This window comes from Hemiscyllium ocellatum, chromosome 44 (genome assembly GCF_020745735.1).
Source record: "Hemiscyllium ocellatum isolate sHemOce1 chromosome 44, sHemOce1.pat.X.cur, whole genome shotgun sequence".
In the NCBI taxonomy this organism is placed as follows: domain Eukaryota; kingdom Metazoa; phylum Chordata; class Chondrichthyes; order Orectolobiformes; family Hemiscylliidae; genus Hemiscyllium; species Hemiscyllium ocellatum.
In genome coordinates, this window is record NC_083444.1 from 14,268,927 (window position 1) to 14,341,015 (window position 72,089).

Consider the following 72,089-nt stretch of genomic DNA (forward strand, 5'->3'; position numbering starts at 1 on the left):
TGGAGATCAGAGCTGAAAATGTCTTGCTGGAAAAATGCAGCATGTCAGGCAGCATCCAAGGAACAGGAAAATCGACGTTTCGGGCATGAGCACTTCTTCAGGAATGAGGAAAGTGAATAAGATGGGACAGCCACAGGGAGAGCTGTGGGAGCAGAGTCCCTGTGTATATTTAAGAATGAGAGAGTTGGATCCTTGTCGGAGCTAATTACTGCAGATGCTGGAATCTGTACTGAAAACAAAAAATGCTGGAAATCACAGCGATCAGGCAGCATCCATGGAGAGAGGGCAGGCTAATGCTTTAAGTTTATCTCCATCAGAGATAGATCCTTGACCAGTTGGGGAATCGAAGATTAAAGGAGAAAGGCAGGAACGTACCCGTAATGAATGTTGGATCAGCCACATTCCCATGAATGGTGGAACAGTCTGGTGGGGCCAAATAAATAGTAGGTCCGAGGGGAATACTGAGGATCAAAGGGAGCTTGGATCGCTGAAGCTGTTAGCACAGGTAGACAGGATGGTTAAGAAGGCGTACGGGATGCTAGTCTTCATTAGCCAGCGATTAGAATATTGAATATAGAACACAGAATCTGAAGAGACCCCAGAATGTTGCTACCTTATAAATTAGGCCTTCCTGAGGAAATGGAGACCATCACACATTCAGGCGAATGGGAAATGAGCAGCAGTTTATCAAGTTGTATTCCCGATGGGATGTGGAAAGGAAATGTTGTGGATATAAATTAGCAGGAGGTGGTTATTTGGGAGTAAGGAGAACTCATGTCAAAATCCAAGAACATTTTTATTGGCCTGAACTGTATAAAGATGTAGTCGAATTTTGGAGGACATTTCATATGTGTCAGGAAATTGGAAACTTTCAGGCAGTGATAAAGTCAGCAACTTTAATATCAATTCCTGCATTTGGGGAACATTTTACAAGGGTGTTAATTGATCGGGTAGTGTTGTACCAAAATTAATAAAATTCACATTTAGAAGTAAGTAAATCAAATTTATTAAATCCAAACCTATTGGGAGGGGCAGCGTGATTGTGCCCCTAACCATGGAACTTGACCAGGCCGTTCCTCCTTGAACATCAGAGACAGCAGTTTTTATAGTCTGGATGGCACGTACAACAAAAGACCGCGAAAGATGTGTTCTTGTGTTCTGTACATGCACACACGGAGATCGCCATTGTGTTCTGTAAGTATTTCTTGTTTAGTTCGTTCATGTTTTCAGTTCCCCCTTGTGGTCCGAGACATGCAGGAGCATGATGAACAGACCACCATCATCCAGTAATAATCAGTGGGGTAGGATTATAACTGTTTCCCTTCCTGCTGGATATTATCAGCCTCCAGGCGGATGTGATCCGCTTGGTCAGTTATATTGTCTGAGGTATTCGGAATGTATCTGCCGCACTAGGCCCCAATAGCAGCACAGGGGCCACCTTGTGCCACTCGCAAATAGGAGAAAGTGAGGACTGCAGATGCTGGAGATCCAAGCTGAAAATGTGTTGCTGCAAAAGCACAGCAGGTCAGGCAGTATCCAAGGAGCAGGAGAATTGACGATTCGAGCATGAGGCCTTCTTCAGGAAAAAGAGCTCCACTCGCACGACAACACAACAGTACGGGTGACAATGACCTCAGCTGATACCTCGGAGATGGCCATGCTTACCGCTGCAAAGCCATCGGCAGTCTCATTAGCCAGCCTTTCCAAGGTGGAGGCCATATTGATCAGTTCCCTAGCAGCCTTAGCACTCCCACAGGCAGGGAAGGTGAACATACAGAATCGCTCGGTTTCAGTGATGGACCGTTTGGATTGAGGTGGATGCAGTTTGGGATGAAAGCGGAGGGAACTGTAATGGTAAACAAAAGGTAGCACATAGGCAAGGGAGCAAGATCCAGACCAATATGGAGGGAGCCAAGGGTAGGCCTTGACAGCACGGTCAGAGTAATTCTCATTATAAGGCCTCAGGTAATCAGTCGGAATTGAAGTCCAAATGGTTTTGTACGTTTTCCCTGTCGTCATGTTGACAACCTCAAGGCTCAGAATATTCCAGAAAGAAACGATTGGTGGGCGGACAGGGTAAGGAGCAGGGAACGGGAACATTTGCTGGTTCCGGCATTCCACCCTGATGTGGAATTAAAACAAATCGCCCCCATGGGCGTTCCTTCATCCGCGGTGTTTGTGAGGGTCAGAGCCAGAGGGGTGTATGTTAAAGGATGTAGTGAGGCCGGAACCAACCTTTATAGTTTTGCATGTTATAACCCGTGGTCTCCCAGGTGACCTCATCATTGGCAGCAGAAATGGTCTGGTCAGGGCCTCACATGAATGACCGGGGAGATTCTCTGTCAGACCGAACCCCCGCCCATCCCCCAAATGGATAAATGTGAGGATCTGTTCTGGTCCAATCACCATTCCACCGTTTTGGATTTATTAAACGGAATGGGACTCAGGGGAATCCCCCCAATAGAGTGTGCAGGGATTCGAGTACACCCAGCATTTCGAGATGCTATTTTGCTGTGTGTGCTGATAGAACATGGTTAGGTATGTATTAACATGGAACCCCGCGCCTACTCCGGGGAGCAGGACTGAGGGTGGCACAATTCATTTAGTGCTGAGGAGAGTCTGAACCATAACCTTCCTACCCACCGATGGGACCTCCGCACAATCCTCTAATTGCCTCTGTTCATCCCTCCCTCACCTTCCTGTTTGTCCCGAACTGTTTTCCACATCTCCTTCAGCTGGGTGCTCAGTTCGAGCACATAGCGATGTATTCTATCGCAGCGAGGGCCAGCATCAGAACCCTCCCATGATGATGGAATCGGGCAGTTACATTGCCCGACCTGTCATCGACTCGTAAGGGGTCAAACCATTCAACCGGCTTGTGGTGGACTGGAGTTTGTCAGAGTCCTGCATGGCCTTAGCAAAGGAGGGTTTAAGAGTTCTGTTCATTCACCCCACCATGCCTGAACTTTGTGGATGGTAGTGTGTGTGAAATTTCAGTTTAATGCCCATTAGCTGACATGTGGTTTTTCCAACACTTCCAGTGAAATGGCTCCACGGTTGGAGTCAATCAGGGACGGAACCCAACTCCCCCACCTGGGCATCCCCTCCTCAGCTACAACCCTTGCCACAGCGTTAGCTGATCAGTTCTGGGTAGGGTAGGCCCCGACCCACCTGGTAAATTGGTCAATAATCACAAGGTAATCCGTCTTCCCATGGGACTGGGGAAGAGGTCCCATAAAATCCATCTGTAACTGCCCCCAGAGTCCCTTTGGGCGTGGCTGGTCCCCCATTCTAATTTTAATGGGCCAGCCTGGGTTGTACTGGGCACACGTCACACAGCGGCGACAGAATCGAGTGAAATCTCTGCCCATGCCCTTCCACCACCATTGCTTCCCGATGTTGGTTATCATAGCATCACGCCCCACCTGGGAAATGCCAATGTGTAATTACATCCTGAGAAGGATCCTTTTATCCCCACTTTCAGCTCACCCCAGCCTCTCTGACTCTCACTGTGTCTGTGTCTGACCCCATTGTGTTCAAAGTGGTACAATGCCACCCCCTGTTGGCCTCCCTCTGCCACTGCACTAGAGCAGGGTTTTTTCTCTCAGGACAATTTGCTCGTGTCCCTGTCCATTCCATTGTCTGTAAACTGCAGGCCCTGTTCCCTGTCCAAATTAATTCCAGCAATAACAACCCCCCCGGCCCTGACTTTACCCCCTCATATTTTGTGCCCCCATCTTGCAGTGTCCACTATTTTATGTCTCTCACTTTTGCCCTCCATAATCCCACCGTCAACAATTTTGCCCCCTGCCAATTGTACCCAGAGCTGGGGGAGTCAAAAATGAGGGGTGGGGGGAATATATTTTCTCTCATTTTGTTCCGCTCCATTTTTTTTGTTCCTCCCCAGTTTTTTGAAACTGCCCCAATTGAGCACCTTCCTCCCCCACTGACCCCCCCCCCGGTTTTCTGCCCTGGCATTTTTGCCCATCCCCAGAGTTATTACCCCCACCCAACTCTTGCACTTTCCCCCAAACATTTTGCCCCCCACCACCTTGTCCTGGTCTAATTGCCCTTTCTCCATACTGCCCCCACTGCCATTCCTACCTGCATCCCCCACTGGATATAAAAGCCCCCTCTGTGTCTCCATCGTGTACAATAACCGTCTCCCCACCCCTCCCCCCTTCACTGGGCCCTCACCCCTGGGCTGGAGGGGGTGGGGCACGGGGAGGATGCACACTGACTGACTGGCCTATAAACTGCGTGCTTTTCATGCACAGCAAGATCCCATGTTCCCCCTCCATCCTCCTCAGTGAGAAAGGGGCTTTCTCTCTCTCCCATCCCCACCCCCCCATTGGGGTGGCAATGGGAGATACAGGGAACAGCAAGATCCCACTGTGATAACAGCATGTGCAGCACCAAGTGCTACTGAGTTCAAATCTACCCTGGAACAGGAACAGCAGGACAGAGGGAGGGAGGGACAGATAGGGAGGGGGAGAGAAAGCGAGTGAGATGAGGGACAGAGAGAAAGGGAGTAGAGAAAGCGAGGGTGATGAGGGACAGAGTCTGAGGGAGGGACACAGAGTGAGCCAAGGACAGAGAAACATCCCAGGGAGAGACAGAAGGACAGAGATGGGGAGAGAGAGAGAGGCACAGTGTGAAACCAGGGAAAGAGAGAGAGAAACACCCAGGCAGAGAGAACAAAGGACAGAGAAAGATCCCAGGGACTGAAACTCCCAGGGAGAGAAACAGGGGACAGACAGGAGAGCGTGTAAAACCCAGGGAGAGAACAGGACAGAGAGAACAAAACACTTAGGGAGGAGTAGACAGGACAGAGAGAGACAGAGACAGACAGAGAGAGAGAGAGAGACAGACAGACAGAGAGAGAGAGAGAAATGCCTAAGACAGGGAGGGAGGGGGAGAGAGAAAGTAAAAGTCCAGGGAGAGAAATCCAAAGGTGAGACAGAGAGTGTGAGAGACATCCAGAGAGAGGGAGAGAATGAGGGAAGAGCAGCCACAGGAGAGAGATACAACAGACAGCTAGTGAAAGAGAGGGGGGTTGATGGTATGAAGCAGATAGAATGATCCTCAGGCAGGAACAACAAGATCCCGCAGGGTTGACACAGAGAGGGGTGTGGGGAGAGGTTAGCAGGGAGGTTGGAGATTGAACTATTCAACATTTCCAGGAAAGAGGGAGGATCCAGAGAGTTGTAGAAGGGAATCTATAGGGGAATGTGAACAGGGAGGAGATGGAAAGGATGGGGATTGAAGGAAAGATGTGGGACAGACAGAGACAGAGAGAGTGAGCTGGGGACACAAAGGGAGAGGTGGGAGCTGGACAGCAAGAGGGAGGCAGTGACATCTGTGGGATCAGACTGTGCAGCAGCTCCCTCTCCATCTTTCTGCCCCTTTGCTCCCAGCCCAGAACTTGCTCCTTGTGATAAATATCCTACAGAGACGGCCTGAACCCCACAATTCTAATGCCTGTGTGTGTGTGTGTGTGTGTGTGTGTGTGTGTGTGTGTGTGTGTGTGTGTGTGTGTGTGTGTGTGTAAATGGACAAGGAGACAGGCCAGTTTCTGATTGTTCTCTCTCTCTCTCTCTGAATGTTTCTGGCTCTTGTCTGACGATTCCAGGCGGCAGAAATGACTTGATTCTCTCAGTCTCTGCACCGTCCTGAGGTTCAGCTCCTGGATCCAATCTCCTCTGGGAACTGACAGAGACAAATAAAAATTGATTGGAAGTAAAATTGATTGGTTCAGTTTAATTATTGCATCATTAATGCATTGCATCACATCACAGCAACATCGAAACACAAAGAAATCACAATAGACCAGTTAACCAGAGGCTAGAAATACACACAGCAAGATCCCACTGCAACAATGTGACATCAGACAGATCGTGTGTGTCACTGGCGTTGGTTAAGGGTTCGATTCTGTCTCCAGGACAACAGAGGGACCAACCCGACTGTTCAACAAATTCCAAACACTTGCCCCTCTGTTCGCCCCTCTCTGTAACCCCCTCACTCTCTCTCCATCTCTGATACCTCTCTATGTTCCTCCCCATCCTGTGTTGCTTCTCTCTGTCTCTATTCCTCCTTACTTACTCTCCATCTCTGAGATCTCTCTGTTCCCTCTCCCTCTCTCTCTGTCCCCTCTCTCTCCATCTCTGAGATCTCTCTTTGTGTGTTTCTCTCTAATTTAATCCTGTACACTGTAATCTTTATTCCCCTCCACTTTAAATAACAATAGCTCATTTATCATCCTACCCTCTCTATGACCCACATTCCTCTGACATTGTGACAAGACTTTACAGAGGGTCAGATATTTTGGGTATTATTTCCCTCCTCGGGAGTCCTGCCTCACAGATCCTGGAGGTTAACCTGTTTGTGTCACAATCCCAAAACCCTGGTTACTTTAAACCCAGGCTTCAAACCCATTTTAAAAACGACAGGGCCACAATCTGACAGGACCCAATTAACCAGAGGGCCCTACAAACCAGGCCTCCACACTCCCCCCACCCCCGCAGTGAAGAATAAACCTCGGGGTTATAAACAGACCACCTCTCACCTGGGCCCCACAGGCTGCAGCCTGGCAACCAGGCCTCAGGCCTCTGGCCTGTGCTCCCCTCTGGAGGTTGCTCTTGTCCAAGGCTTTCCTGGTCCCAGGCATTTTGGATCTTCACTTTCCAGCTTTCCCAACAAAGGTTCTTTGGGATAAAAGGGAGAAAAGATAATATGGGGAGGTCTGAAATTTCCTGCTGTACTTGTAGTTTCCAAACTCTAACTCACTGTCTTTATCCCTGTCTGCCTGTTTGTTTTTATCTCTCTCTCTCTCTGTCTCTCTCTTCTCTGTCCCTGTCTGTCTCTCCCTGCTCTGCTCTACATGCAGCCATTTCCAACTTGACCTTCAATCTTTTATTCCTTTCCTTTTCTCTAATATATTGGCAGAGTTTCGGAATTTCATTCATTTCGGAACACACACATATGTCAGCTGCTCAACACCCACATTCCTCCCTCTCTGCTACACCCTTCCCTCCCCAACACAAACTCCCCCCACCCCCCACCCCCACATAGTACTGGGAAGATAGGGGGACCATATGCAAGTTTGGTCAAGGGGGAAGTGTCAGTGATGGTCTGAGTCCATGTAACATCACTGAAATGTCTGGGTGTGTGTGTGTGTATGTGTGTGTCTGTCCATCTGAGTGCACAGTTTCAGTGTCAATGTTGTCACTCCATAATGTGACTGTGTGTAAATCACGTCTTATGTCCCTGTCCCAGTAATGATCCACAAACCATACACCGTCCCTCACTCTCATTCACCCACACTCTCACACGTGTACACACACACACAGCCTGGCACACTACATACAGTCCTTCACACACACATACACACACACAAACACACTGGTCCCAAGAGATATCCACACTGATGTGCACACTTGCACACATAGGCACTCACAATCCAAGCCTGGCACATTACATTCGGTTCTTGACACACACACACTCTCTCTCTCACAAACACACACGTCCCATCAGATATCCACACTGATGTGCACACTTACACACACAGGCACTCACAATCCAAGACTCCCACTCTTACAGACGAATGCATACTCTAACAATTTCTCATCCACTATGACAATCACACATACACTCTCTCACACACACTCACTGTCTCTCATATGCACACACTCACTGACACACAGGCATACACAGACTCACTGTCTCTCACACTCACTGACACACTCACTGTCACACACTCTTGCTCACACATGCTCACACTCACACTTACATACTCACTCGCACACACGCTGTCTCACATATACTCTCACACATACATTCTCGCGCTCTCGCACACATACACTCTCATTCTCTCGAATACGTGCACACCCGTTCTCTCCCAATTGCACACACTCTCTCTCTCTCACCCTACATTCTTTCCCTCGCACATGCACATTCTCTTTCTCACTTGTAGACACTCTTTGTCTCTCACATGTGCACACCATCTCAAAGCACACACACTCTTTCTCACTTGTGTACACTCTTGTTCTCTCTCATACACACTTTCTCTTAAACACACACTCTCACAAACACACTTTCCCTCGCACACATGCAAACTCTCTGTCACACATAAATTCTCTCTGTCTCACATGCACACTTTCTCTCGCACACGGGCACAGTCTTTCCCTTGAACATGCGTGCACTTTCTCACACGCGCGCACACTCTTTTTCTCGCGCACGTTCACACTCTTTCTCTTGTGCACGTTCACAGTTTCACACACGTTCACACTCTGTCTCACACATTATCTTTCTTACTCTCACACACTCTTTATCTTTCACACGTGCTCACACTCTCTTTCTCACTTGCGTACACCCTTTGTCTCTCTCTCACACACTTTCATGCTCATGCTTTCTTTCTCTCCCAAGCGCGCACACCTTCAATGAGCTGTCTCTATTTTCTGCAAAGGGAATTCACATTTTGATGATGCATTAATGCAGCACAGAAAACAGCTTTTGAGACATTCCTCACTGTGACAGGAATTCAGCCCCAATCTGAAACTTGGAGAGATGTAACAGAACAGAAATGACCCAGCAGCTTTCTCTGTTCCTCTCCCAATGTAACATTTGACTGGTCAGTTTATCTTGTCTTCAGTCTATTATCCAACAAGCATCCCTTCACATCTCCCATTATTTCAGTTCTACTGCCATTTCACCAGACTCCCCACATCGAAACCATCCCCATCTAAATCTCCAGGCCAAGGTAGAGAGTGGTGTTAGATACAGAGTAAAGCTCCCACTACCTGAAATGTTTCATATTTCCTGCCCACATTCAGTGTGGGGTTAGATATTGATTAAGTCACCCACTTCCCTCATCCTGTTCTCATCAAACACACTCAGGGCAGCTCCTTGACTGGGTTAGAACACTCGGGGCAGCTCCATGACTGGGTTAGATAGAGAGTATGTGTCAATCCACACTTTCCCCATCTGAATCTCCCAGAGTTGGGTTGGATTAAGTTAGATACAGAGTAAAATTCACTCCACACCTTGCATTCAAACACTCCCAAGCAGCGACAGCACTGAGATAAGACACAGAGCAAAGATTTCTTGACACTGTTCCCCCATCAAACACTCCCAGGCCAGGGGCAGCACGGTGTCAGATACAGAATAAATCTCCCTCTTGACTGACCCATCAAACATTCCTCGCCCAGTGACAGCACAGGGTTAGCTACAGAGTAAATCTCACTCTACACTGTCCTATCAAACACTCCCAGGACAGGAATAGCACAGGTTTAGCACACAGAGTATATTTTGCACTGCAGCATCTCCATCAAACACTCCCAGGACAGGGAACACAAGGGGTTTGGAGCAGTGCAAATCTCCTTCTCCATTGTCCCATCAAACACTCCCAGGACAGGGAACCCCAGGAGTTTGATGCAGGGTAAATCTCCCTCTCCACTGTCCCATCGAACACTCCCAGGACAGGGACAACATTAGACAATAGGTGCAGGAGTAGGCCATTCTGCCTATCGAGCCTGCACCACCATTCAATACGATCATGGCTGATCATCCTTAATCAGTATCCTGTTCCTGCCTTATCTCCATAACCCTTGATTCCACAATCCTTGAGAGCTCTATCCATCTCTTTCTTAAATGAATCCAGAGACTGGGCCTCCACTGCCCTCTGGGGCAGAGCATTCCACACAGCCACCACTCTTTGGGTAAAGACGTTTCTCCTCATCTCTGTCCTAAATGGTCTACCCCATATTTTTAAGCTGTGTCCTCTGGTTCGGCACTCACCCATCAGCGGAACCATGTTTCCTGCCTCCAGAGTGTCCAATCCTTTAATAATCTTATGTCTCAATCAGATCCTATCTCAGTCTTCTAAAGTCAAGTGTATACAAGCCCAATCGCTCCAGTCTTTCAGTGTAAGGTAATCCCGCCATTCCAGGAATTGACCTCGTGAACTTACGCTGCACTCCCTCAATAGCCAGAATGTCTTTCCTCAAATTTGGAGACCAGAACTGCACACAGTACTCCAGGTGTGGTCTCACCAGGGCCCTGGACAGCTGCAGAAGAACCTCTTTGCTTCTATACTCAATCCCTCTTGTTATGAAAGCCAGCATGCTATTAGCCTTCATCACTGTGAGAGTTGGAGTAATGATTCAAGATGTGCATAAGCATAAGGGGCAAGAAGGTGACCAAAAGAAAATGGCCGACATATGAATTTGACTAACTTAGCTATAGCAGCAGCACTAACACATAGTAGGTAGACAAGTTGCAGCTGAACCACAAGGTCAGCAGAAGTCAGAAAACAAGCAGCTAGACAGATAACAGAATAATGAAGCCCCTTGACAGATAACGAAACCAGACAATGGGCGACCTTACTCATAGCAAAACACGTCCAGGCAGGAAAAACCACAAGGCTGACATTTATGTCAGAAACGAACCTCGTGACTGATAACGAAGGACAACCGTTGAGAAACAACTTGAAGTGGACAATGGGCGGTTGTCAGCTGCCTGGGAAAATTGTAAACACTTGAGGGGGGGCAGGTGTCCAGCTGCGCTTGAAACAAGTAATGGAAAAGTACCGGTTACTCAAGATTGAGAATCACCTGACTCAACAGGGGGTGGAGTTTAAGGGTATATCAGGGGATGCTTTGTAACGATCAGGGTCCCTTTCTTTGAGGGGTACCCAACTCTGCAGACTTGCTAATTGCTAATAAACTTTGTTTTCCTGAATTTGTCTTGAGCTGACTTTTTACGTCTCACAACTTGGGGGCTCCTGTCCGGGATCGACACTCCGGCTGCGAGGGGATCGAGAAAGGACATCGGGGAAGGTGCACCCTGCCGAGTTCGGCAGTCCCTGAGTGCTTGCTCGTCGCCGCGCGGCTTGAGCGAGTGATATCCGGAAGGCTCAGGAAAACAAAGGAGGGGTGTGGCCGAGGCAGTGGGGACGGTTAACGATCGAGTAATTTCGGTGCACCGAACCCAGGTAAGAAAACTTACAGAGGCCGTGTTTCCGGAGGACTGGGGGCCTACGGAGTGCCTGTAGATTTTTCTACAGAGACGTGGGACTCAGGAATCTAGAGGCCGGGGCCCGTCTGTGAGAGGTTTTGCAGAGACCGTGTTTGCGGAGGTACGTGGACCTATGGGGTGCCTGTGATCTATTTCACAGAGACGTGGGACACAGAAATCCAAAGACCGGGGGTGCCTGCAAAAGGAACCTGGGCGATCGCGGGACAAAGGTCCGGGAACTGTTGTAGCCCCATTAAACTCAAATTATATAAGACAACTGAAGTTTTTTTTTACCAGCAGCTTGCAGTAAGACCGACAGAGAGAGAGAGAGAGTGCGAGAACTGCTCGCAAAACATTTAACCCTCTGTGATTCGGTTTGAATGCACATTGGTTTGTTGGTGATTGAATGAGGAAGTTTTATTCACTGGAGCTTGAGTTCCAGGATTGTTTTAAATGTGATCTTTATGTAAACTTAACATGATTTATTTTCAATATGTGAAGGACAGTTGTAGTTTCAGTTCAACAGTAGACTGTCGGGAAAAAAAAGACGATAACTTCCATGGTTATTATCTGAGACCTGGGATTCGGCCATTAGAATTTTTTTTTAAACTTGAATTGACAAATTATTGTAAGACAGCTCTGATTATTTTACGACCTAATGTATTGTAATTGAGAAATAATTGGTCAGGAGTACATAAGAAAACTAATTTTGGATCTAAATTAGGGTACTAAATCTGGGTGAGTACAGTGGATTTTAAAATTGGGAACTGTATGCATTTTACATTTTAAATATTAAATACTGAATAAATGGACGTAAATATATAAATATGTTTACAAGTTAGGAACAGGCTTTAAAGTTAGTCAAGCATGAATTAATAAATTGGTGTTTGAGGATATGAGAAGCTAGGAACATTGCAATATTTCTTAAAAAAAAGGAAGAACGTATCGACTAAAGTGCCGATAGGGGACAAGGAGATTGGGTTTGTGTGTGACCCCCTCACCAGTGGGGAGGTCGGAACATTTTAAAGGAAATGACGGTCCTGGATGAGAATCCGATAGGATTGTCAGAACAAATTAATTTTTGAGGCCCAGTCTGTATATGTGGGCTGAGTTAATGTCTATTTTTGAATATACTATTTACTGGGGGAGAAAGGAGACTTATATGGGGATACTGGATAGGGAAAGTGTTAATTGAGATTAAAAAAAACTAGTAGCAGTGCCGGTATTAAGCTTGCCGGACAATTTGGCATGAGAGGGGGATGGTTAGGGGTGAAGACAAATATCCCCTTCAGAACCCTAACTGGGACCACCACAATATAGAAGGGTGGAATAATATGTTAGACATGCAAAATTTGATAATCCAAGGGATACAAACTTGCATCCCCAAACAACAAAATTTAGCCAAGGTTTTCGACCTGAGGCAGGGAAAGGACGAGTCTCCCTGTGCGTTCTTACACAGATTAAGGGAGTCGGTTAGGAAATGTTCGGGTATAGACCCAGATGGGGAAATAGGATGACGGATGATAAAGGTTCACTTCGTGACAAAGGCATGGCCTGATATCCAGAAGAAGTTACAGAAGATAGAGAACGGGAGCGGTAGAAATGAGTCGGAGTTGTTACAGGAGGTTCAGAAGGTATTTGTATAGAGAGACATAGTGGCGGAGGAACGGAAGGCTAAGATAATGGTAGCAGTAGTAAGGGAGGACTGTATGAAAGACAAAAGGATTCGGATAAATAAGGTGGTTATCTAAATCTGAATATTTATGTCTTTGTGGGCCGGCCCCCGATAGGAATTTTGTGTTGGTGAAGATTTATGTGTGTCTTTGTGTGTGTAAATTTGATTGTAAAAAAGTGTCTGTGGATGTGAGAATTTGTGTTTGTGTATGGATTTTTTTTAAAAAGGCTTCTCAGCTAACAAGCAGTTTAACACTTTGTGCTCTGGCTTGAATTCATCTGTTTGTTAATGGTTTTATGTGTGAAACTTGTTGTTTGTCATTTGATTCAGTGTGCTATTTTTGATTGTAATTTTATGAATGCTCAACATTATTTTTTTTTCTCATGATATGATTTTATTAGAACTTAAGGAGGACCCTGATACTGGGAGAAAACAGCAGTATAGGTGGACTGTCTTAGCTGAAGGTTTTACCGAGTCACCAAACTTGTTTGGACAGATCCTAGAACAAGTTCTTGAGGGCTTGACTTTAAGACCAACTTTAAAGTTAATTCAGTATGTGGACGACCTCCTGTTGTCCGGTCCCACCCAAACTGACACACAGCAGGGAACCAATGATTTATTAAACTACCTTGCAGTGAAGGGATTGCGAGTTAGTCAGAACAAACTACAGTATGTGGAACAGGAAGTAAGATATTTAGAGCATTTGATCAGTCAAGGGCAGAAGAGAATAAGCCCCGAAAGAGTAAAGGGAATTGTAGAATTAGGACTACCCCGAACTAAGAGGGAACTCCGAAAGTTCCTGGGTTTGCTGGTTATTGCAGACTCTGGATAGATAATTATGCTACAAGCAGTAGCAGCCACTGCTAAGCTAGTGGAAGAAAGCCAGAAACTGACGTTTGGAACACCACTGACTGTGGTTACTCCTCACCAAGTCCGTACTATTCTGAATCAAAAAGCGGGACGATGGCTCACAGACTCCCGAATCCTGAAATATGAGGCAGTGCTCTTAGATAGAGAGGACCTTAAGATAGAGGTGGGTGCATGTTCAAATCCGGCTGACTTCTTATGGAAAGGAGGACCATTCATGAGATTGAGTGCAAGGTAGTAATAAGTTAGAACAATTCCAAATTCACACGACATGAGGGGTGGTATCCACCTTCAGGAAAATGAGGCAGGGGAGCAGTGGCTCCGGAACAGATGTACAAAGAAATAGGCTGCTGATAAGGCAGGGGGGAACAGAAACTCTGAGGGTAGATGCGAATTAATATGGGTAACTTGAGAGTGAGTTTCAGGACGTTGAGACAGTAAGTAGACTGTATTGCGCTGAGATTGTTCGTGGGGGCTATACGGCGCGTGGGGCCACATTGAAAAACGGTAGGTAGGGAGCGGGAGCTCCGGGGGCGGATGCGCCCAGACACAGGGAAAACATTACATTTGACAACTGCGATGTGCTTGAAGGAATTAAAATGTTACTGACAACCGACCCTGAACAGTTCCATATGTAGAGCAGTGACCTCCGGGAAAAAGGGGGGGAAGATCTGCCACATGGGGACTGCCCAGCAGTACTGGAGACTGCGAGTGGAGATAGTTGGGGAAAAGAATTAGCACTTGAAGACCTGGTGGTCGAGGGGAGGTCGCTATGAGCTCCGATGCGCAGACACAGGAGACAGTGACAGGCAGACATAGACAGAGAGACCAACACCGTATGAGAGAGAGAGAGAGAGAGAGAGACTGGCTGTGTGTGAGGACCTACAGAGAGAGAACGGAAGCTATTACATTTTGTTGTGTCTCTGGCTGAAAGTCATCTGTTCGTTAGTGCATGAATGTTTGAGTGTTTATCACCGAGAGCTTGAGTCACGAGATATGTGTATATGTAAATATGTTGAGACCCTGGGCTTCGCTGTTTCTTGTTTATTTCACCAGGGACTCCTGACTCAGACACCACCTCTGGATTTCGCTGCACACTATTGAACCCGGTGAAGGGGTTTTGATCAAACATTGACAACAGTTAACTCTCGAACTTGTGTGGGACGGCCCGTTCCTAGTACTCCTCACCACTGAACGGCGGAGAAAGGCTGGCAAAGGGCCAGTCACCTCTCCAGTTAAGAAAGGAGTCTGGACAGCCGAATCAACACGTGACCCACTGAAACTCAGACTGAACAGACTTTGATTAACTGACTATACTATGGCGACGTGAGTGCGGGGACTGTTTCTTCAGAATTGTATGTTAATCTTGTTTTGTGCTTTGATATATTGTTTAAGTTCTTAGCACTAGTCAGAATTATGCTGCTATTCCTGTTACTTCTGAGTTTTGCTCATATATCTTTTTCAGATGTTGTGTTAATGATTTCTGTTTCGGAATTTCCACAAGTTATAAAAATTGATGCTTGCAGCCTAAGTAGAATGCCCAGATGTAGAGTTTCAAAGGGAATATCTTTCCTCCAAGATATTTCTTCACACCCTACCGAACCGCAAAAGCCACCGCCTAGCATCACTATCCATAGAGCCCCCTTTAGCCCAGCCCTAAACTGTTTTGACAGGAAGTGTCATCCTATATATATCTCACCATTAAAAATACTTCCTCTGAAGACTCATTTCCCCATAAAAATGGGTCCCAACTCCTTAGTAAAGATTTAAAGATAGAGATGACAGTGTATGGGAAGCGTTTTGTGGGCTGCTGTTTTTGAATTGGCATCGGACGGGGACAGCCTTTGGGATTCCTTGATTCTAAACTGCAACCTTTAACCCCTTACACTGATCCAAACTCACTGCAGGTTATAGAGGTTAAAGACCTGAGACAGACTCTTGAAATAGAAACAGGATATGGAGAAACAAATGCCTGGATTGAATGGGTTAAATATACTGTAAAAAGTCTGAACAAAAGCAATTGCTATGCATGTGCCTCCGGTAGGACAGTGTCTCAGGTAGTTCCCTTTCCGCTCGGGTGGGAGCGAAACAAACAGGGCATGGAATGCATGATAGCCCTATATCAAGATGAGACTGCATGGAAAAATCCGAATTGTGCCTCTTTGTCTTTGATGTTCTCTTCCTTAAAAGGACATAAGAGGCAAGCTCCCCCTGTGTTTTCTGCCGCTGTTGGGAATCACACATCGTGTGTTTATAGACAGGGTGGATCTATTGATTTGGGGGAGCTGAGATTGTGTTCGGTGATTAAAAACGTTACTGAAGCAGTGGAAGGAAGAAATTACTCATCTTTAAACGTTCCCCGAGCGGATCTGTGGTGGTATTGTGGAGGGAAAATACTGAGACCCACCCTGCCCCCTGATTGGAAGGGGATATGTGCAATTGTACAATTGGCAATACCATTCACCCTGGGATTTGAAAGAGAACATTTAGTTGGGAAAAAAGGAAGAGATAAGAGATCACTGCTATCCACTTATTTTGATAAAGTGATTTATCTTGATTCAATAGGGGTCCCTAGGGGAGTGCCTGATGAGTTCAAAGCTCGTAACCAGACTTCAGCAGGCTTTGAATCATCCCTATTCTGGTGGGTTACTATTAATAAGAATGTGGATTGGATAAACTACATTTATTATAACCAAGCACGGTTTATTAACCATACTAGAGATGCAGTAAAGGGTTTGGCCGAATAACTGGATGCCACCAGTCGTATGGCTTGGGAAAATAGACTGGCCTTGGACATGCTCTTAGCTGAAAAGGGGGGCGTTTGTGTCATGATAATCTCTCAATGTTGTACTTTTATTCCCAACAATACGGCCCCTGATGGCTCGGTGACCCGTGCCCTGGAAGGTCTCCAGGCACTGGCTGATGAGATAGCTGAGAATTCAGGTGTAAATACTAATTGGACTGGCTGGCTAGAGTGGTGGTTCGATAAATGGAAGAGGGTGATGGTCTCAGTGGTGATTACACTTCTGTTGGTAATCGGGATTTTAGTTGCTTTGGGCTGTTGTATAATTCAATGTCTGCGTGGTCTAATTACCCGCCTTATTGAGACTACTTTGATTAAGAGTGACCTGCATACAGTTGTGGGCATTCACCTTCAAGCTGATGCAAATGATCCTGAGGCTGATTGGAATAGACAGGCCATGATTATGTTGCAGAAATTACAGACTGTATAAAAAGACAGGGGGGATTGATATGGTTAATGTAATTTCTGCAGTTTCATGCATTCACACACACACACACACACACACACACACACACCTCACACATAACCCACACACATACACACACCTAAACACACTCACTCACACACATACATACACACACACATACACACACCTACACACACCTACACACACACACTCACTCACACACCTACACACACACTCACTGTACTAAAACTGAGGTTTAATGAATAAAAGCTAAATTATGAAACTAATGATCGACTAGGCCATAATGAAGCATGAACTAGAAGTCACCTCTGTTATGCCAGGAACATGGTAACCTTGGGCAAGAAACCAAGGAATGCTTCAGTTAGACACAGAGGGCAAAATACAATGAAAGCTCTTTTCATGACATCAATAAATGTTATAACTAGTAGCAGAAATTGTAAAATAATATAACATTTTAATTAAAGAAATTGGCAGAGAAAAGCGTGAAATGCTTTAACCAATGGAATTGTCATTAATGATTTTTAATGTAAGAAAAATCCATAGCGTGAGATGTTTAAACCAATGAAATTATCACCAATGTATTTGAATGGAAAAATAATGTATAAGTATTAGTGCTGTAAAATCTCCCGTTGCGACTTCCGAAGTCCCTTTTGGAACTCGCCCAATCTTCGAAGATTGAATAAACATCTGTTGCTCCGTTTGTGTGTGTCTCGCAGTATTTCGATTTGCCACGGGAGAAGTGATAGCCGGTGGGGATAAGGGCTGATACCAGTCAACTTGGAGTTCGCCTTTTTGAACTTAACCTTGCGGACAGTCTCCCTTGATACAAGGGTTAAAGGACAGTCCGCGGTTGGCAGAGTTCGGAGGCAGGACCCGGTTGTTCTGAATCAGATCCCTAGAGTTAGAATAGTTAGCCAAGTGTCAGGAACTATTCTCCGGAGATTCAGAAAGCCTAGACAGAAATCACTTATAACACCCTCCACTTTAAATAACGACGGCACATTTATCATCCTACCCTCTCTATGACCCACATTTCCTCTGACATTGTGATAAGGCTTTACAGAGGGTCAGATATTTTGGGTATTATTTCCCTCCTCGGGAGTCCTGCCTCACAGATCCTGCAGGTTAACCTGTTTGTGTCACAATCCCAAGACCCTGGTTACTTTAAACTCAGGCTTCAAACCCATTTTAAAAATGACAGGGCCACAATCTGACAGGACCCAATTAACCAGAGGGCCCTACAAACCAGGCCTTCACACTCCCCCCACCTCCGCAGTGAAGAATAAACCTCGGGGTTATAAACAGACCACCTCTCACCCGGGCCCCACAGGCTGCAGCCTGGCAACCAGGCCTCAGGCCTCTGGCCCGTGCTACCCTCTGGAGGTTGCTCTTGTTCAAGGCTTTCCTGGTCCCAGGTATTTTGGATCTTCACTTTCCAGCTTTCCCAACAAAGGTTCTTTGGGATAAAAGGGAGAAAAGATAATTTAGGGAGGTCGGGGCGGTGAGCGAGAGCACTTTGATGCAGAATTACACAGCAAGATCCCAGTTTTTAAAGCGGCCCCTGCACCCCCCCATAACTCATCCCCAGTACATTGCAGACTATCACAACAACATCAAAATACAAACAAATCAGAAGACAGCAATTAACCAAAGCAAACACATGCACCAAACAGGGAGAGCTGCTTGTTCTCAACAGCGACAGAGAAAACAGCTCATTTGAAGAATAAATCTAAATAATTTTTGTCCACATTTATCTTCCTTCGTGGATAGGTTTATGAAGAAAAACACCTTTGACCACAAGTCCATCAGGAAGTGGTCAGCACGTAGTGTCCTCAAGACCCTTCGGGAAAAGGAGAGGTCGAATCCTATCGAGTGGTTCCCTGAGCAGACTGTCAAAGCCATTTGGCAGAATGCCTCATCGCCAGAAATTTCCAGCAAGCACCAAGACACGGCTTGGCTGGTGGTGAGAAGGGCTCTGCCTGTGAGATCCTTTATGCACGCCCGGACTCTCAGCCGCACCGCACGCTGCCCTCGAAGCGGCTGCGGGGGGACAAGACTGTCACACACCTCCTTCTGGAATGTGCCTATGCAGAGGAAGTCTGGAGAGGAATGCAGTGGTATTTGTCAAGGTTCGTCCCGAGCAACTCAGTGAAGGACGCTCTCTGGGCGGTCCGAAACCTGTTGATCTTCCAGCTGAAGGAGTTGACCCCGACGAGTGTTGCAGACTGGCACATTCCAAGGTCCAGGACTACGTCCTGGAAGCTAGGGGCAAATGCCACCAAGGAGCGGTGGGGAAAGACCACCGTATAACATCTGCCTGCTAACAGGGGGCCCATGCAGTCATTTGGGCTCTGCTGATGCTTCAGCTAATTATATGGACATATGGTTGAAAAATGTACAGACCTGTATAAAAATGATAAAGTCAGATCTCTGTATGTAAATGTTTACATGTGTATGGCATGACCAACCGTACAGACCATCAAATTATTTTATGAATAAAGTATATTTTTGAAATAAAAAAAATCTTCACTGAGTAGTTTGTGGACTCCACCCCTGCAATCACTGACACATTGTAACGTCTGTCAGTCTGCTCCCTGGGGTGCTCTCTGTGTCATTGAGATGTTAATTCCCAGGACAGGAGCCTTGTTTGATCTTGCTGCCCACTGAGATGTTAATTCTGGGACAGTAAAGTGTTACTGTTCCTGGTTTGTTCAACTCTGTTTGAAGCCTTGTTAGTTGTGCCAGTGCAGTTTGAACATGTTTAACATTGGTACCAACCTAGCGTCTAAGAGCCAGCCTTTAGACCCCCTGATACACACAGGTCTGGGAAGAGAGGGGAATATTTGCTGAGGATCCCTTGAAACTTTCCTGCTGTACCTGGAGTTTCCAAACTCTAACTCACTGTCTCTATCCCTGTCTGCCCGTTTGTTTCTCTCTCTCTCTCTCTCTCTGTCTCTCTCTTCTCTGTCCCTGTCTGTCTCTCCCTGCTCTGCTCTACATGCAGCCATTTCCAACTTGTCCTTCAATCTTTTATTTCCTTTCCTTTTCTCTAATGTATCGGCAGAGTTTGGGAATTTCAAACATCAATCACATGCCAGCCGCTCAACACCCACATTTCCCCCTCTCTGCTACACCCCTCCCTCCCCAACACACACACACACACACACACACCTGGGAAGATAGGGGGACCATATGTAAGTTTGGTCAAGGGGGAAGTGTCAGTGATGGTCTGAGTCCATGTAACATCACTGAAATGTCTGGGTGTGTGTGTGTGTATGTGTGTGTCTGTCCATCTGAGTGCACAGTTTCAGTGTCAATGTTGTCACTCCATAATGTGACTGTGTGTAAACCACGTCTTATGTCCCTGTCCCAGGAATGATCCACAAACCATACACCGTCCCTCACTCTCATTCACCCACACTCTCACACGTGTACACACACACAGCCTGGCACACTACATTCAGTCCTTGACACACACTCTCTCTCTCTCACACACACACATGTCCCATCAGATATCCACACTGATGTGCACACTTACACACACAGGCACTCACAATCCAAGACTCCCACTCTTACAGACAAATGCATACTCGAACAATTTCTCATACACTATGACAATCACACATACACTCTCTCACACACTCACTGTCTCTCATATGCACAACACTCACTGACACACAGACATACACAGCCTCACTGTCTCTCACACTCACTGACACACTCACTCTCACACACTTGCTCACACATGCTCACACTCACACACTTACATACTCGCACACACGTTGTCTCACATATACTCTCTCACATACATTCTCACGCTCTCGCACACATACACTCTCATTCTCTCAAATACGTGCACACCCTTTATCTCCCAATTGCACACACTCTCTCTCACCCTACATCCTTTGCTTCGCACATGCACATTTTCTTTCTCACAGGGGCAGCATGATGTCAGATACAGAGTAAATCTCCTTCTCGACTGTCCCATCAAACATTCCTCGCTCGGTTACAGCACAGGGTAAGCTACAGAGTAAATCTCACTCTACACTGTCCTATCAAACACTCCCAGGACAGGAATAGCACAGGTTTAGACACAGTGTATAGTTTGCTCTGCAGCGTCTCCATCAAACACTCCCAGGACAGGGAACACAAGGTGTTAGATGCAGGGTAAATCTCCCTCTCCACTGTCCCATCAAACACTCCCAGGACAGGAACAATATTAGACAATAGGCGCAGGAGTAGACCATTCTGCCCGTCGAGCCTTCACCACCATTCAATATGATCATGGCTGATCATCCTTAATCAGTATCTTGTACCTGCCTTGTCTCCATAACCCTTGATTCCACGATCCTTGAGAGCTCTATCCAACTCTTTCTTAAATGAATCCAGACACTGGGCCTCCACTGCCCTCTGGGGCAGAGCATTCCACACAGCCACCACTCTCTGGGTGAAGAAGTTTCTCCTCATCTCTGACCTAAATGGTCTACCCCGTATTTTTAAGCTGTGTCCTCTGGTTTGGCACTCACCCATCATGAGAACCATGTTTCCTGCCTCCAGAGTGTCCAATCCTTGAATAATCTTATATGTCTCAATCAGATCCCCTCTTAGTCTTCTAAACGCAAGGGTATACAAGCCTACTCGCTCCATTCTTTCAGTGTAAGGTAATCCTGCCATTCCAGGAATTGACCTCGTGAACCTACGCTGCACTCCCTCAATCGCCAGAATGTCTTTCCTCAAATTTGGAGACCAGAACTGCACAAAGTACTCCAGGTGTGGTCTCACCAGGGCCTTGTGCAGCTGCAGAAGAAACTTTTTGCTTCTATACTCAATCCCTCTTGTTATGGAGGCCAGCATGCTATTAGCCTTCTTCACTACCTGCTGTACCTGTATGCTTACCTTCATTGACTGGTGTACAAGAACACCCAGATCTCACTGTGCTGCTCCTTCACCTAAATTGATTCCATTTAGGTAGTAATCTGCCTTCCTCTTCTTGCCACCAAAGTTGATAACCATACATTTATCCACATTAAACTGCATCTGCCATGCAACTGACCACTCACCTAACCTGTCCTGGTCACCCTGTAATCTCCCAACATCCTCATCACATTTCACCCTGCCACCCAGCTTAGTATCATCAGCAAATTTGCTAATGTTATTACTAATACCATCTTCTATATCATTAACATATATTGTAAAAAGCTGCGGCCCCAGCACTGATCCCTGCAGTACCCCACTGGTCACTGCCTGCCATTCCGAAATGTAGCCGTTTATCACTACTCTTTGTTTCCTATCAGCCAACCAAGTTTCAATCCAAGTTAGTCCTTTGCCCCCAATACCATGCGCCCTAATTTTGCTCACTAACCTCCTATGTGGGACTTTATCAAAAACATGGGGTTAGGTACAAAGGGGTTTGTGTGGGGGAGATCTTGATCCACCCAGATAGTCCCATCAATTACACAGGGAGATTGATGGACTGGGTGAATGGGCAAACTGTGTTGGATGGAGTTCAGTGCAATCATGTGGTTATCAGGTTGGAGTACATAGAGGGAGCAGAATGGAGGGTTACAAGAACTATCTTGGGCCTTGGGATTACATTCTGAGGAGAGATTGGGGCCGGTTTCCTGTCGCACTCAGAAGGCTAAGGGATGATCTAATCAATATCTTCAAGATATGAACAGTACCAGACAGGATCGATCAAGATCAATGATTCCCACTGGTTGGAGATTCTCGAAGGAGAGGGAACAGAGTCTGAGAATGTGGTCCCAGAGCGTTCAGGAGGGATGTTAGGAAGCACTTTGACACACAAAGGGTGGGAGAGGTGTGGAATTCTCTTCCACAAACAGCAGTGGATGATGGATCAGTTGTTCAGGTTAAATCTGACACACTGTTCCCATCAACACTCTCAGGATAGGGACTGTGTGTGGTATAGGTAGACTCCAAGAATCCCTACAGAGTGGAAACAGGCCCTCAGGCCCAACAAGTCCACACCGACCCTCCGAAGAGTAACCCACCCAGACCCATTCCTCTCTCCTATTATCTGGAATTATCCCTGACTTATGCACCTAATTTAAACATCCCTAAACACTGTGGGAAATTTAGCATGACCATTTCACTCTGACCTGCGCATCTTTGGAGTGTAGGAGGAAACCGGACCACCGGGAGGAAACCCATGCAGACACAGGGAGAATGTGCAAACTCCACACAGACAGTCGCCAGAGGTTGGAATCGAACCCGGGTCCCTGGTGCTGTGAGGCAGCAGTGCCAAACTCTGAGCCACCCTGCCACCCCTCAGCAGTAAAGCTCCCTTTAGTGTATCCCATCTAATACTTCCAGGGAAGGAGTTACAAACAGAATAAATCTCCTTCTACCCTGCCCCCATCATTCCCCCCCTGGTTAGGTAAAGCATTGAGTTTGATACAGAGTAAAGCTCCCTCGATGAGATCACAATCAAAACATTTAACGGCAGGTATAATCTGATGAGAGATGCTGATTGAAACTTGGCCCCACCTCTCCCCATCTTACACACACACAAAACAAAAATGGAAGAACTCCACACATTCAACACCAATTTCTTTGTTTGACACTCTGTTCTGTTCTGATTCACTGTTAGATTGCTGGCTCTGAACATCCACACGGACAGTCGTCCTAATCTTATGTGACATGTCCTGCTCCAAAACACCGCGTCTAATTTGAATCCGGAGTGTGATACAGGAGCCTCTCAGTGTCGGAGGGAGGTGAGTCTTGAGCCTGACCCAGTTGTGTGAATGTCCTGTGTTCATCTGACATCCAGGGATTCTTTAATGGAGCTTTCATATTTGGAAATCCCAATATATTTGGTCATTGCGTGACCCTGTGTAAACTCTGTGGCGAGTGTGTGCGTGTGTGTGTGTGTCTGTGTGTGTGTGTATGTGTACGTATGTGTGTTTATGTGTGTGTGAGTCTGTGTGTATGCATGTTGGTGTGTGTGTATGTGTGTTTGTGTCTGTATGTGTGTATATGCGTGTGTGTGTGTGTGTCTGGGTGTGTGTGTGTGTGTGTCTGTGTGTGTGTGTGTGTGTGTGTGTTCCCACCAGGGCCTTGCATTATTGGATGAAATATGTCTTTAAACCAGGACTTATTAAACATTCAACAATATTTTCCAGTTCCTAGTACACAAGTTGCAGAAAGCCAATGTGATGATGTCACCCAATTGTAGAAGAGTTTTTGAGACATGTTCCTTTCTCTTGTGCTGACAGAATTCCAGATCCATAACTGAATCCTTCTCTGTTCCTGTCCCCAGGTTAACACTGTACCATTTAGTCTGGATTGTCCCTCCTCAGTCTGAGATTCAAAGACCATCACTGCCCATCTCACTGTCTTCCATCTGCAGGAGGCTGAGAGATGATCACGGACAAACTGTGAGGGGGCCGTTTTAATCCACAATACCAGGACAAAAGATTTCGAAGATGTCAACCATCTCAGGTATGTTGATGGCAGCCATTTCATGTTAGCTCAGCGCTGACATTGACTTTATTATCAGGGAGAGGCTGGAAAGAGTGGGGACGTGGAGAGTGCATGTGTATCTGAGTGCAATATCGGTACACCAGAATGATAGCTGAACAGAAAGGGGTCACTGGGAAGGGTGGGAAATGACCCAAACCCAGGGTTGTCTCCCTGGGATTTAGAAGGATCAGAAGGAATGAAAGTTTTTGAGACAATATTGGAAACTGCTGGGATGGAGAATGAGAAAGGCAAATCAACAAATCAAAACAAAGCTGTGTGTGAATGTGATTCCGATCCGTGCTTGGGAATTGAATAAAAGGGGATGTGCATGGTGTAGTATATCTCATTGAAGCGGGCTTTGAGCCTGAAAATACCGAGATTTTCATTCCTTGCTGTGACCTGCATTCTTGAAAATGTATTCTGACTTTTTGACAAAAGTGTATAATAAATAAAGGTAACCATTAGCAAATGCTCCTGGAATCAGTTGTAGGAAAAGGCTAGAATTGATTGGTGTAGATGGGCTAACTAAAACTTTACAGAAGTGTCATCCAGTATGACTGAAACAGTCCTGTTCATAAGTAAACCCCCGGCTGACAAAACTATTTCATTGTTGTAGCGAAGAGCATCGGGAAACAGACAATGCAGGCAAGGGTAGGCTATTCGGCCCATTGAGCCTGCTCAATCATTCAATATGGTGATGAACGATGCTTTATCTCAATATCATGATCCCACTGTTGGCCCTTGACACCATGAATCCAGAAATCAATCTGTTCATGTCTTAAGTATATTCAGTGAATTAGCTCCACAGCTTTATGTGGTGGAGAATTCCACAGGGTCAGCATTCTCTGAGTGAAGACCTCAGTTCCCACTTTTATTCCCACCTCAGTTTGACATGATCTGCCATCGATACTGATGAAATGGAAAGCATTTTCTGTGGGTTTTCTGGCATCACTAACTGGGTTCCTTCACCTTCCTGCCATTGAAATATTCTGGAATATGAGGAAGAATGGAACAGGAAATTCAGGATCACAGAAAGGAGGATCAGAACTCGGCCTTTTGGATCATTGAGTCTGATCCACCGTTCAATAAAATCATGGTTGATCTGATCATCCTCAATTGTACTTTCCTGCATTTTCTCGATAACTCTCGATTCTCTTCCTGATTAAAAATCTGTCTCCCTCAGCCTTGGATATACTTACAGACCTAACATTGACAGCCCACTGTGGTAAAGAATCATACACACTCACTCCCCTCTGAGACAAGAAATTCTTCCTTATCTCTGTCTTTAATGTATAATCCGTGATTCTGAGATGATGCCATCAGTTCATGGACTCTCCCACGAGGGGAAATAACTTCTCCATCTCCAACCGGGCAAGACCTCGAAGAATCTTAGTTCTTCCATGATGTTGCCTCTGCTTTGTCTAAAATCCAGTGACCACAGGCCCAAACTCATCAATCTCTCCTCATTGGACAATTGTTCCATCCCGAGTATCAGCCAAGTGAAACTTTTCTGGACTGCCTCCAATGCCAGGATATCTTTCATGAGATACAGGGTTCAAAACTGTTCACAATATTCCAGGGACATCCTGACAAGTGCCTTGTACAGTTTTAACAAGACCTCCCTCTTACTACATTCCTTTCCCATAGAAATAAAGGCCACCTGCTCATTGTCCTTCCCTATTGCCAATTGAACTTGGCTGCTTCTGTTTCTGTAAAACATGCCAGCTGTCTCCTGAATCCTTCTGTGCTGCAACTTTCTGCGGTCTCTCGCTGTTTCAATAACATTCAGCCCCTTTATTCCATCTATCAAAAAGAGGAATGGCCATGTCCTTGATTAAAGGTGGTTATGAAGTTGAAGACACGTACTGTACCTTTAAGAGAGAATGAATGCTGTTCTGAACTGAGAGCTGACTAGTACCTGTGATGATGAGGTAGCAGTCTCAGAGTATACAGGAAAATTGAAAATATGTAATGTTTGGCTATGAAATGTATACCTGCGTTAGTTGCTGTTATGACAACAATTCAAATTTAAACAACCAGATCAAATTATGCCCCAAGATTCTAAAACGCAGTCAATTGACCTTATTGTTTTGCCAAGCCAAACCAATGAAATGATCCGATGTTGGGAATATGAAAAAGGCAGGTATGTTGAAAATTGCAACTGGCATCAACACAGATCCAAAAATTAGGAAATATTCTCTAGTAAAGGTGCCTTTTCATATGAAACATATTCACAGTAAACAGGAAGAAGACAGACACCGAAGCAAAACCTTTTGTCAGGTTTTGAAATGAAGTTAATGTAATTTTACTAACTGTTTTATTGGAAGAGTATAGTATTATAGAGTTAGTGAAAGATAACACGCAGTTAAGAGGAATGGGGTCTTACAGGTGTGAATAGGTATTGTTTAATGTTAACTTTAAGAGTTGAAAAAATAAATTGATGTTATTTTCTTTAATTGGTAGAATTTGGGGAGTTCTCTGTCATTCATATTCAAACAAATTATGAGACGAGGTGAGGTTTTCTGGGTGTTTGGTTTAATTAACAGAGGATTCACTGCTGTGTTATAGCAAGCTTCACTCAGCTTTGTCTCAAACATAGACCATGGCAGGAGTAGGCCACTCAGCCCTTCGAATTTGATCTGCCATTCAATATGATCTTGCCTGATCCTCTCTCTCAATGCCATATTCCCGCTTTCACTCTATACATCTCGATGCCACTAAATCACAACATTTATCCATCTGTTCCTCAAATGTTCTCAGTGGCCTCGCCCCTACCTTTTTCGGTGGAAGAGAATACCGCAGGTTGACCATCCTCTGAATGAAGAAATGTACTCCTGTCATGTAAAGTTCTCCTCCTCACTATTCACCACTCCACCAATTCTTGTCTCATCTGCCAACATACTGATCAACCCTAGTACAATAATGTTTAAATCATTTGGTAAAACAGGAACAGTCCGGATCACAACACTGATCCCGGTAAGAGCCATGACTTCAAATTGCTCTAAAAAACCATTGAATAAATAATCTAACAATGTAGAATCTAATGAAATGCTGTATTAATGTTGAATGTTGGCTTGAGGTTTGAACAAATTACTTCAATCAACTTTGTGAAGAGATGCATTATTCCATTCTTCATCTCTTCTCTGAATTTCCTCGGGGTAACTGCATAAATAAAGGTGTTTGTGCAGCAACTCAGGAGCTGGAGCATGAAGCCAATCTCTCTTACAAATGTTGGCAGAGGGACTGGGTATCCCAAGTAATCAAATTGTTTCAATATAGAACAAACAATGAACACCACCTATAATGTGATGAAATTACCAGATTTAATAAATAACGGAATCATGGATTTCCTTTGACTCCCCATCTCTGGGTCACAAGCACTGTCCCCAGTCACCTGAGCCCAGAGGCTCCTGCGAGCTCTGTTGGCTAATATAATGTTTCTGACTGTCCCTTTATTTAACAATACAATCAAAATAAATGGAATGAATGGTTTTATTATGTAATGCATTAATTCAATAATGGCCCAGACAATTGAAAAACTTACATTTTGATGTACTCTACAAAACCATGGACTATTAGAAAGTCAATATCGATTACTATACATAAAATACCATAAATGTTTTTCAAACAACTCAGCACAGTCACTATTCCTAAAACCACACCCGCTGTTTTCTTGGTGCAATGTTTACTTCTCAGCTTTTGGCACCAGATTGCCACAAACCGATCAAAGGTGAATGTGACCGTGAACCAGACAGAGCAGTCTGTGGAAGCATAAAATGGAACAGCATGGATGTTGCAACTGCGTACGAAAAATCACAAACAGGAACTCCCCCCGATATATGATTGGAATTTGTCATACTATCAGATCGAAGATGATGACCATGAGATCCACCGCTGCCATAGCCACCAGGTAATGAGTGACACATTTGGAAAGGCCACACTTCCCCTGAACCAGGATCATTATCTCAATCACGTTAATTGGAAAGAAGAGGACAAATTTAATAATTCATACCCCAGATATAATGAAGAAATTTTTAAAATTTGCTTTATTTGAAGTGTAATACCGAAATTCATTGTTAACGGGTAGCCCATGTTTTTGTATCAAACTGAAACTTTATCACAAATTTGCTATTTAATCCATTTGCTATTTCCATCCAGAAAGGATTCCAAAAATGATGCTTGTCAGAGAATGGAAAAACTGCAGTCAAAGGCACTGATAGCTGTGCAGCCAAACAAAAAGTCACAAAGCCATGTGTGCCAATGTAATATTCACCACTTTCAGAACTGTTCATGGATTGAATGAATCACAAAGAATAACATGTCACACACACAGAGAAGCCGCGATGATCCCCGAAAAGATTGTTTCTTGAGATAAAAGGGACAATGAGAAACCAATAGCAGTTACAACCTGTGCATTGACCATCCCTGGAAAGGAGTCACATAAACAACGTAAACAAGGTGTTCCCTTAGTCAGAGGACATAACATTTGTCATGGCTGCAGATCATCAAGCAACTGAACAATTCAGACCTGCACTCAGCAGTAATGTTGTGAAGGAAAGGGGTTAATTGCAGGAAAAGCTACCAGAAACAACGGAGTTACGTGTGGTGAGAAGGCAAGCTGCAGTCTCGGTGCCTCCAAAAATATACTCAATACTGAGGATCAAAAAAATCTATTGAAACATCAATAATGTCACTTCACAAACTTGAAAGAAAGAAAATTGTAAAAGGATACAACAGCAGTACAGCTCAATTGCAGACGTCTGAAGATCAACTCTGGACAACCCTGGACATGTCCAGATTCAGACCACGGATTGATTGAAATCCTGGACAGATCTCACCATTAATCAGGTAAGGGCGAAGTTAGGTCACGTGCCTTATACCTGCTTACTTGAAAGATCTTAATAAAGTTTAAATTATTGTTTCAGTACATGATTTTCTGTGAGATTCCTTACTAAGCAGCCAAATGAAAGATGAATGGTGCTGAGATTAGACACAAAACATGGATCAGTGAAACATGATGAAAAGAAAATAAATGCTTTTCAGCAAATGTAAAAGGAGTAACTTTGTAAATTGGAGCCGCATTTTCTAACAAGAGAGAAATGTTGGAACAGAAACGAGCCAGAGTCTTTGATGTTTTGATCCATTCCAGTCGGTCATGGGTACATCTTATGAATTGCTCATTACTTTTTCTTTAAACCCATTCCCAGAGGAAACCATTTGAATGGCAATTTTGAAAGAATCAAAGAGAGAAACAGCACGAAATATACTGAGACAGGAGCAAAGAAAAGCAGGAAGAAAAAAGAAAGGAGGAAAGAAAGAATGAAAGAAAGAAAGGAAGAAATGAAGGAAGAAAGAAAAAAGGAAGTGACAAATAGATAGAGGCACGAGCATTTATTTGCCTCACAAATGATACATGTGAATGAATTATTGTGGAAAAATTGAATTCTTATTGGTGTCTGGTCATTGTGAAAACACCAGGAAGATCAAAAAATAAAGTGGCATGAAAATTAAGATAACACATATGATTATATTCCACTTTTTAAATATCATTCACAGAGTGTAACTTACCCGGGATACCATCAGCAGCTAAGATCGCAGAGTAAATCCTCTGGATATCACTGATTGCCCACAGAATCTTCACCTTGAGCATAAAACTAAGAGACATGATTTCCCTTTCATAAATAATAACTATTTTGATTATTCTGATCACGGACTGGTCGGTTCTGCCCTTGAGAGATTGAGAAAACTTCCATTATTGAGAGGAGGGAGAATTCATCAGATCAGAAAATCAGTTCCCAAGTTAATGGAGCCTAATTAGAACCACAAACATAAGCAATGAAATCAACAACTATTGCAAGGGGAATTTGTACATGAGCAGGACATGTCCTGACCAGTTAACCCTATCCTTTCTCGTCAACCTCAAACTGGCACAATAATAAAATAGTCTATGTCCAACAATTCAACAGTGCGAAATAAGAAACAATATTGCACAGAAATTATAATGGGGGAGTTTAATTGTCAGTATATAAACAGATCCACTCTTGGTATTATTCAATGGGGACGCTCAATGAGGCGACAGTCACTGATTTCCCCACTGGCAACATCCTCGGGCCATTGACTAGAAACTTAACTGAACTATCCACATAAGTCCTCTGGTTTATTTTAGCATCTCATGGAATGCGAGTGTCTCTGGGTGTGGAAGCATTTATTTCCCATCCCTTGTTATTGACCAGAAGATGGGGGTGAGCCGCCTTCTTAATCACTGCAGTCCATGTGCTGCAGGTAGATGAACATTACCAACAGCAAGTCAGAAGCTGGGAAAACTGCACTAAGTAACTCAACTCCTGACTCCACAGAGCCTGTCTGGCATCTGCAAAGCAAGAGTCAGGAGTGTAAGGGAATCTCCCCACTTGCCTGGATGGGTGCAGCTCCAACAACACTCGGGGAAGCTTGACACATCCAGAGAAAAGAAACTCACTTGATTGGCAACACATCTGCACCCACCCAACCCCTCCACCATCGGTTGTGTGTGCCATCTACAGGATGCACAGTTTAACGTTCAACATGTTTATAATTTAAAAACAAGGGGTGGGCATTAAAACAGAGATTTTTTTTTCTGTCATAGACGTGAGTCTTTGGAAGTAGATGCAGAATTAAAAGTGAACAACAGAGAGAAAAGATGAAGGTACTTATACAGAAACTAGTATTGAAATGTCCATAAGTGTGTGAAATGGAACAGTGGCACATGCTGGAATACATAACCCTTAGAGCAAGAGGCAGAAGTTAGATATTTTTAAAACTTTCTTCTGTCTGTCTGTATTCGTGTAAGAAAGTGTAAATACTGATCAAAATAATAGGGATTAAAGACACTAAACTGACTTTTAAAAAAATATTCAATTAATACTCAAAGAAAAAACTCTGGATAAATTAAACAGTAGAACCGTTGATAAATCATTTGGTTCTTTTGGTCCAAATCCAGGATTTCGATGGAAAGGGAAACAGAGAGGGTGGATGCAATGCTTTTGACCTTCCTGTGTAATCTACCTCAGTGCTTTTCAACTGGTGTGTAGTGACAAGGTGAGCAGTGTGCTGTAGAACGTTTGGGAGGCAATGCTGCTTTAGCAGGGCATTGAGTCAGTCTTCATGAATAAAGTTTTAGCCTGTCCAATCTCTCCTGAAAACTCAGACTGTTGAGTCCAGGCAACATCCTTGGAAATTTCTTCTGCACTCTTTCCAGTTTAATAACATCCTTCCAATAGCAAGGTGAGCAAAACTGAACTCAACACTCCAAGTGTGACCTCACCAACTTCCTGTATGACTGCAACATAACTTCCGAAACTCTATACTCAGTGCCCTGACTGCTGAAGGCCAATGTGCCAAAAGGCTTCTTCCCTGCCCTGTCTAACTAGGACTCCACTTAGGGAGAACTGTGCACCTCAACTCCAAGGTCCCTCTCTCCCACGACACTCCTTAAGGCCCGACCATCCACTATGAAACTCCTCCCATGATTTGACTTTCCAAAAGGCAAGATCTCATAGTTATCAATATTAAACTCCATTTGCCATTTCTCAGCCCACCTCCCCAGCTGATCAAGGTCCCGCTGCAATTTCTGATCACCTTCCTCACTGTCCATGAATCTGCCTATTTTAGTGTCATCAGTAAACTTACTAATCATGCCCTTGTACAGTCTCATCCAAAACATTGATATCAATAACAAACAGCAATGGGCCCAGCTCCGACCCCTGAGGCACTCCAGTCTGACAAGCATCCTTCCACTATTACTCTCTGCTTCCTGCCATCAAGGCAATTGTGTATCCAGCTCCCCCGGATTCGATACGATCTAATCTTCCAGAGCACCCTCCCTTGTGGAACCTTATCAAAGGCCTTCCTGAAATCCATATGGACCACATCTTCTGCCCTGCCCTTTTCAACTTTCCTGGTCACTTCATCAAAGAACTCTAACAAATCTGTGAGGCATGGTCTCCCATTCCCAACGCCGTGCTCACTACTCCAAATCAAATCCTTATTTCCCCAAACGCATGTATTTCTTATCTCTCAGAGTCTTCTCAAGTAACTTACCCACCACAGATGTTAGATTTACTGGTTGGTAGCTCACATGTTCATCTTTGTAGCTATTCTTGAATAATGGCACAATATTCGCTACCCTCAGTTTTCAAGGACCTCACCCGTAGCTAACGATGATGCAAAAATATCAGCGACGGCCCCTCCAGTTTCTTCTCTCGCCTCTCGCAGTGTTCATACATATATTTGTCAGGACCAGGAGATTTATCCACCTTCTCTAGTAAATTCCTATATCCTCCATGTACCTCCAGGAGTTCTCGAAATCCCAGCTGCCTGTATCTGAGCCAGGCCAACATTTTTCCAGGTGAAAGCCTCAATATCTTTTGTCATCCAGGATACCCTATTCCTACCACCCAATCCTTTCACCCTCACAGGAACAGACACACCTTGTACTCCAGCAATCTCCCTTTTAAAGGCCTCCAACTTGCTGGAGTTTCCTGAACCTGCAAACAAACTGCTCCAACCTCCCCTGTAAGCTCTTGTCTAATTCCATCAAACTTCACCTTCGCCCAATTCAGAACTTGAACCTTTGGATCAATTTGGTCCCTCTGGATAACTATTGGGAAATGAATAGAACCATGGCCACTGGTCACAAAGTGTTCCCCCACTGTTCTATGTTCTGTGTCCCCTCTGTGACCTGTCCTGCCCCATTTCCCAAAAGGAGATCGAGGTTTGTCCCTTCTTGAGTAGAACCCACGATATACTGCTTGGTGAAACCTTCCTGAATGTACTTAACAAATTCCTCCCCATCTCAGCCCTTAACGCTATGGCATTCCCAGTCTATGATGGAAAATTAAAATCTATGTCAGCCCTATTGCTCCTGCAAGTCTCCCCAGTCTCCCTGCATATTTGTTCCTTCAGTTCCCGTTGACTGTTTGGGGTCCTATAGTGCAACCCCAATAACGTCACCATCCCCTTCTTATTTCATAGCTCCACCCACATAGCCTCACTTCAGTTATTTCATCTCTGATTACTGCTGTGATACTCGGCTGAATCAAAAATGTATCTTCCCTCCCCTCCATCCACCCCCTCTGTCCCACCTGAAGCTCCTGTACCCTGGTACATTAATCTGCCAGTACTGTCCCTCCCTTAGCCATGTTTCTGTAACGGGTACAATCTACCAGCCTCATGTACCTATCCACTCCCTGAGTTCATCAGCCTTCCCGGTCAGCCCTCTTGCATGGAAGTAGATGCAATTTAATCCAATAGGTATTCCTTGCTCCCTGTCATGTTCCAGTCTGACCGGTCTCTTCAAATTCCTCTTTCTGATTACTGTATCTCCTTGAGCCTCACATTTGCCTCCCTGCTGTTGAGGATCCCACCCCCCTGCCAATCTAGTTTAAACCCTCCCTTGGAGCATGAGAAAACCTGGCTGCCAAGATATTGGTCCCCTTCCAGTTCAGGTGTAACCCCTCCCTCTTAGACAGGTCACCACTGCCCCAGAAAAGATCCTAATGATCTCCAACTCTGAATCCCTGCCCCTTGCACCAATTCTTTAGCAACACATCCATCTGCCGTATCCTCCTGTCCTTCCCCTCACTAGCACGTGGCATTGGAAGTAATCAGGAGATTATCACCAATGAGCACTTGGTTTTTAACGCTCTTCCTTGCGCTCCATAATCATTCTGCAGGACCTCATCCCTACTTCTACTTCTGTTATTTGTGCCAACGTGAACAATAACTTCTGGCTGCACACCTTACCCCTTGAGAACGTTCTGCAGCCGCTCTGAGACATCCTGGACCCTGGTGCCTGGGAGACAACACACCATCCTGGATTCCCATCAGCACCCACACAATCCCCTGTCTCTGTCCCCCTAACTATCGAGTGTGCTATCACTAAGGTCCTGTTTCCCTTTCCCGTTTCCCGCTCTGCCCCAGAGCCAGTGGGATTGCCACCGACCAGGATACTGCTGCTTTCCCCTGAACGGTAACACACCTACCCCACCCGCCCCCAACAGGTTCCCAAACGGGATACTTGTTTGCGAGGGGAATGGCCACAGGGGATTCCTGCCCTAACTGCCATCTCAGCTGCTGTCAGACTGAAACGGAATGTTAAAAGGACGTTACCGGAGCTTCCCTGGATTTTTTACTGAGCCGCTGCTCTCTGAAACCTCCCAAAACAAAGCCTTACTGCTCACACTGCTGCCTACATATTGTCCAACAGCACAGCTCTCTCCCCCCACTCCTTATATGCTTTAGTTAGAGAGGGAGGGAAGGAGGGGGCATAAATCTGAGGGAGGGAGTAAACATTTTCGGGGGAAGCAGGGCATTACGAGGCTGCGGGGATTGCAGAAACAGATCACGGGGGAAGGAAACTTGGGTGAGAGAGGGAACACAGGGATGATGGGATAAAGAGAACATGGGGGAGGGGAGACAGACAGCAGGGGGAGGGAAAGTAGAGTGTGGGGCGGGGGAAAGGAGAGTGTGGGGAGGGTGGAAAGGAAAGCGGGGGAGGATGGAAAGGAGAGCGTGGGGAGGGGGAACGGAGCGTGTGAGGAAAGGAGAGTGTGAGGAGGGGGTAAAGGAAAGCGTGGGGAGGATGAAAAGGAGAGCCTGGGAAGGGGGGAATGCAGAGCATGCAGAGGGAGGAAAGAAGAGTGTGTGGAGGGTGGAAAGGAGAGTATGGTGAGGTGGCAAAGGAGAGTGTGGAGTGGGGAGAAAGTACAGTGTGGAGTGGAGGAGAAAGGAGAGTGTGGGAGGAGAGGAGAGTGTGTGGGGGGAATGGAGAGAGTGGGGATGGTGAAAGAAGAAGGTAGGGAGAGGGGAAGGACAGTGTGCGAAGGGGAAATGTAGCAGCCCCCTTGATGCTAAAACATTGGTGGTCATGGACAGCTATATCCCCAACAACTTCCCCATCAAACAAAGGAGAGCCCAGACAGAAAGGCAGTGGGTCTTGCTACACAAAGAAACCAACAGGAACAAGCCACCCAAACAAAGAACAAGAACAAAGAACAAAGACAATTTACAGCCCAGGAACAGGCCCTTCGGCCCTCCAAGCCTGAGCTGATCCAAATCCACTGTCTAAACCGACTCCTAAGCATCTGTATCCCTCTGCTCCCCACCTACTCATGTATCTGTCCAGACACATCTTAAATGAATCTATCGTGCCTGCCTCTACTCCCTCTGCTGGCAACGCATTCCAGGCACCTACTTCCCTGTGTGTAAAATACTTTCCATGTGTATCCCCATTAAAAATCTCACTTCTCACCTTGAACACATGACCTCTCGTCATTGAGTCCCTCACCCTGAGAAAACGTTTATCTATATCCACCATGTCTGTAACCTTCATGATTTTGTAAACATCAATCAGGTTCCCCCTCAATCTCCTTTTTTCTAATGAAAATAAACCTAACCTACTCAACCTCTCTTCATAGCTAGCACCTTCCATACCAGGCAACATCCTCGTAAACCCTCTCTGCACCCTCTCCAAAGCGTCCACATCCTTTTGGTAATGTGGCCACCAGAACTGTACACAGTATTCTAAATGCAGCCAAAACAAAGTCTTGTACAATTTTAAAATGACCTGCTAGCTCTTATACTCAATACCCCGTCCAATGAAGGCAAGCATCCCATCTGCCTTCTTGACCACTCTATCCACCTGTGCAGCCACTTTCATGGTACAATGGACCTGAACTCCCAGATCTCTCTGCTCATCATCTTTTCCCAAGGCTCTTCTGTTTACAGTCTAGTTTGCTCTAGAATTAGACTTCCCAAAATGCATCACCTCATATTTGCCTGGATTGAACACCATCTGACCCCTCTCCGCCCAACTCTCCAGTCTATCTATATTTTCCTGTATTCTTTGACATCCCCTATGCTTTCTGCTACTCCACCAATCGTCATTTCATCTGCAAACTGATCGAACAGACCAACAATGCCCTCTTCCAGATCATTTATGTACATCACCATCAACAGTGGCCCAGCACTGATCCCTGTGGAACAGAACAGTCACCTTTCTCCATTTCGAGAATCTCCCTTCAACTACTTGTCTCTATCTCCTGTTGCTCAAACAGTTCTTTCTCCACCTAGTGAGATTACCCTGCACACCATGTGACTTCACTTTCTCTATTAGTTTACCACAGGGAACCTTATCAAATGCCTTATTATATATGACATCGACAGCCTTTCCTTCATCTACCAACTTGGTCACTTCTTCAAAGAACTCTATTAAGTTGGTAAGGCACAATCTCCCCCACACATCACTGATAAGCCCATTATTTTTCAAATATAAATAGATTTTAATCCCTCAGTACCTTCTCCAGTAACTTGCCCACCTCTGACGTCAGGCTCACTGGTCTGTACTTATCTGGAATATCCCTACTACACTTTATGCACAGGGGGACAACATGAGCACTCTCCAGTCCTCCGGCACTTCTCCTGTGTTAAGGATGCAATAAAGCTATCTGTTCGGGCCCCAGCTATTTCCTCTCTCACCTCCCTCAGCAACCTGGGATAGATCTCATCCGGTCCTTTGGGATTTGTCCACCTTAATATCCTTGAGCCTAACCAACACTTTTTCCATCTTAACGTCAACGTGATCCAGGATAAATAAACTTCTACCTTTAATCTCAAAATTCACATGTCCCTCTCCTCATTGAATACTGATGCAAAGTAATCATGGAGAATCTCACCCATTTTCTCAGGTTCGACACACAACCTTCCTTCCTTATGCTTTAGTGGACCAACTCTTTCTCTCGATACCCTCTTGCTTCTTATACATGAAGAAAAGGCCTTGGGAATCTCCTTAATTCTGCTCGCTAAAGTTATTTCATGAGCCCTTTTAGCCCACTTGATTCCTCGTTTAAGGTTGGTCCCACCCTCCTGATATTCCTCCAAGGCCCTTTCTGTTCTTCGCTGCCTGGACCTTATGGATGCTTTCCTTTCCCTCTTGGCTAGTCGCACGATTTCTCCTCTCATCCACAGTTCACAAATCTTGCCTTTTCTATCCTTTGTTTTCAAAGGGGCATGCCTATCCTACACTATCTTCAACCTATCTTTGAAAGCCTCCCACACAGCAAATGTGGACTTCCCTTCAAATAGCTGCTCCCAATCCTCATTTCCCAGCTCCTGTCAAATTTTGATATAATTGGCCTTGGCCCGGTTTCGTTCTTTTCCCTCAGGACCACTCTCATCTATGTCTATGATTGACAGTGTTTCAGACAATTAACGGATTCTCCGGATTGGTCCGAACTATAGAACGTTATGAAAAACCATCGACCAAGGCACAAAAACAGGGTTCACCTGCAGACGGTTTTCTTAAATCTTCTGGAGGCGTTCTGAGGAGACCAGCACGGCAAGGGTCAGAGACCAGCTGACCAACCAGAGACCAGCTGATCACCCAGAGAGAGAGAGTAACCAGCTTCACAGACTCAGAAACAGAGAGAGAGAGAGAGAGACATAGAGAGAGGGAGAGGGAGAGAGTCAGAGAGACAGAGAAGGAGAGAGACAGAGAGAGAGTGAGAGAGACAGAGTGAGAGAGAGAGACGGCCAGCCAGACAGAGACAAAGTGAGAGAGACAAAAAGATAGAGAGAGAGAGACAGAAAGAATGAGAGGCAGAGAGATAGAGAGACTGCGTATATTTCCAAGCGACTCAGGAGTTAAAGTGCCAGTAGGATTACAGATAGCGTGCCTGTAATTAAAGGGTATTGTAACATGATTCCTGATAAAGAAGGGACTGTGTATATTGGGATTGGCTCATGTTTGTACTGATTTGACCGTTTCAGTATTGGTGACACCTGGGCACATTCATTCGGATCATTCCCGTTGGAGTTGTCGAACTTGTTTTAAGGAGGAATTGGACAATATCTTCATCTCTGGAATTATCTCATGAACTTCCACTGAGCTGTCACCAAAGCAATTATATCCCAAAATTGTTTGCAAAACTCCAGCTGAGATTGTTGTCCTGCCTTCTACACTTGCAGCAACACTCCCAGACCTTTATACTCTATTCTGTTTATAATAAATGTCAAAACTCCATTTGCCTTCCTTGTTGGCCGCAGAAGATGCAATGATCAGAGGGAGGTCAGTGAAGTGTCTGGATGGACAGTGACAGTAAGTGGGAGGTCAGTGATGTATCTGCTGGACAGTGACAGTAAGGGGGAGGTCAGTGATGATCCCACTGTTGGAGGTCCATCTTGTTCACTGAGACCCCTTCTCTCAGGAAATATAGTATGCTGTCCTCACTTGGCCCTTCATATGACTCCAGATCCTGGAAAATTGGGAATGGGGAATAAATGCTGACCTCGCAGTAATGTACACCTTCAATGTGTGAGAAGAATCAGTGAGTGAAATGTTCTTGTTTAAAGTGGGCAGGTCCTACCTGAGAGGACAGAAGGACAGCTCGGAGACTTATTTTCACACTTGGAATGAACTGTCTCAATGCAGCATCAGTTCAAATAATTGTCAAAAATCACACAACACCAGGTTCCAGTCCAACAGGTTGAACGTGTCCACCCCAGTCCCACCCCAGCACCTTCACATCATGAAATAGGGTGTGATCTCAGGATGGGGTTCATGGTGTTTGAGTGGACAGCGTTATTGCTGGTAGATTCCAGATTCTGCTTATGTGATTTCATTATCACGTAACCCCTCAATGTAATCAGGATTACACTTGTTATTGTAATGGGTTTGTTCATTTCCAGAAATGTGTAAAACAGCAACAAAGCCGAGCAATGCTGTCACCACGATCTCCCCAAGGAGCTCCCACACAGTATAAGGCAGCGTCTCTGGGAATGCATCAGCTCCGAGTCTCAAACAAGGAGCTTGTCAGCTGCCTGAAGGGACAGCTCACCTCACACAGAAAAATGCTTCAACCAATTGATCACGTTCAGAAAGTGTTCTACACCATCCTTGCTTTTACTGGCATCCCAGGTATGGCGCTATGACAATTGAACTTGTCTTAATTTGCTGCTGATCTGCTCTCTGGTTTTACCGTTTGAACAATAACGTCTCCAGCTCACTGACTGGTCACCCTTATCCAGGCACCAGGACAGTGACAGCAATTCACTGAGCAGCATTCTCGGTACAATCCTACACTGACAGAGACTCCCAACCTCACTGCTGCTGCAGCATTTTCTGTTCTCAGTGTTGTGTCATCTGTTCCAGTTTGATATGGCTTCAAGGTATGAGGAGAGATCAGGCAGGTTAGTTCTGAAGAAGGGTCACTCGACCCGAACTCTGTGCTCTCTCCCACAGATGCTCTAGACCTGCTGCGCTTCTTCTGATTTCATTCCGTAAATGAAGCCAGGTTGATGGAGAATTTTGAAGGTTAAGGGATGATCTGAGTGAAGTCTAACAAAATATTAAAAGGAAAACATGAACTATTTCTACTGGTTGCAGATTTAGAACAAAGGATCATAGTCTGTGAATGGGGCTGAGAGCGTTCAGGAGAGATGTCAGAAAGCTCTTCTGTGCACTGAGGGTGGGAAAGGTTTGGAACTCTTACACACACACACAGTCATGGATGCTGCATCAGTTGGGAATTTTCAATCTCAGATTGTTCTTTTTTTTGGCAAAGCAAAGGAATTGAAGAATTTGCGCCTTGTTCTGATTTGTAAAGCTTCATCTACCATCACTTCCCGAAATTCCCTCCTCACACTCTTTGGTCAGGAGATTGAAATTTTGACAGATTGCCCTCCTGGTCCCTCCACATTAAGATGTTGGTGGGGAGATTTACAGTGTAAATATTACCGTAAACCTAAAACTCCCACATTGTCATTAAGGGAGCCCTGCATGCTCTGCTGTACTGCCCTTGTTTAAGATACATGGTGTAGTTGTGTTTGAAATCTCACACAGGTTCTGGTGACCTGTTTTATAATCCTGCCATGGCTCCGATCAGGATTAAGTCCAATGACAGGATCAGGGGATAACTGTTTCTCTGGAGAACGGGAGAGTTTGGATTAATGACAGTCCAATTGCTAGTCCTATAACTGACTTGGGGGAGAGGATTCTGCTGGGGTTCTGTACCTTACGATGCAACCAAAGAAAATCATACACTTCCTTCTGCTCTCCTTGGAGGTGTTATGAGCTCAATATCTGTCTAAACTCTCGAATCTTGAGACTGACTGGGCTGGAGGACAATCTGGAGTGTGTGTTAAAGTCTGATACTCAAACTCACTCACACCCAACCACTCCCAGTCACACACTGCATGGGGATTTGTTGGTGAAACTTTGTTGTTGCTCTCTGGAATGGGTAGGGGGTATTTCTGATCAATAATTTGTTGTTTCTTTTCCCATTTGTCTCCCACAGTAAATTTGCTAGCAATTACAGTCCTTTCCAGTCAAAACTGTGGTGTTTCCCCTTGCACTGCTCGTTACCTGGTGTTTATGGCAGCTGCTGATCTGATAGTCATTATTACTGAGGTTATACTGTGGGAATTACGTTTCTATTATTCCCCGCAGTCTTTCCTGGACATCACTCCTGTGTGCAGTGTTATTGGGGCACTGTGTCGTGCTGCCACGGACTGCTCTGTCTGGTTCACCGTCACTTTCTCCTTTGACCGATTTGTGACCATTTGTTGTCAGAAGCTGAGAACAAAATATTGCACTGAGAAAGCTGCGACTGTGGTTCTGGCAACAACCTGCACCCTGTTCTGTCTGAAAAACATCCCCTTCTATTTTGAATATGAGCCTGTGAGGATAATCAACAATGTGCCATTCTACTGTAAAACAAAGCTAAGCTACTTCACTGAGACTTGGTGGGTGGTATTAGATTGGCTCGATACAGTTTTAACCCCTTTACTGCCATTCGCTTTAATTCTGTTGCTCAATGCTCTGACAGTCAGACACATTTTAGTGACCAGTCGAGTCCGGAAGAGGCTGAAGGGTGAGAGCAAAGGAGAGAATCACAGAGACCCAGAGATGGAGAGCAGAAGGAAGGCTGTGATTTTACTCTTCACCATCTCTGGGAGCTTCATCCTCCTCTGGTTAATCGTTGTTGTAGATTTCTTATATTATATCATTCAAGGAATCAATCCTGACTACTCGCCTTTTCTAGATCACTTCAGTGCAGTTGGTTACATGCTGCAGAGCCTAAGCTGTTGCACAAACACATTTATTTATGCAGCAACATTGTCTCAGTTCAGAGCGAAGATCAGTAACGCAGTAAAATACCTGGTTACATGGATTCCTTGTGTTGTGAATAAATAAAAATCCTCCATGAAGACCAAAGGAGGGTCCGACTGTTTCCAAACCATGGAATGATTTTGTTTTATTCGCTCTTGGGATGTGGGTATCACTGACTGAGTCTGTAGTTATTCACCATGCCGAATTTCCCCTGAGAAGGTACTGCTGAGCTGCCTTTAACACTGATGGAATCACAATATATTTCTAAATCAGGATGGTGAATGACTCAGAGGGGAATTTGAATGGGGTGATGTTCCCATCTATCTGCTGCCCTTGTCCTTCGAAGTGAAAGTGCTCGTGGGTTTGGAAGGTGCTGTCTGAGGATCTTTGGTGAATTTCTGCAGTGCACCATGTAGTTGGTAAACACTGCTACTACTGAGTGTCAGTGATGGAGGGAGGGGATGTCTGGGGATGTGATGCCAACCAAGCGGCTGCTTCATCCTGGATGGTTGTTTTCTGGTGGCAGAAACCAGAACAAAGCAGCTGCTTAGTTGGCACCACATCCACAAACACCCACTCCCTCCACCACTGTTTCTCAGCAGCAGCAGTGTGGACCAGCGACAAGATGCACTGCAGAAGTTCACCAAAGATCCTCAGATAGCATCTTCCTAACCCACAAACTCTACCATCCAGAAGGACAAGAGCAGCAGATTGATGAGAATGGAAATCCCTGCACATTCACCTCAAAGCCACTCACCATCCTGATTTGGTAATATATCACCGTCCCTTCACTGGGTCAGAATCCTGGAGCTCCCTCCCTAACAGCATTGTGGGTCTACCTACACCACAGGGACTGCAGTGGTTCAACAAGGCAGCTCACCCCCACACATTATGGAGGAGCAACTGGGGACAGGCAGCGTTCCCAGCCAGGTCTGGACCAGCGATGCTCACGTCCTGCGAGTGAATAAGACAAAGTGCATGCAGGTAAATGCAGAAACAGCAGTGACTCTGATCAGCACACCACCGTCTTCACTGGGGATGTTAGGGATGGGCCAGAAATGCTATTTTAGTCAGAGATCCACACATCTATTGTACAAAGTAATAATGGTTGATCATGACAGTAGAATTTAGGATTAGGAACATCATCAAAAAATTGAAATTGAGCATCAGGTAAATAAGAGTGTCAAAGAATAGATAATGATAATAGATTGGCAGCTGATGTAAAACTTTGATCATTATACAAATCAGAAAATAGTAATAAGACAAGGACTAATTCTGTCCCAAAATTGCAAATGTAGATCGTACACTCCGAGCTGAAGTAATAAATGAGAAATTAAGATTTGTTTTATGGGTGATGAATAAGATGGGAGAATGTGAGGACTGCAGATGCTGGAGATCACAGCTGAAAATGTGTTGCTGGAAAAATGCAGCATCCAAGGAGCAGGAGAATCGATATTTCGGGCATGAGCCCTTCTTCAGGAATGAGGAAAGTGAATAAGATGGGACAGCCACAGGGAGAGCTGTGGGAGCCGAGTCCCTGTGTATATTTAAGAATGAGAGAGTTGGATCCTTGTCGGAGCTAATTACTGCAGATGCTGGGATCTGTACGGAAAACAAAAAATGCTGGAAATCACAACGGTCAGGCAGCATCCATGGAGACAGGGCAGGCTAATGCTTTAAGTTTATCTCCATCAGAGATAGATCCTTGATCAGTTGGGGAATCGAAGATTTCAGGGAAAAGGCAGAACCGTAGCCGTGAGGAATGTTGGATCAGCCACGTTCCCATGAATGATGGAATAGTCTGGTGGAGCCAAATAAATAGTAGGTCCGAGGGGAGTACTGAGGATCAAAGGGAGCTTGGATCCCTGAAGCTGTTAGCACAGGTAGACAGGATGGTTAAGAAGGCGTACAGGATGCTAGTCTTCATTAGCCAGCGATTAGAATATCGAATATAGAACACAGAATCTGTAGAGACCCCAGAATGTTACTATCGTATAAATGAGGCCTTCCTGAGTAAATGGAGACCATCACACATTCAGGCGGATGGGAAATGGGCAGCAGGTTATCAAGTTGTATTCCCGGTGGGATTTGTAAAGGAAATGTTGTGGATATAAATTAGCAGGAGGAGGTTATTTGGGAGTAAGGAGAACTCATGTCAAATTCCAAGAACATTTTTATTGGCCTGAACTGTATAAAGATGTAGTCGAATTTTGGAGGACATTTCATATGTGTCAGGAAATTGGAAACTTTCAGGCAGTGATAAAGCCAGCAACTTTAATATCAATTCCTGCATTTGGGGAACATTTTACAAGGGTGTTAATTGATTGGGTAGTGTTGTCCCAAAATTAATAAAATCCACATTTAGAAGTAAGTAAATCAAATTTATTAAATCCAAACCTATTGGGAGGAGCAGCGTGATTGTGCCCCTAACCGTGGAACTTGACCAGGCTGTCCCTCCTTGAACATCAGGTACGGCAGTTTTTATAGTCTGGATGGCATGTACAACAAAAGATCGCGAAAGATGGTTTCTTGTGTTCTGTACATGCACACACGGAGATCGCCATTGTGTTCTGTAAGTATTTCTTGTTTAGTTCGTTCCTGTTTTCAGTTCCCCCCTTGTGGTCCGAGACATGCAGGAGCATGATGAACAGACCACCACCATCCAGTAATAATCAGTGGGGTAGGATTATAATCATGAAACTGTTTCCCTTCCTGCTGCATATTATCAGCCTCCAGGCGGATGTGATCCGCTTGGTCAGTTATATTGTCTGAGGTATTCGGAATGTATCTGCCGCACTAGGCCCCAATAACAGCACAGGGGCCACCTTGTGCCACTCGCAAATAGGAGAAAGTGAGGACTGCAGATGCTGGAGATCAGAGCTGAAAATGTGTTGCTGGAAAAGCGCAGCAGGTCAAGCAGCATCCAAAGAGAAGCGGAATCAACGTTTGGGAATGAGCGCTTCTTCAGGAAAAAAGGCTCATGCCCGAAACATCGATTCTCCTGCTCCTTGGATGCTGCCTGACCTGCTGCGCTTTTCCAGCAACACATTTTCAGCTCCACTCACACGACAACACAACAGTACGGGTGGCAATGACCTCAGCCGACACCTCGGAGATGGCCATGCTTACCGCTGCAAAGCCATCGGCAGTCTCATTAGCCAGCCTTTCCAAGGTGGAGGCCATATTGATCAGTTCCCTAGCAGCCTTAGCACTCCCATAGGCGGGGAAGGTGAACATACAGAATCGCTCGGTCTCAGTGATGGACCGTTTGGATTGAGGTGGATGCAGTTGGGGATGAACGCGGAGGGAACTGTAATAGTGAACAAAAGGTAGCACATAGGCAAGGGAGCAAGATCCAGACCAATATGGAGGGAGCCAAGGGTAGGCCTTGACAGCACGGTCAGAGTAATTCTCATTGTAAGGCCTCAGGTAATCAGTCGGAATTGAAGTCCAAATGGTTTTGTACGTTTTCCGTGTCGTCATGTTGACAACCTCAAGGCTCAGAATATTCCAGAAAGAAACAATTGGTGGGCGGATGGGGTAAGGAGCAGGGAACGGGAACATTTGCTGGTTCTGGCATTCCACCCTGATGTGGAATTGAAACAAATCGCCCCCGTGTGTGTTCCTTCACCCGCGGTGTTTGTGAGGGTCAGAGCCAGAGGGGTGTATGTTAAAGGATGTAGTGAGGCCGGAACCAACCTTTATAGTTTTGCATGTTATAACCCGTGGTCTCCCAGGTGACCTCATCATTGGCAGCAGAAATGGTCTGGTCAGGGCCTCACATGAATGACCGGGGAGATTCTCTGTCAGACCTAACCCCCGCCCATTCCCCAAATAGATAAATGTGAGGATCTGTTCTGGTCCAATTACCATTTCACCGTTTTGGATTTATTAAACGGAATGGGACTCGGGGGAATCCCCCAAATAGAGTGTGCAGGGATTCGAGTACACACCCAGCATTTCGAGATGTTATTTTGCTGTGTGTGCTGATAGAACATGGTTAGGTATGTATTAACATGGAACCCCGCGCCTACTCCGGGGAGCAGGAGTGAGGGTGGCACAATTCATTTGGTGCTGAGGAGAGTCTGAACCATCACCTTCTTACCCACCGATGGGACCTCCGCACAATCCTCTAATTGCCTCTGTTCATCCCTCCCTCACCTTCCTGTTTGTCCCGAACTGTTTTCCACATCTCCTTCAGCTGGGTGCTCAGTTCGAGCACATAGCGATGTATTCTATCGCAGCGAGGGCCAGCATCGGAACCCTCCCATGATGATGGAATCGGGCAGTTACATTGCCCAACCTGTCATTTACTCATAAGGGGTTAAACCATTCGACCGGCTTGTGGTGGACTGGAGTCACGAGTTTAGCAGGAAGGACCTCAGGCCAGCATTTGTCAGAGTCCTGCATGGCCTCAGCAAGGCAGGGTTTAAGAGTTCTGTTCATTCACTCCACCATGCCTGAACTTTGTGGATGGTCGGGTGTGTGAAATTTCAGTTTAATGCCCATCAGCTGACATGTGGTTTTTACAACACTTACAGTGAAATGGCTCCCCGGTCGGAGTCAATCTGGGATGGCACCCAACTCCCCCACCTGGGCATCCCCTCCTCAGCTACAACCCTTGCCACAGCGTTAGCTGATCGGTTCTGGGTAGGGTAGGACCCGGCCCACCTGGTAAGTTGGTCAATAATCACAAGGTAATCCGTCTTCCCATGGGATTGGGGAAGAGGTCCCATAAAATCCATCTGTAACTGCCCCCAGAGTCCCTTTGGGCGTGGCTGGGGCCCCATTCTAATTTTAATGGGCCAGCCTGGGTTGTACTGGGCACACGTCACACAGCAGTGACAGAATCGAGTGAAATCTCTGCCCATGCCCTTCCACCACCATTGCTTCCCGATGTTGGTTATCATAGCATCACGGCCCCACCTGGGAAATGCCAATGTGTAATTACATCCTGAGAAGGATCCTTTTATCCCCACTTTCAGCTCACCCCAGCCTCTCTGACTTTCACTGCGTCTGTGTCTGACACCATTGTGTTCAAAGTGATACAATGCCACCCCCTGTTGGCCTCCCTCTGCCACTGCACAAGAGCAGGTTTTTTTCTATCGGGACAATTTGCTCCTGTCCCTGTCCATTCCATTGTCTGTAAACTGCAGGCCCTGTTCCCTGTCCAAATTAATTCCAGCAATAACAACCCCCCCGGCCCTGACTTTACCCCCTCATATTTTATGCCCCATCTTGCAGTGCTCACTATTTTACGTCTCTCACTTTTGCCCTCCACAATCCCACCGCCAACAATTTTGCCCCCTGCCAATTTTGCCCAGAACTGGGGGAGCCAAAAATGGGGGTTGGGGGAAAATATTTTCTCTCATTTTGTCCCGCTCCATTTTTTTTGTTCCTCCCAGTTTTTTGAAACTGCCCCAATTGAGCAACTTCCTCCCCCACCGACCCCACCCCCGGTTTTCTGCCCTGGCATTTTTGCCCATCCCCAGAGTTATTACCCCCACCCAACTCTTGCACTTTCCCCCAAACATTTTGCCCCCACCACCGTGTCCTGGTCTAATTGCCCTTTCTCCATACTGCCCCCACTGCCATTCCTACCTGCATCCCCCCACTGGATATAAAAGCCCCCTCTGTGTCTCCATCGTGTACAATAACTGTCTCCCCTCCCCTCCCCCCTTCACTGGGCCCTCGCCCCTGGGCTGGAGGGGGTGAGGCACGGGGAGGATGCACACTGACTGACTGGCCTATAAACTGTGTGCTTTTTCATGCACAGCAAGATCCCATGCTCACCCTTCACCGTCCTCAGTGAGAAAGGGGCTTTCTCTCCCCCACACCCACCCCAACTCATCGTTGAGACAGCAATGGGAGACTCAGGGAACAGCAAGATCCCACTGTGATAACAGCATGTGCAACACCAAATGTTACTGATTTCAAATCTACCCTGGGACAGGAACAACAGGACAGAGGGATGGAGGGACAGATAGGGAGAGGGAGAGAAAGTGAATGAAATGAGGGACAGAGAGAAAGGGAGTAGAGAAAGCAAGTGAGATGAGGGACAGAGACTGAGGGAGGGACACAGAGCGAGCCACAGAGAAAGATCCCAGGGAGAGACAGAAGGACAGAGATGGGGAGAGAGAGAGAGGCACAGTGTGACACCAGGGAAAGAGGGAGAGAAACACCCAGGCAGAGAGAACAAGGGACAGAGAAAGATCCCAGGGACTGAAACTCCCAGGGAGAGAAACAGGGGACAGACAGGAGAGCGTGTAAAACCCAGGGAGGGAACAGGACAGAGAGAACAAAACACTTAGGGAGGGGTAAACAGGACAGAGAGAGAGAGAGAGACAGAGAGAGAGAGAGGGAGAGAGAGAGAGAGAGCGAGAGAGAGAGAAATGCTGAACACAGGGAGGGAGGGGGAGAGAGAAAGTAAAAGTCCAGGGAAAGAAATCCAAAGGTGAGAGAGAGAGAGAGAGAGAGAGGGAGAGAGAGAGAGAGAGAGAGAGAGAGAGAGAGAGCCAGCGAGAGGGAGAGAATGAGGGAAGAGGAGCCACAGGAGAGAGATACAACAGACAGCTAGTGAAAGTGAGGGGGTTTGATGGTATGAAGCAGATAGAATGATCCTCAGGCAGGAACAACAAGATCCCGCAGGGTTGACACAGAGAGGGGTGTGGGGAGAGGTTAGCAGGGAGGTTGGACATAGAAGAATTCACAGTTCCAGGAAAGAGGGAGGATCCAGAGAGTTGTAGGAAGGGAATCTACAGGGGAATGTGAACAGGGAGGAGATGGGAAGGATAGGGATTGAAGGAAAGATGTGGGACAGACAGAGACAGAGAGAGTGAGCTGGGGACACAAATGGAGAGGTGGGAGCTGGACAGCGAGAGGGAGGCAGTGACATCTGTGGGATCAGACTGTGCAGCACCTCCCTCTCATCTTTCTGTCCCTTTGCCCCCAGCCCAGAACTTGCCCCTTGTGATACATATCCTACAGAGACGGCCTGAACCCCACAGTTCTAATGTGTGTGTGTGTGTGTTTGTGTGTGTGTGTAAATGAACAAGGAGATGGGCCAGTTTCTGATTGTTCTCTCTCTCTCTCTCTCTCTCTGAATGTTTCTGGCTCTTGTCTGACGATTCCAGGCGGCAGAAATTATTTGATTGTCTCAATCTCTGCACCGTCCTGAGGTTCAGCTCCCGGATCCAATCTCCTCCTCTGGGAACTGACAGAGACAAATAAAAATTGATTTTAAATAAAATCCAACAGTGGTACTAAAAGCACAGCAAGATCCCAGTGCTCTTTGGCCTTCCACAATCTCTCACTTTACTGTGATACTGGTTCAGTTTAATTACTGCATCATTAATGCATTGCATCACATCACAGCAACATCGAAACACAAAGACATCACAATAGACCAGTTAACCAGAGGCTAGAAATACACACAGCAAGATCCCACTGTAGCAGTGTGACATCAGACAGATCGTGTGTGTCACTGGCGTTGGTTAAGGGTTCGATTCTGTCACCAGAACAACAGAGGGACCAACCCGACTGCTCAACAAATTCCAATCACTTGTCCCTCTGTTCCCCCCTCTCTGTAGCCCCCTCACTCTCTCTCCATACCTGATACCTCTATCTGTTACTCCCCACCCTGTGTTCCTTCTCTCTCTCTCTCTGTTCCTCCTAGCTTACTCTCCATCTCTGAGATCTCTCTGTTCCCTCTCGCTCTCTCTCTGTCCCCTCTCTCTCCATCTCTGAGATCTCTCTTTGTGTATTTCTCTCTAATTTAATCCTATACACTGTAATCTTTATTCCCCTCCACTTTAAATAACGACGGCTCATTTATCATCCTACCCTCTCTATGACCCACATTCCTCTGACATTGTGACAAGACTTTACAGAGGGTCAGATATTTTGGGTATTATTTCCCTCCACGGGAGTCCTGCCTCACAGATCCTGGAGGTTAACCTGTTTGTGTCACAATCCCAAAACCCTGGTTACTTTAAACCCAGACTTCAAACCCATTTTAAAAACGACAGGGCTACAACCTGACAGGACCCAATTAACCAGAGGGCCCTACAAACCAGGCCTCCACACTCCCCCCACCCCCACAGTGGAAAATAAACCTCGGGGTTATAAACAGACCACCTCTCACATGGGCCCCACAGGCTGCAGCCTGGCAACCAGGCCTCAGGCCTCTGGCCTGTGCTCCCCTCTGGAGGTTGCTCTTGTCCAAGGCTTTCCTGGTCCCAGGTATTTTGGATCTTCACTTTCCAGCTTTCCCAACAAAGGTTCCTTGGGATAAAAGGGAGAAAAGATAATTTAGGGAGGTCGGGGCGGTGAGCGAGAGCACTTTGATGCAGAATTACACAGCAAGATCCCAGTTTAAAAGCGGCCCCTGCACCCCCCCCATAACTCACCCCCAGTGCATTGCAGACTATCACAACAACATCAAAATACAAACAAATCAGAAGACAGCAATTAACCAAAACAAACACATGCACCAAACAGGGAGAGCTGCTTGTTCTCAACAGCGACAGAGAAAACAGCTCATTTGAAGAATAAATCTAAATAATTCTTGTCCACATTTATCTTCAAAGATGCCTGTGTAACATCTGCCTGCCTGAGAAGAACAGGGGGCCCATGCAGTCATTTGGGCTCTGCTGACGCCTCAGCTAATTATATGGGCATATGGTTGAAAAATGTACAGACCTGTATATAAAAACGATAAATTCTGATCTCTGTATGTAAATGTTTACATATGTATGGCATGACCAACTGTACAGACCATCAAATAATTTTATGAATAAAGTATATTTTTGAAAAAAAAAGACTGGCACATTCCAAGGTCCAGGACTCCGTGTTGAGGGACGTGTTGAAGCTTGGGGCAACTGCTGCCAAGGCACGGTGGGGAAAGACCACCGTGTAATGTCTGCCTGCCTAAGCTTGGCAAACTCTCTCTCATTCCTGAAGAAGGGCTTATGCTCGAAACGTCGAATTTCCTATTCCTGAGATGCTGCCTAACCTGCTGTGCTTTAACCAGCAGCACATTTTCAGCTGTGATCTCCAGCATCTGCAGACCTCATTTTTTACTCGTATGTATGGCATGACCAATTATACAGATCACCAAAATATTTTATGAATAAAGTATATTTTTGAAAAAACTGTTCACTGAGTGGTTTGTGGACTCCACCCCTGTAATCACTGACACATTGTAACGTCTGTCAGTCTGCTCCCTGGGGTGCTCACTGTGTCATTGAGATGTTAATTCCCAGGACAGGAGCCTTGTTTGATCTTGCTGCCCACTGAGATGTTAATTCTGGGACAGTAAAGTGTTACTGTTCCTGGTTTGTTCAACTCTGTGTGAAGCCTTGTTAGTTGTGCCAGTGCAGTTTGAAAATGTCTAACATTGGTACCAACCTAGCATCTAAGAGCCAGCCTTTAGACCCCCGTGACACACACAGGTCTGGGAAGAGAGGGGGATATTTGCTGAGGATCTCTCGGAACTTTCCTGCTGTACCTGTAGTTTCCAAACTCTAACTCACTGTCTCTATCCCTGTCTGCCTGTTTGTCTCTCTCTCTCTCTCTCTCTTCTCCGTCCCTGTCTGTCTCTCCCTGCTCTGCTCTACATGCAGCCATTTCCAACTTGACCTTCAATCTTTTATTTCATTTCCTTTTCTCTAATATATCGGCAGAGTTTGGGAATTTCAAACATCAATCACATGCCAGCCGCTCAACACCCACATTTCCCCATCTCTGCTGCACTCCACAACACACACACACACACACACACACACACACACAGTACTGGGAAGATAGGGGGACCATATGCACGTTTGGTCAAGGGGGAAGTGTCAGTGATGGTCTGAGTCCATGTAACATCACTGAAATGTCTGGGTGTGCGTGTGTGTATGTGTGTGTCTGTCCATCTGAGTGCACAGTTTCAGTGTCAATGTTGTCACTCCATAATGTGACTGTGTGTAAACCATGTCTTATGCCCCTGTCCCAGTAATGATCCACAAACAATACACCCTCCCTCACTCTCATTCACCCACACTCTCACACGTGTACACACACACAGCCTGGCACACTACATACAGTCCTTGACACACACACACTCTCTCTCTCACACACACACGTCCCATCAGATATCCACACTGATGTGCACACTTACACACACTGGCACTCACAATCCAAGACTCCCACTCTTACAGACAAATGCATACTCAAACAATTTCTCATACACAATGACAATTACACATACACGCTCACGCACACACTCACTGTCTCTCATATGCACACACTCACTGACACACAGACATACACAGACTCACTGTCTCACACTCACTGACACACTCACTCTCACACACTCTTGCTCACACATGCTCACACTCACACACTTAGATACTCACTCGCACACACGTTGTCTCACATATATTCTCACACATACATTCTCACGCTCTCGCACACATACACTCATATTCTCTCGAATACTTGCACACCCTTTCTTTCCCAAATGCACACTCTCTCTCTCTCTCACCCTACATTCTTTCCCTCGCACATGCACATTCTCTTTCTCACTTGCAGACACTCTTTGTCTCTCACATGTGCACACCATCTCAAAGCGCACATACTCTTTCTCACTTGTGTCCACTCTTGTTCTCTCTCATACACACTTTCTCTCACACACACACTCTCACAAACACCCTTTCCCTCGCACACATGCAAACTCTCTGTCACACATAAATTCTCTCCTTCTCGCATGCACACTTTCTCTCGCACATGCTGACACTCTTTCCCTTGAACATGCGTGCACTTTCTCACACGCGCGCACACTCTTTTCTCGCACACGTTCACACTCTTTCTCTTGTGCACGTTCACAGTTTCACACACGTTCACACTCTGTCTCACACATTATCTTTCTTACTCTCACACACTCTTTATCTTTCACATGTGCTCACACTCTCTTTCTCACTTGCGTACACCCTTTGTCTCTCTCACACACACTTTCATGCTCATGCTTTCTTTCTCTCACAAGCGCGCACACCTTCAATGAGCTGTCTCTATTTTCTGCAAAGGGAATTCACATTTTGATGATGCATTAGTGCAGCACAGAAAACAGCTTTTGAGACATTCCTCATTGTGACAGGAATTCAGCCCCAATCTGAAACTTGGAGAGATGCAACAGAACAGAAATGACCCAGCAGCTTTCTCTGTGCCTCTCCCAATGTAACATTTGACTGGTTAGTTTATCTTGTCTTCATCCAACAAGCATCCCTTCACATCTCCCATTATTTCAGTTCTACTGCCATTTCACCAGACTTCCCACATCGAAACCATCCCCATCTAAATCTCCAGGCCAAGGTAGTGAGTGGTGTTAGATACAGAGTAAAGCTCCCACTACTTGAAGTGTTTCATATTTCCTGCCCACATTCAGCGTGAGGTTAGATATTGATTTAGTCACCCACTTCCTCACCCTGTCCTCATCAAACACACTCAGGGCAGCTCCATGACTGGGTTAGAACACTCAGGGCAGCTCCATGACTGGGTTAGATAGAGAGTATGTGTCACTCCACACTTTCTCCATCTGAATCTCCCAGAGTTGGGGTAGAATAGAGTTAGATACAGAGTAAAATTCCCTCTACACCGTGCATTCAAACACTCCCAGGCAGCGACAGCACTGAGATTAGACACAGAGCAAAGATTCCTCTGCACTGCTCCCCCATCAAACACTCCCAGGACAGGGACAGCACGGGGTTAGATGCAGAGTAAATCTCCCTCTACACTGTTCCCCCATCAAACACTCGCAGGACAGGGACAGCATGGGGTTCGATACAGAGTAAATATGCCTCTCGTCTGTCCCATCAAACACTCCCAGGTCAGGGGCAGCACGGTGTCAGATACAGAGTAAATCTCCCTCTCAACTGTCCCATCAAACATTCCTCGCTCGGTGACAGCATAGGGTTAGCTACAGAGTAAATCTCATTCTACACTGTCCTATCAAACACTCCCAGGACAGGAATAGCACAGGTTCAGACACAGAGTATAATTTGCTCTGCAGAGTCTCCATCAAACACTCCCAGGACAGGGAACACAAGGGGTTAGATGCAGGGTAAATCTCCCTCTCCACTGTCCCATCAAACACTCCCAGGACAGGGAACACAAGGGGTTAGATGCAGGGTAAATCTCCCTCTCCACTGTCCCATCAAATACTCCCAGGACAGGGACAATATTAGACAATAGACAATAAGTGCAGGAGTAGGCCATTCTGCCCTTCGAGCCAGCACCACCATTCAATATGATCATGGCTGATCATCCTTAATCAGTATCCTGTTCCTGCCTTATCTCCATAACCCTTGATTCCACAATCCTTGAGAGTTCTGTCCAAATCTTTCTTAAATGAATCCAGAGACTGGGCCTCCACTGCCCTCTGGGGCAGAGCCTTCCACACAGCCACCACTCTCTGGATGAAGAAGTTTCTCCTCATCTCTGTCCTAAATGGTCTACCCCGTATTTTTAAGCTGTGTCCTCTGGTTTGGCACTCACCCATCAGCGGAAACGTTTCCTGCCTCAAGAGTGTCCAATCCTTTAGTAATCTTATATGTCTCAATCAGATCCCCTCTCAGTCTTCTAAACGCAAGGGTATACAAGCCCAGTCGCTCCAGTCTTTCAGTGTAAGGTAATCCCGCCATTCCAGGAATTGACCTCGTGAACATACGCTGCACTCCCTCAATAGCCAAAATGTCTTTCCTTAAATTTGGAGACCAGAACTGTACACAGTACTCCAGGTGTGGTCTAACCAGGGCCCTGTACAGCTGCAGAAGAACCTCTTTGCTTCTATACTCAATCCCTCTTGTTATGGAGGCCAGCATGCTATTAACCTTCTTCACTACCTGCTGTACCTGCATGTTTACCCTCATTGACTGGTGTACAAGAACACCCAGATCTCTCTGTCCTGCCCCTTTAGCTAAAATGATTCCATTTAGGTAGAAATCTGCCTTCCTGTTCTTGCCATCAAAGTGGATAACCATATATTTATCCATATTAAACTGCATCTGCCATGCATCTGACCACTCACCTAACTTGTCCTGGTCACCCTGTAATCTCCTAACATCCTCATCACATTTCACCCTGCCACCCAGCTTAGCATCATCAGCAAATTTGCTAATGTTATTACAAATACCAACATCTATATCATTAACCTATATTGTAAAAAGCTGCGGTCCCAGTACTGATCCCTGCGGTACCCCACTGGTCACTGCCTGCCATTCCGAAATGGAGCCGTTTATCACTACTCTTTGTATCCTATCAGCTTTCAATCCAAGTTAGTACTTTGCCCCCAATACCATGCGCCCTAATTTTGCTCACTGACCTCCTATGTAGGACTTTATCAAAGACATGGGGTTAGGTACAAAGGGGTTTTGTGTGCAGGAGATCTTGATCCACCCAGATAGTCCCATCAATTACACAGGGAGATTGATGGACTGGTTGAATGGGTAAACTGTGTTCGATGGGGTTCAGTGCAATCATATGGTTATCAGTTTGGAGTACATAGAGGGAGCAGAATGGAGGGTTACAAGAACGATCTTGGACCTTGGGATTACATTCTGAGGAGAGATTGAGGCCGGTTTCCTGTCGCACTGAGAAGGTTAAGGGATGATCTGATCAATATCTTCAAGATATGAACAGTACCAGACAGGGTCGATCAAGATCAATGATTCCCACTGGTTGGAGATTCTAGAAGGAGAGGGAACAGAGTCTGGGAATGTGGGCCCAGAGCGTTCAGGAGGGATGTTAGGAAGCACTTTGACACACAAAGGGTGGGAGAGGTGTGGAACTCTCTTCCACAAACAGCAGTGGATGATGGATCAGTTGTTCAGGTTAAATCTGACACACTGTTCCCATCAACACTCTCAGGACAGGGACTGTGTGTGGTATAGGTAGACTCCAAGAATCCCTACAGTGTGGAAACAGGCCCTCCGGCCCAACAAGTCCACACCGACCCTCCGAAGAGTAACCCACCCAGACCCATTCCCCTCCCCTATTATCCGGAATTATCCCTGACTTATGCACCTAATCTAAACATCCCTCAACAATGTGGGCAATTTAGCATGACCATTTCACCCTGACATGCGCATCTTTGGAGTGTTGGAGGAAACCGGACCACCGGGAGTAACTCCACGCAGACACAGGGAGAATGTGCAAACTCCACACAGACAGTCACCAGAGGTTGGAATCGAACCCGGGTCCCTGGCGCTGAGAGGCAGCAGTGCCAAACACTGAGCAACCCTGCCACCCCTCGGCATTAAAGCTCCCTTGAGTGTATCCCCATCAAACACTTCCAGGGAAGGAGTTACAAACAGAATCAATCTCCTTCTCCCCTGCCCCCATCATTCCCTCCCTGGTTAGGTAAAGCATTGAGTTTGATACAGAGTAAAGCTCCCTCGATGAGATCACAATCAAAACATTTCACGGCAGGTATAATCTGATGAGAGATGCTGATTGAAACTTGGGCCCAACTCTCTCCATCTTACACACACACGAAACAAAAATGGAAGAACTCCACATATTCAACACCAATTTCTTTGTTTGATGCTCTGTTCTGTTCTGATTCACTGTTAGATTGCTGGCTCTGAACATCATCACGGACAGTCGTCCTAATCTCATGTGCCATGTCCTGCTCCAAAACACCGAGTCTAATTCCAATCCGGAGTGTGATACAGGAGCCTCTCAGTGTCGGAGGGAGGTGAGTCTTGAGTCTGACTCAGAGAATGTCCTGTGTTCATCTGACATCCAGGGATTCTTTAATGGAGCTTTCGTATTTGGAAATCCCAATATATTCGGTCATTCCGTGTCCCTGTGTAAACTGTGTGGCGAGACTGTGTGTGTGTGTGTGTGTGTGTGTGTGTATATGTGTGTGTGTGTGTGTATGTGCGTGTGAGTGTGTGTGTGTTTGTGTGTGTGTGGGTGTGTGTATGTGTGTGTGTGTTGGTGTGTGTGTGTCTGTGTGTGTGCATGTGTGTGTGTGTGTATGTGTGTGTCTGTGCATGTGTGTATGTGTAGTTGTGTATGTGTATTTGTGTATGTGTGTGTGTGTGTGTGTGTGTGTGTGTGTGTTCCCACCAGGGCCTTGCATAATTGGGTGAAATATGTCTTTAAACCAGGACTTATTAAACATTCAACAATATTTTCCAGATCCTTGTACACAAGTCGCAGAAAGCCAATGTGATGATGTCACCCAAATGTAGAAGAGTTTTTGAGACATGTTCCCTTCTCTTGTGCTGACAGATTTCCTGATCCATAACTGAATCCTTCCCTGTTCCTGCCCCCAGACAAGCATCGTACCTTTTAGTCTGGATTGTCCCTCCTCAGTCTGAGATTCAAAGACCATCACTGCCCATCTCACTGTATTCCATCTGCAGGAGGCTGAGAGATGATCACGGACAAACTGTGAGGGGGCTGTTTTAATCCACAATACCAGCACGAAAGATTTCAAAGATGTCAACCATCTTAGGTATGTTGACGGCAGCCATTTCATGTGAGCTCAGCGCTGACATTGACTTTATTATCAGGGAGAGGCTGGACAGAGTGGGGACCTGGGGAGTGCATGTGTATCTGAGTGCAGTATAGATTCACCAGAATGATAGCTGGACAGAAAGGGGTCACTGGGAAGGGTGGGAAATGACCCAAACCCAGGGTTGTCTCCCTGGGATTTAGAAGGATCAGAAGGAATGAAAGTTTTTGAGACAATATTGGAAACTGCTGGGATGGAGAATGAGAAAGGCTTCTTGCTGCTTCTGGGTCTAGGATTAGAATCAACATCCAAAACTCTAACAATACTCTGAAATCATTTCAAGATTAAAATGAAGTAACAAAGCCTCCCATTGCTCTGTGTGATATTGCACAGATTATGTCTGACTGCCTCACTCACTGAACCTTTCAACCCCCTTCCCAGTCTTTCTGTCCCCTCCTTGCATCTTACTGTCCCACATCACTTTGTGTTCTCAGCAAACAGAACACAGGATCCCATCATCTCAGACATTCAGAGAGACTGTGTCCAGTGCACTGGAGGTAACAGAGAATGATTCCCTCCCATCTTCTGCTGTACAGCCCGTGTCTGTCTCAGAGTCAGCTCTGAAACATCTCCAGGACACTCCCATCCTCCCTCTGCCTGTCTCTGACTCTGTATCTGTGTCTGTAACTCTCTCACCCTGTCTCTGAAATGAGCTTCCCCATTCCGTCATTCACACTGAGGACATTACAAAACTGCTCCATTCCCTGTAACCCAGTTTGAGGTGACACTGAAGACATGAAATGTCCATTATAAATGTCCATCACTCAGTTACTTTCCAGGCCAGGCCCCTTCCCGCAAGGACATTGGGTGACTGTTTTGTATTGGAGGCTGTATCCATTAAATGGGGTTAACAACCCTCTATCTGCCTCTGTCTATTCTTCTTCTAGTTCAGTTTTAATAATGCTGTTGGTCATGTTGATGTGTCTGTGTGGGCCCAGCTCTGCCTGCAATGGGAGAAGTTTAAATCAATGAATTAATTAAAATCTGATGACTCAATGTCTCTGTGTATCCTCCTTGTGTTTAAAGTGATATAATGCCACCCTCTGCTGGCCTCCCCACGCCACTGCACATGCGGCAGGTTTGTTTTGGGACAATTGGCTCCTGTCCCTGACCATTCTATTGGTTCGGACAGTCACACAATGACCTGAGTGACGCAAGTCACTGCGCAGTGATGTCACCCAAGTTGACCGCACCCCCTTTGGGAGGGATCATCAGGGAGGAAAGAGGAGGCAAGAGGTGACTCAGGCCGGGGGCCTGAGGCGAGGCAGAGCTCCTCCCTCTGGAGGTCAGGAGGAGGAATCAGGAAACGTTCCGCGACTCCTTCGTCAGGTCCACACCCCCCGCGCACCCTACCTCCACTCCCGGCACCTTCCCCTGCAACCGCAAGAAATGCAAAACTTGCGCCCACACCTCCCCCCCTCACCTCCCTCAAAGGCCCCAAGGGATCCTTCCATATCCATCACAAATTCACCTGCACCTCCACACACATCATTTACTGCATCCGGTGCACCCGATGTGGACTCCTCTACATTGGGGAGACAGGCCGCCGACTTGCAGAACGTTTCAGAGAACACCTCTGGGACACACGCACCAACCAACCCAACCACCCCGTGGCTGAACACTTTAACACTCCCTCCCACTCCACCAAGGACATGCAGGTCCTTGGCTTCTTCGATCGCCAGACCATGGCAACATGACGCCAGCAGGAGAGAGCCTTTTCTTCCACCTAGGAACCTTTCAACCACAAGGGATGAATGCAGATTTCTCCAGCTTCCTCATTTCCCCTTCCCCCACCTTATCTCAGTCCCAACCCTCGGACTCAGCACCGCCTTTTTGACCTGCAATCTTCTTCCCGACCTCTCCACCCCCATCCCCTCTCCAGCCTATCACCCTCACCTTAACCTCCTTCCACCTATCGCATTCCCAACGCCCCTCCCACAAGTCCCTCCTCCCTACCTTTTATTTTAGCCTATTTGGCACACCTTCCTCATTCCTGAAGAAGGGCTTATGCCCGAAACGTCGATTCTCCTGCTCTTTGGATGCTGCCTGACCTGCTGCACTTTTCCAGCAACACATTTTTCAGCTCAAGCGTACATAAAGCCTGGGATCTCAGATCGGAATCTTAATCCAGAGAAATTATATATTTAGGGTTTCAAACATTGGCAAGAAAACATTATCAAATTATTTTGTTAAGCTTTATGAAGGGATACATTATTCCATTTTTCATCTCTTCTCTGAATTTCCTCTGGGTAACTGCATAAATAAAGGTGTTTGTGCAGCAACTCAGGAGCTGGAGCATGAAGCCAATCTCACTTACAAATGTTGGCAGAGGAACTGGGTATCCCAAGTAATCAAATCGTTTCAGTCTGGAATAAGCAATGAACATCACCCATAATGTGATGAAATCGCCAGATATAATAAATAACATAATCATGGATTTCCTCCGACTCCCCATCTCTGGGTCACTGACACTGTCCCCAGTCGTCTGAGCCCGGAGTCTCCTGCGAGCTCTGTTGGCTAATATAATGTTTCTGACTGTCAGTGTGTTTAACAGCAGAATTAAAATAAATGGAATGAATGGTGTTATTATGTAATGCATTAATTCAATAATAGTCCAGACAATTGATGTACTTACATTTGGATGTACTCGACAAAACCATGGATGACTTGACAGCCAATATCGATGGGAATAAATGAAATACCAGAAAATGTTCTTCAAACAACTCAGCACAGTCACTGTTCCTAAAACCACACCCGCTGTTTTCTTGGTGCAATGTTTATTTCTCAGCTTTTGGCAACATATGGCCACAAACCGATCAAAGGTGAAGGTGACCGTGAACCAGACAGAGCAGTCTGTGGCTGCATAAAGCAGAACCGCGTGGATGTTGCACAAGGAGACATAATGTAGGAAAAGAAACTCATCACGATATGTGATAGGAATTTGTCGTAGTATCAGATCGAAGATAATGACCAGGAGATCCACCGTTGCCATAGCCACCAGGTAATGAGTGACACATTTGGAAAGACCACACTTCTCCCGAACCAGGATCGTAATTGCAATCACATTAACTTGAAAGAAGAAAATAAATAAATTCATTTATTGCTCAGGTATAATGAAGAAATGCTTTTTATTGCTTCATATAGGTTACCTGGGTAGGGTTTTTTTCTCTATTTAAACGCGCAGGCGAGTAACCCGAGGCACTTCGGCAGAAGAGCCTCCCACCTGCCCTCCTCCTCTAACCTAAATAATAAGACCCGTTGCGGCAAGCAGGTAAGTGCTGCGTTTTGCTTGTTTGGTTTCTTTACATTTAGTTTTTTTTTAAAGAAAGCTAGCTTTTTAGAGGGATGGCAGTGCAGGCAGTGCAATGTTCCTCTTGCAACATGTATGAGGTGAGGGAAGCCATTAGCGTCCCTGCTGAGTACACTTGCAAGAAGTGCACCCATCTCCAGCTCCTCCAAGCCTGTGTTAGGGAACTGGAGCTGGATTTGGATGAACTGCGGATCATTCGGGAGGCAGAGAGGGTCATAGATCAGAGCTTTAGGGAAGTAGTTACTCCAAAAGTTCAAGATAGATGGGTGACAGTGAGGGGGAGTGGGAGGAGGAAGCCAGTGCAGGGACCCCCTGCAGTCATTCCCCTCAAGAACAAGTATACCGTTTTGGATACTTGTGGGGGGGATGACTTACCAGGGGCAAGCAACGAGGTTCAGGCCTCTGGCACGGAGCCTGGCCCCGTTGCTCAGAAGGGAAGGGTGGAGAAAGGTAGAGCGATAGTTCTTGGGGACTCGATAGTGAGGGGTACAGACAGACGGTTTTGTGGGGGCGACAGTGACTCACGTTTGGTATGTTGCCTCCCAGGTGCAAGGGTACGTGATGTGGCTGATCGTGTTTTCCGGGTCCTTAAGGGGGAGGGGGAGCAGCCCCAGATCGTGGTCCACGTTGGCACCAACGATATAGGTAGGAAGAGGGGTGAGGATGTCAGACAGGCTTTCAGGGAGCTAGGTTGGAAGCTCAGAGTTAGAACAAACAGAGTTGTTGTCTCTGGTTTGTTACCCGTGCCACGTGATAGAGAGTCGAGGAATAGGGAGAGAGAGCAGTTAAATGCGTGGCTACAGGGATGGTGCAGGAGGGAGGGATTCCGGTTTCTGGACAACTGAGGTTCTTTCTGGGGAAGGTGGGACCTCTATAAAAAGGATGGTCTACACCTGAACCTGAGGGGCACCAGTATCCTTGGGGGGAGGTTTGCTAGTGCTCTTTGGGAGGGTTTAAACTAACTCCGCCGGGGCATGGGAACCTGGACTGTAACTTTAGGGTACAGGACCTTGAGTGTAGGGAGGTTATGAATAATGCAGCGATCTCGAAGGAGGGTGCCTGTAAACAGAAGGGTGGATTGAAGTGTGTATACTTCAATGCCAGAAGTATAAGAAATAAGGTAGGTGAACTTGCAGCGTGGGTTGGTACCTGGGACTTCGATGTTGTGGCCATTACAGAGACGTGGGTAGAACAGGGACAAGAATGGCTGTTGCAGGTTCCAGGGTTTAAATGTTTTAGTAGGATCAGACATGGGGGTAAAAAAGGGGGAGGTGTGGCATTACTTGTCAAAGATAGTATTACAGCAGTGGAATGGACGATGGAAGAGGACTTGCCATCTGAGGTAGTTTGGGCTGAGGTTAGAAATAGGAAAGGTGAGGTCACCCTGTTAGGTGTTTTCTACAGGCCTCCTAATAGTCCTAGAGAAGTAGAGGATAATATTGCGAGGATGATTCAGGTAAAGAGTGAAGGTAGCAGGGTGGTTGTTATGGGGGACTTTAACTGCCCAGATATTGACTGGGAGAGCTATAGCTCGAGTTCATTAGATGGGTCGGTATTTGTCCAATGTGTGCAGGAGGGTTTCCTGACACAATATGTAGACAGGCCAACAAGAGGTGAGGCTATACTGGATTTGGTTCTAGGTAATGAACCAGGCCAGGTGTTAGACTTGGAGGTAGGTGAGCACTTCGGGGACAGTGACCACAACTCAGTGACTTTTACTTTAGTGATGGAGAGGGATAAGTGTGCGCCGCAGGGCAAGAGTTATAGCTGGGGGCAGGGAAATTATGATGCAGTGAGGCATGACTTAGGATGTGTGGATTGGAAAAACAGGCTTCAAGAGAAGAACACTAATGAGATGTGGGGATTGTTCAAGGAGCAGCTACTACGTGTCCTCGATAAGTATGTACCAGTCAGGCATGGTGTAAAGGGCCTTGTGAGGCAGCCGTGGTTTAGTAAGGAATTGGAATCCCTTGTGAAAGGGAAGAAGGCGGCATATGTAAAGATGAGGCGTGAAGGTTCAGTTGGGGCGATAGAGAGTTATAAGGTAGCCAGGAAGGAGCTAAAGAGAGAGCTAAGAGAAGCAAGAAGGGGACATGAAAAGTCTTTAGCTGGTAGGATTAGGGAAAACCCAAAGGCTTTCTATAGGTATGTCAGGAATAAAAGGGTGACTAGGGTAGGTATCGGTCCAGTCAAGGATAGTAGTGGGAAGTTGTGTGTGGAGGCGGAGGAGATTGGAGAGACACTAAATCAATACTTTTCATCAGTATTCACTCAGGAACAGGACACTGTTGCTGATGTGAATATGGAGTCACAAATGATTAGAATGGATGGCCTGGAAATATGCAGGGAAGAGGTTCTGGGAATATTGGAGAGGATGAAAATAGATAAGTCTCCTGGGCCTGATGGCATTTACCCTAGGATCCTATGGGAAGCTAGGGAGGAGATAGCAGAGCCATTGGCCTGGATTTTTATGTCGTCATTGTCAACGGGAATAGTACCAGAGGACTGGAGGATAGCGAATGTGGTCCCCTTGTTCAAGAAAGGGAGTAGGGATAGCCCTAGTAACTATAGGCCAGTGAGTCTGACTTCAGTGGTGGGCAAAGTCTTAGAGAGAATGGTAAGGGATAAGATTTATGAACATCTGGATAGGAATAACGTGATCAAGGATAGCCAGCATGGTTTTGTGAAGGGCAGGTCGTGCCTCACAAACCTTATTGAGTTCTTTGAGAAGGTGACTAAGGAAGTGGATGAGGGTAAAGCAGTAGATGTTGTGTATATGGATTTTAGTAAGGCGTTCGATAAGGTTCCCCATGGTAGGCTAATGCTAAAACTACGGAGGTATGGCATTGAGGATACATTAGAGGTTTGGATTAGGAATTGGCTGGCTGGAAGGAGACAGAGGGTAGTAGTTGATGGACTATGTTCATCTTGGAGTGCAGTTACTAACGGTGTACCACAAGGATCTGTTTTGGGACCATTGCTTTTTGTTATCTTTATAAATGATCTAGAGGAAGGGCTTGAAAGCTGGGTAAGCAAGTTTGCGGATGACACAAAAGTCGGTGGAGTTGTGGATAGTGAGGAAGGAAGTGGTAGGTTACAACGGGATATAGATAAGTTGCAGAGCTGGGCAGAAATGTGGCAAATGGAATTCAATGTAGCTAAGTGTGAAGTCATTCACTTTGGTAGGAGTAACAAGAAGATGGATTACTGGGCTAATGGTAGGCTACTTGGTAGTGTGGATGAGCAGAGGGATCTTGGTGTCCATGTACACAGATCTCTGAAAGTTGCCACCCAGGTAAATAGTGCTGTGAGGAAGGCATATGGTGTACTGGGCTTTATTGGTAGAGGAATTGAGTTCCGGAGTCCTGAGGTCATGTTGCAACTGTATAAGACTCTGGTGCGGCCTCATCTGGAGTATTGTGTGCAGTTTTGGTCGCCATACTATAGGAAGGATGTGGAGGCATTGGAACGAGTGCAGAGGAGGTTTACCAGGATGTTGCCTGGAATGGTAGGAAAATCTTATGAGGAAAGGCTGAGGCACTTGGGGCTGTTCTCATTGGAGAAGAGAAGGTTTAGGGGAGATTTGATAGAGGTGTATAAGATGATTAGGGGTTTAGATAGGGTCGACACTGAGAACCTTTTACCGCTAATGGAGTCAGGTGTTACTAGGGGACACAGCTTTAAATTAAGGGGTGGTAGGTATAAGACAGATGTTAGGGGTAGATTCTTTACTCAGCGGGTTGTGAGTTCATGGAATGCCCTGCCAGTAGCAGTGGTGAACTCTTCTTCTTTATGGTCATTTAAGCGGACATTGGATAGGCATTTGGAAGTTATTGGGCTAGTGTAGGTTAGGTAGGATTCGGTCGGCGCAACATCGAGGGCCGAAGGGCCTGTACTGCGCTGTATCTTTCTATGTTCTATGTTCTATTTAAAGTGCAATATTGAAACTCATTCTTAACGGGTATCCCATGTTCTTGCAACAAACTGAAACTTTTTCACAAATTCGCTATTAACATTCCAATCTGGATGGATTCTAAATGTGGTGCTTGTCAGTGAATGGAAAAACTGCAGTCAAAGGCAATGATAACTGTGCAGCCAAAAAACAATCAGAAAGCCATGTGTCCCAATGTAAAATTCACCACTTTCACAGCTGCTCATGCATTGAACGAATCAAAAAGAATAACTTGTCACACACGTAGAGAAGCAGTGATGACCCTCGAATAGACTGTTTCTTGGGATAAATGGGACAATGAGAAACTGTTACAATAGCAGTGACAACAACATCTGCTTTGAACATACCTGGGAAGGAGTTACAGAAACAACGTGAACAATCAGCTCCCTCAGTCAGAGGGCATAACACTTGCTTGATGATCTGCTCTCTCATGCCAACTGAGCGAATAAGACCTGCACTCAGCAGTAATGTTCTGAAGGAAAGGGGTTAATTGCAGGAAAACAGCGCCTTCCTGTTCAGCCTCTCCATGTAGCTCAAATCCTTCAACCCTGGCACCATCCTTTTAAATCTTTTCTGAATGCGTTCAAGTTTCACAAGATCAGAATTGCACGCAATATTCCACCAGTGGCCGAATCAATGTCCTGTACAGCTGCAACATGACCTCCCAACTCTCATACTCAATATTCTGACCAATCAAGGAAAGCATACCAAATGCCTTCTTCACTATCCTATCTACCTGTGACTCTACATTCAAAGAGGTATGAACCTGCATTCCAAGGTCTATTTGTTCAGCAACACTCCTTATGACCTTACCAATAAATGTGAAATTCCTGCTAAGATTTATTTTTCCAAAGTGCAGCACCTTGCACTTATCTAAATTAAGCTCCAAATGCTGCTCCTCAGCCCATTGGTCCATCTGATCAAGATCCCATTGTACTCTGAGGTGACCTTCTTCGCTGTCCACTACACCTCCCATTTTGGTGTCACCTGGTGTCATACGGGTACACAAAACATGGGTGTTCCAGACACAGTTGGTAATGAATAAATAATGTTCCCACAGATGACAAACACATCTCCATAGATTTTAAACATTTGGTGAAAGAAGCAATGGAGACATGGGAAAAGGTCAATCCTGCAGCTAATTGTTTGCCTCTGGGTGCACTGCCTCAGATTATGATGGATACAGATTCAATGGAGGTGTTCAGGAGGGAAGTGGCAGGACATAGCCATCAGGTTTTGGTGGTGTTCATAGACCTTTCCCGGAGGTATGAAAAACGATCGAACAGACTGGTGTGCTCTTCCACAGGAGCAGAGGCGATTGAGAGGAGACATGGATGAGATATTTCCAATCATCAGGAGCATAGACAGCATCGACAGGAAGGAACATTTCCCCTTGATGGATAGAGCAATGCCTGGAGGGGAGGGGGTGCAGTGTCGATTTAAGTTAAAGGGCAGCACATTGAGAGGAGATGTGAGAAAACAAAAATCTCTTCCCCCAGATGGTGGTGGGAATCTTGAACTTCCTGCCTGTAGAGACAGACACACTCACAACATTGAAGTGTTATTTTGAGAAGCACATGTGTTGCCAAGGCACACAAGGCTATGGGCCAAGTGCTGGGAAATGGGATTAGAATAGATAGGTGGTCGTTTCTGACTGGCACAAATGTGATGGCCAAAGACCTCTATGACTCTATGACTTAATGCAGCACATTTACCAAGGGCCCCGCTTCATCTCCACCCGTGACGATGCCGTCACTTTGCTTTCAAAACGTTATTTTATGCTGTGTTTTTTTGAAGAAAGGTTGTAAAGGCAGAGGTGCCAAACTGGCTACTGGAGACAGCTCCAGTAAATAAGGTAGGAGGCCTTTCCGTTACTTTTAAATGTTGGAAAAATGGAGGCAGCTTCAATGGGAGTGGCCAGCTCTCACAGACCAGACTTTCTCGTTTGTATTTTAGCTGGAGCAGTCAGAAGCTATCTGGGGTCCCAGAAGAGTTGGGAGCTTCATTGAATGATTCCTAGCTGGTACTTGTTCTGGGATCTCTTTTGATGCTTTGTTCCACCAGGATTGAAGAACTGCATTTAAGAATCTGTGCCTGAATTGGTTGTGTTGCCAGGCGGTGTGTTTATGGGATGTTATCATATTGGAACAGTTTATTAGTAACAGGTACCCCACTTATTACTCAGTTAAATTTTCCAATAGTCGAGTTATTCTAAATTCCTCTTTATTTTGTTTGTATTTTAACTGTAGTGTTTAAATCTATTGTGTTTTACTTAACGTTGGGGCATTTGACCAATCACATTGTATCTGGAACACGCACTTCACATCTACCTTTAAAATTAAAAAAGGGGAGGGTCCAGGCGACCTTCATTAAATATCTTCAGGGGGTCTGGTCTGGTCCATAACAAATGTCAGGATCACAATGTCTCATTCCAAGTTGGGTTTAGGATTGTTGGACTTGAAGGCAGCAAGTGGGAGGTGTTAGTGTCTATTGTTTTGGATGTTTCAACCTATTTTTGGGGTTGGACAGTGTGACTTTTGGGGGATTTGCAAAAACCTGAGCAAAGCAAAGCTGTTGGACCTGGGCAACAAGTTGGAGTTGGGGTTTGTAGACAGGTTGGAGTTGGGGTTTGTGGACAAGTTGGAGTTGGGGTTTGTAGACAAGTTGGAGTTGGGGTTTGTAGACAAGCTGGAGTTGGGGCTTGTAGACAAGTTGGAGTTGGGGTTGACAGGGTCTGTGAGAAAAGGGGAGGTAATTGCAGCAATAGCTCGACATTTAACATTGCTGGGAATGCCACTGAAATCTTTGGAAATGGCTCGAATTCAAATGCAGCTTGAACATGAAAAGGAAATGCAACATTGTGAATTGCAATTAAAAGATGAGAAAAGAGAAAGCGGGAGAGAATTTCAACTCAGAAGTAAGCAATTAGAGAGGCAAGTCAACTTAAAAGAATGGGGGTGGAGTTAGAAGGGAGGTTTCGTGAGCGGGATAGTGATCATGAGCAAGCCCATTGTAGCCAAAGGCCAGATGGGTATCTGTTTAAATATGTCCAAGCATTGTGTAAATTCTATGAGACAGATGTAGAAGTGTTTTTCAATTCATTTGAGAACGTGGCTAAACAAATGAAGTGGCCGGTGACCATGCAGATATTGATGATCCAAACAAAGTTGGTGGGTCGAGTAAGTGAGGGATTCGCATCATAGGGATGGATAACGATCTGGCTCGGAGGGTGAATAGCTGTTAATGGGGACTGTTAGTTGGTAACAGTGGGTTCTGTATACTAGTAGACTATGTGATAACACGGCCCGGCGTGGAGGGGTGAGGGTAAGGACTTGGGAGAGCTCAAGCCCTAAAGTTGTTGAACTCAATACCAAGTCCAGAAAGCTGTGGGGTTCCTGGGCAGACGATGAAGCGCTGTAGTTCCAGCTTGCTCAGAGCTTCGCTGGAGCACTGCAGCAAGCCTGAGACAGAAATGTTGGCCAGCGAACAGGGTGGGGTGGGGACGTGGAAGGCAATTCGAAGCTCAGTGTCTTTTTGTCGGGCTGAACGTAGGTGTTCTCCAAAGCAGGTACCCAGTCTACGCTTTGTTTCCCCAATATACAGGAGACCACACAGTGAGCAGTGAATACAGTAGACTAGACTGAGTGAAGTGCTTCAACTAGAAGGTGTGTTTGGGGCCTTGGATACTGAGGAGAAAGGAGGTAAATGGACAGGTATTACATCTTAGGCAGGGGAAGGCGCGGTGAGGCTGTGGGGTGGGGTGTTGGTAGTGAAGGAAGAGAAGCCCAGGGTGTCCCAGAGGTAACGGTCCCTGTGGAAGGCTGACAAGGGAGGGGAGGGGGTTGCGTGTCTGGTGGTGACATCTTGCTGGAGGGGGTGGAAATGCCAGCTACTGATCCTCTGGATGTGGAGGGTGGTGGGTTGGTCGGTGAGAACAAGGGGGAACCTCTCACTCGCACGGGAGGGAGGAGAGGGGGATGAGGGCTGAAGTGTGGGAGATGGATGGGATCCGTCTGAGAATCCTGTCAGCAACAGTGCCAGGGAATCCTCTGCTCAGGAAGAAGTTGGACACTTTGGAGACTCCCTTGTCGAAGTCAGCCTCTTTGGAACAAATGTGATGGAAATGGAGGGACTGGGAGAATGGGATGGAGTCTTCACAGGAAGCAGGATGTGAGGATGTATAGTGCAGGCAGCTGTGCGGTGGGTTTATAGTGTATATTGGTGCCCAGTCTATCCCCAGAAATGGATACAGAGATGTCAAGGAAGGGAAGGGAGGAGTCAGAGATTGATGAAGTGAAGGTAAGAGTCTGGTGGAAATTGGAAGCGAAATCAATAAATGTTTCCAGTCCTAAGCTGTCATGGACCAGACCAGAGCCCCTCAAAATATCTGAAAATGTAGTCTAGACCCTAACTTTTTCCTATTTTAAAGGAAGACGTGAAGTATGTGTTATCGATGTGATGCAGCTGTTCAAACCACTCGGCTTTATACAGAATTTATTTAAACACTCCAGTTGAAACATGAGCAAAAGACAATGGACTTCAGAACTTATATCCGACCAGAAACAGTAATTATTATTAATTAACTGTTCCGAGACTGTCGCATTCCATAAAATACCCCTTGGCAAAAAGATCAATTCAAACACAGATTCTTCCAGGCTGGAGGGAACCACACCCAGAGAGAGATTTCAGATAAAGACAGAGGAATCCTTTCCTGAAGCTTGTAACTCCCCTGGACTCTCACATCTTGTGATTGCTCCAGCTAAAACAAACTAGAAATAACCTGAACTGGGAGACCTTGCCACTCCCCTTCCATTATTAAACTACACGCTTCAGCCCCTCCGCCTTTATGAGTTCTCCTCAATAAAACCAAGGGACACTAAACTTCTGTTGTCCCACAGACGGGGGGAGGGAAGCAGTGCCGATGATACCGTCGATATAACGGAGACAGAATAATGGGTAGGGTCAGGAACAGGAGCGGAACAAGCAATGTTCCACATAACCCACAAAGCGGCAGGAGAAACTGGGGCTTATGCAGGTTCCCCTAGCAACCCGTCTGACCTGAAGAAAGTGAGAGGAGTCAAAGGATAAGTTGCTCAGGGTGAGTATGAGCCCATCACAGGGATAAAACAGAGAGCTTTACAGGGTAGAGGCCGTTCAGCCTCAGGGAGTGGAAGGTCAGGACAGACGGTGAATACATGACAGGGAGGTGGGGCTGTGCCAGGGAATGGAGTCAGAGGGAACGGGAGGGGAGGAAGGTTCCAGAAGGCTGTGGGGATCTCAAAGTTGTTGGGAGAGCTGGTGGGTGTTACTGCGATGGGGAGGGGTGGGAGAGTTGGAAGTTACTGTGTTGAGGAGGGTGGGTGAGCTGTTGGAAGTTACTGAGATGGGAGGGATGGGAGAGCTGGTGGGTGTTACTGGGATGGGGAGGGTAGGGAGAGCTGGTAAGTGTTACTGCGATGACCAGGAGTGAGAGAGCTGGTGCGAGTAACTGGGATGGGAAGGGTGGGAGAGCTGGTGTGTGTTACTGGGGTAGGGAGGGGTGGGAGAGTTCGTGGAATCTACTGGGATGGGGAGGGATAGGAGAGCTGGTGGAAGTTACTAGGATGGGGAGGGTTGGGAGAGCTGGTGGAAGTTACTGCAATGGGAAGAGGTGGGAGAGCTGGTGGAAGTTACTGGGATGGGGAGGGATGGGAGAGTGGGTGAAAGTTCCTGGTATGAGGTGGGGTGGGAGAGTTCGTGGAAGTTACTGTGATGGGGAGAGGTGGGAGAGCTGGTGGGTGTTTCTGCGATGCTGGGGAGGGGTGGGAGAGCTGGTGGGTGTTACTGAGATGGGAGGGGTGGGAGAGCTGCTGGAAGTTACTGGGATGGGGATAGGTGGGATAGCAGGTGGAAGTTACTGGGTTGGGGAGGGTGGAAGAGCTGATGGAAGTTACTGGGATGGGGTACATCAGGTTCAAGACCCACCTGCAATGGAGCAGAACATGTCCAAAAAGCAGGTTTAGTTTTTAAAGACAATAATTAAAATGGAGTTTGATCACTGAGTGTGGCTGGTTTGGTTTGCAGCTAAAACACATGAAGGAACACCAAGAGCACAGCTGTAAATGTAAGTTCATTAACTTAGTCATGTGGAAACATTGGTGCTTTTGCTAACTTCAAGTCGTGTCCGTTGAGACTTTCTGCGAATCTATTTCTATCGTTACAGTAAGACACAAGCAGCTTAATTGCCTGTTGAGGGAGTTCCTGCTGTAATTGCTGTCCGACCGTGAACCCAAAGTTGTCTTGGTGGGTGCACTGAGCTCGGCACGGCCAGCCACTGGGGCGGTTTGTGAGCATGTACACATATTTTTTTGACTACATCTATGTTTCTTATTCCCCACTCCTCACAGCTGTTGGGGTTCCTGGTAAGTGTGGGTTGGAAATAATTTGAGACAGAGTTATTGATTTGAGTCCAGGATGACTCTTCTTCCAAGTCCCACTGAGTTTCTCCGGGTTTTCTGTTTCTCACTTCAGCTTTCCAGCAGGGCAGAGTTTCTGCATTTATTTTGCACCTTGCTCGACATTATTTGATAATGTTTACATTTGTTGGTGAAAAGTGTCATGGTTTGTTGCGCTCATCAGGACCATTTGCAAGAATCCCAATTTCGGGCAAAGCCACTATGTCGACTTCACAAGAACATGCAGGATAACTGTTGGTGTTCCCCTTGAATTGGTATTCTTGAAAATGGACTTGATGACAAGACAAAAACCTTCAACAAGCTGAATTCTATTTTCAGCAAGTCATAGACTTGGAGAGATCAATGATCAAGGGAGAGGAGGGGGGTGGGTTGGGGTGAAGATTTAAGGTGAGGTGCAGGAGATTTGGGAAGGAATGTGAGGAAAGGTTTTCTTTTCACCCAAGATGGGGAGGGAATCTGGAACTCACTATCTGTAAGGGGGAGCAGAGGCAGGAGCTTCATAATGTTGAAGACATATTGAGACGTACACTTGCAATGCCAAAGTATTAAAGCCTATGAGCCAAGTAGTGGAACATAGGATCAGAACAGTTAGCTGACAGTTTATGACCAACACAGACTTGAAGGGCTGAAGGGCCTTTTCCTGTTGGCACAGCAGAAGGCCCATTGCTACTTTATCCCCTCTCTCCAACAGCAACTCATCATCTCCCTTATTTCCACCTTTTCTCAATGATCTGCATTTGTGAAAAACAAACTTGTGTTAAACATCCATTTCATTTCTGAAGATGTAAAATCAGCTCATCCCACGCTGTAGGCAGCAGCATCTACACCCTATCCAGTTACTGTGTAGAAATAATGTTCTCTTGTGTGGAACTGAGTTTCCTTCTCTTCTGATATCAGGCAGGTCTTGTTTTCCATTCCTCTGCTACAGGGGACCATGTTCGCAACTATTCTCCCCTGTTCCTGAACCCACTTGAATTCGGAATACCTTGATCAAAACTCCTTCCAGACTTCTCCGCTCCCTGGAAAATAGCTCCATCTTCTCCAATCTATCCAGGAACCAATTCTCGTAAAAACCTCATTATACACTCTCAAATCACTTCACATTGTTCCCGAGATGTTTCGCCCTGATTGAGACACAATACTGCAGTTAAGGTGGTTTTTGATACAAGTTACTTGTAAAGTCCTTGCTTTCTGTTCCCTACGCACTTAACGTCAAAGCACAAGATGCTGCAAACTTTATTCACTGCTTTCCCAACATGCCATGCCACCTTCAATGATTTGTGCTCAGATCCCCGGAGTTCTCTGACACCTTGGAATTGCAGCCGTTTCTTTTTATTGCCTCTCCCCGCACCTGCTGCCAAAATGGATTAATTCCCCCTTCTCAGCATTGACTTTTG